Source organism: Phalaenopsis equestris, unplaced genomic scaffold (assembly GCF_001263595.1).
Source record: "Phalaenopsis equestris unplaced genomic scaffold, ASM126359v1 Scaffold000754, whole genome shotgun sequence".
Lineage (NCBI taxonomy): Eukaryota > Viridiplantae > Streptophyta > Magnoliopsida > Asparagales > Orchidaceae > Phalaenopsis > Phalaenopsis equestris.
In genome coordinates this window covers 456,393-526,784 of record NW_018165194.1, presented here as the reverse complement: position 1 = coordinate 526,784, position 70,392 = coordinate 456,393, and the positions used below count along the sequence as shown (strand labels likewise).

The window sequence follows — 70,392 nt, the reverse complement described above, 5'->3', positions numbered from 1 at the left end:
TATATATAAACATGATGGTTTTTTTTAAGGTGATGTGAGAGAATTGGGTGATATAATTGTAAAAAGTTAGATATTTTGGTGCACCGCATAAATCTTATGTATTTACATATCTAACACATTCATATTTACTTTTATACTACTCAAAATTTTAACATTACATGCATAGATTTATGACACTACGGTGCTATAAATATAAATATCAAATTTTTTATGTTAGATATGTAAAACACATAAGAATTTTATGATATGCATGTAAATTTCTCTAAAAAGTGGGAATAAAGTGCTAAAATAGTCCACCATTAATTATGTAGGTGTCAAAATAGTCCACAATTTTTTTAATTTTGACACTTCTATAAATTTGGAGATTAAAATAATCTGATATAATTATATAAATAACCCGGAACTTGGACACTTATGTAAAAATGTAAATGCCTCTAATTTAAATTTGTTGTCAATTGCGCGTATACGTACTCTATTTTTTTAAAAGAGACAGGTCTGAATTTCTTCTCTGAGAAGCAAAAGTACTCACAATGCTGACATGAAGCTCAAACCGCCGACTGGCCCGTTTTCAGTAAAGCGCGCCGCCGCGCCGGCGGCCAGCACAGGAAGCTCGAGGCCGGAGAGAGCAAAAGGCTCTTGTTCCGGCAGAGCGATGGCCCGTTCTTCCGTCTCACTTTTTTCTTCTTTAATCTTCGATCGTCTTCTCTACTTCCTCCTCTCCCTCACCCCGCTCTTCCAACGTCATTCCCAGGTACTTTTGGCCTCATATTGGATATCTATTCTGACTATAGGGATGTTTGAATTAGGATTGAAATATCGACTTCTTGCATTTGGTTCTGTTCTTACTCTTTGTCGCCTCTAGGGTTTTTGTTTCTATGACTTTGTCGCGGAGGTTTTAAAATTATTCTCTATTTGAGGTATCTGTGTTTCTTTTAGTTATCGCTGGTGGTAGTGTGGCTTTTTTTGCTTCCCGTCCGGAATTGGAATGACAATGCTTAATACGTTACTAAAGTTCTAATTGATTGGAATGAATTGCGTTGACTTTAGAAGTCGTACCTGCATTTTTTTCAGCTTATTTTTGTTAAAATCGATGAAAAAATTGAAATGATTAGAGAATCAAATTTAGGTGATGTGTTCTGCGGCATTTCAATTGCATTCTTGTTCTATATTTTTTCCTTTTTTTTTTCTCTCTGCAAATGTCTTTGACCGTATGATTGATTCTGTTTCTTGTGATTTCAGTTGTTGATAATCAGAATCCTACAATACAACTTTTCCCTTCACTGCATGCTGGGAGTTATTGTGAAAGAGTACGCGTCTCGGGAATGTCGAGGTTGAACTTGAAGAGCTATGCCAGTTCGTTGTATGTGACCGTGAAGGCTGCTGAAGACATGCCGCAAAGGCTTCATGGAAATATCGGCATCTGCTTTCATCGGTAAGAAGCATGCTTTGATTCTATGAAGGGGTTATTTTTTGGTTTTGTTTTTACTGTTTTAATAGATTGATTTTAAAAAAAAAATTTAGTAATGTTTTCTCTTTTCAATTTTTCCTATGCATTTTGGTTGGCAATGCTTTGCAGAAATGCTTCTCTTGGAACATGTGAATGCGGAAATGATGATTGGAAATTTCTTCAGAAGGGTGAATGGAAGTCTGTGATGTCGCCTTATGATACCAGGTTTATAGATGTTAAATCTATGGATAAGATTTCTGGCTCTATAATAGCCTATGTGGAGGAAGGTTTGATTTCTTCATCAATCTATTTTTGGCGATTTTTGCCATGTCTATTTTGATATTTTTGATGGTGTTAGAAAATGTATTAACTATGGCATCTGCAACTCGGGCTTGATGTTTGCTTTTACTTTTGCAGAGTTTCAACTTTGGCGTTTGTTTTTCCTTGGTATTGGCTTTGTTATGCTGATAGCGGCACCAATTGTGAGCAATTGGGTGCCATTTTACTATAGCAGTTCAATGGCTTTAGGTGTTTTGCTTGTCATCTTGCTCATTTTATTCCAGGTACTTCTTTTCTTGAATTAGCAAAGCTTTGCTGTTCTTTCAATTTTGTGGGGCAGGAAAAGGATTAGGCAGGTATCTATTATATTTCCTTTGGGAGTTTATGAAGTATTATTCAATGTCTGACTGGGCAAAATGAGATATCTGATGGATCCTACTTAAATGAAAATTTAGTTGAATTAACAGATTTCTTTATCTTTTTTCTCTGCTTGGCTGTTGACAGCTACTTTAGACTTTTTAAAAAATTGATATCAGATGGGTCTGAATTTGAAAGTTTTGAGATTTTCCTACAACATGATGACATTTAAAAGGGATAAATTTGCCAGTTGATACTTTCATTTTTCTTGCATTTTGCAGAATTGTGTTGTCTTTTAGGTTACATATTGGTTCATGATGATCAAATTTTGATGAATATCAACATTGTTATCAGTCACCAATGTTATTTTTTTTTTAATTTGTAGGGAATGAAGCTACTACCAATGGGCAGGAAGAATATCCTCTATCTTACATTATATGGATCTCTGGTATGGTCATGTCACTGAAGTTTGCCTGTCTTCCATGCTTTGCACTAGATTAGGAGTTTAATTCTTTAATCATTTAGAAACCATCTGTTTTTCTTTGACAGCTTGGAATTGGCTCGTACATAGCACATTATTTCTCCAAAATAGTCAACTCTATTCTTGTGAGCTTTGGGCTAAGTGAAGAGATGCATAATCCAGTAAGTTTCTTAAAGAATTAAGCAAAACATATATTTTCGATGAATGAGCATATCTTTTATTTTGTCTGTTTCTTCCAATGTTAAATATGCCAAATTTCTTTTATCATAATAAGAAAATATTTCTAGCACGTGATTCAAAATTACAAAATCATTTTTGTTTGGTTGGATATCTATATCTCGATCATATAGCATCTTATATCGCTGTTTTCCCTTACTTTGTATGTCATAGCACTTATGATTTATGGATTTTAGTTTCTTTTGTTTGTTCTTATTTATTTATTAACATTTTCTATCATTATTTTAGATTTCAATACAATCTTCAATGTGTTTTTTTGCAGAAATATCATTCTATAGAGTCTTATTGAAATTAATTGGGGATTTTGAACAATGAGCCATTTATTTTTAGATATTTGTTTTCCTTATTCTATATATATAGAAAATGGTCTCCTGACTTTTGTATGTGGCTAATGCAGATCCAGAGTTTTACAATGCTCTAATTTAGTCCGTTGACTATTGGAAATGGTATCATTTGGTCATTCGGGGATTAAATTGAGATCAAATTTTTATTATTGAGGGACTAAATTTAGACTATTTTTGTTCATGATTTTTACATGAGGGATCAATTAAGATAATTTTTAAAAGATGAGGGAATAAAATGAAGCACTGCAAAACTCTGGAATTAACTTGATCACATCAGAATAGTGGGCAGAACTCTGAGATCATTTCAAGATTTATTCTGACAATTTATTTTCGAAAAATTGGCATGAGTTCCTTAATGTTCCTTCAATTTAGTTCAATATTTTTAGTATTATTAAATCTCTAAATTGGTTGATTTTTTCACACATAATTAGATGAATCCTTGTTTGTTGCCTTGGCCTTTTTTCGCTAACTAGAAGATTCACCCAAAGGATTGTGGGAGCCCTTATAAGAATTTATATGCCCCGGGCGGTTATGTTGGGAATTTTATCACTTGACCTTGATTGGTGAAGAGTATATACCCTTACAGAATACAATCCATGGACATTAATTTGCTTCCACTCTGGATACCTATCTTGTTATTTCATCAAGTAACAAGGCATGGTCATCTTACTTTTTGAAATGAAAATGATCGCACATAGGCCTGCCTCGACAATGCACAAGATGTTTCTAGAAAATAAATATATTTCATTTTCTTATGGTGTGTATCCTAAGTGTAAATATATTTCTATATTTTCGATAGTTTTTCTTTTGTCAGTAGTTTTAGAACATTTATGTTCAATGGTATTTGAGGTTGCCTAATTTGATATTTTGCTAATTCAAATATTTGTTTTGGCAAAACAGGGCACTTTTGAGGTTATATATTATGTATAGTTGAAAATTTCATATTTGAAATATTTGTGAACTTGATGATTTCTGATGTTTGGCAAAATTTGATGGCATTGAAGGAACAATATTATTTGAATTTGGCAAAAACCCTGAAGTAAATGATTTATTTTATGGTATAACCTATTTACTTTTAGTATAATATTTATTTCATCATTACATGATAGTACATGATGTTACTAAAGAAATATGCAAAATTAGCTGAATGGAAATACAAAAAAAGATGCGAGCTTATAAAGAAGCAAAATATGTCTCAACAGAAGTACTTTTGATGAGAGAAACATTTTAAAAGCACAAGCTAGCTTTTAGAAGCTGATAGAGGACAATGATATAAGGGTGCTGGGCAATAGAGAGAGACAAGGGTGTGTCTAGGATAAAAAAATAACCTCAACTATAACTTTAATTTAAACCTTCTATATGCTTTTGCTGCATCATACTGGAGGAATTTGGTGGGTCAACAATGAACCATGCCTTGCTTTGCTTGAGCAGAGATGACAAAGATGCTTTAAAGCTCTGGCATTATGGTGGTGGATTCGGTGCTTTGCATTGATTCTAAACCTGCAGTGCGGTGCTTTCCTAGGAGTGTGTTGCTTCTAGCACTCGCAACTATTAGATGATTCATGTTTATTTAATAGCGTAATCTGACAACATTATTTTGTACTTTGTGCCAAGTTGTGCAAATAATTAACATGTTTTGTAAAAGAAGGAACGTTATTGCAAATTTTAGATTGAATTGCAATTTTCACCTCAAAAAATTGAACATTGCATTATTATATGTGAAAATTCTGTTTTGTGTTTGTCGATGACTGGGGATAGATTTTGGCATATTAGAAGAATCGATTAGGTAAAATGATGTAGGGTATTGGCAAAGAGATGGAGGTAACAAAATCATGGAAAATTCCTATGGTTTGAGGAATGGAAAAGGTGAGGGAGGGGAGCAAAATGAACCTAAAATAATTTTATACGGGATGATTGACACAGAGCAGAGCAGCGGAAGTGAAGTTAGTGGTAGTCAGAGAAAAAGATTTGTTAATGAAGCATCCTATGCAAACCTAAGGCACCCTACCTATAAAATAGGGTTCACATTACCGAAAGACTGATACCTGTGAATACTTTTGTGTACTGTAATCATGACACAACTATGATGCTAAAATCAACGAGAACAAATGAACTAACTATGGTATGAAAGCTAAAACAACAATCTATATAAAAATCTACTAAAAATAATGATGTAATCATCAATCAGTCACATAGACCAATGTCCTGTAACTCCATTGATGGTTTGCCATCAATGATCCTATTTTGTATAAACATTGCTTATAAATTGCTTTTATAGCATGTGGAATGAACATTAATAAACATTGCTTATAGATTGATATGGCCACTGCTTTGATTTTTATGCCTCTTTTTTTTTTGTTTCGTTATTCATTGAGATCTTTTTGTATCTTATGATTTTTTTCAACAGGTATCTGTTTTTCTTTTAGTTGGGATAGCTCTTGCAGGAGCAGCCTTGGGGTATTGGATTGTGAGGAAATTTGTTCTTTCAGACGATGGCAAAATACATGCTAGCATAGCTCAATTTGTAAAGTGGGCTATGCGTATTATTGCTATGGTTCTTATATTGCAGGTACTTTTATGATATTTTATTTGTGTAAAATGTTTGTAAAAGTTTATAGTTTTTTACTTTATTTTGTTGCTTCAATAGGAAAACAATTTTTTAATTCCCTCTTCTATTGATATTGGGCCTTGTTTAGCTAACACGGATAAGAGAACAAAATTGTTTCTGAATTGTAAGAGAAAGTCCTTTTTAGGGTAATATTGAAGAAGTATATGATGATTATAGCATTTTTACCCCTTAGAGGCACAAGTTTAGATTTGATTCCATCAGGCCTCAAGTAACTTTCAACTATTTTTCTATTCTAGGTAAAGGATAGATGAATGATTTCGGGTTCTGTTCTCTTAGAAATTGTCAAAATCATCACATTGAACATTCTTGTTGTAGCTTCACAAAGTGGTTATGTTAGGTTTTTTTATTAATCGGAAAATTTCTCAATAAAATTGTTGTAAATTACATGTATTTTGGGAAAAAAAATTCCTGAATCTTTAGCTTTGCTGGATGAATCGGCTAGATATACTGGTGGGCAAACTCATTTTCAACTTAGAAGCTTAAGCCTATAGGTGGGAGCCAACCACTGCACAAACTTATTTTTTCAAGAGTCCAATGTGGGACTAAACCCAAGTCCCATGCCTTCAACATTTGCTTTGGTTTTCCATTCATGTTTATTTTTTCTCCCACCCTTGCATAGAGTGATGTTATGTTTCCAATATTCATTTAGGTGCCTGTATCATAATTTGTGATTAGGATCTCCTCTGTAACCTAGAAGCTAATTTCCTTGAAGAAAAGGTCTTTAAAAATATCTAATTACCATGACTTTCAGCGAATGAACCATTCACCAAAGAAGAACTATACACCACACCATAGTTATACATAAAATGTATATTTCACTTAGTAAAAATGATGGTATTTTTATAGTGATATAAAATAATTGGGTGGTAAAATAGTAGAAGATCGGGCATTTACATGCACCACACAAATCTTCTGTTTTTTCTTATCTAGCACTTAAATATTCATATTTACCTGCATTCCATGCACCACACAAATCTTCTGTTTTTTCTTATCTAGCACTTAAATATTCATATTTACCTGCATACCACTCAAATTTTTAACATCATATCAAGAGTACCACTTTCATTATCTTTTAAGAGTGAAATTCACCTTTTCATTTATATCAAGGGTACCACTTTCATTATCTTTTAAAAGTGAAATTCACCTTTTCATATATAGGTTTATGATACACAGTTGTTATAAATGTAAATATCAAACTTTGTGTGTCAGATATGTAAATACATAAGAATTGTGGTATGCATGTAAAATATCAAATTAGTAGATATGACACTGTTTTAGTCTCAGAGTTTATAGAAGTATCAAAATAATCTCAAAAACTTTTAAATTTTGAATTTAATAGTCCCAATTAAGGACTATTATATCTCAATTTTGAAATAGTTTGGACTATTTTAGCATTCTATAAACGACTAAAATAACCCCATATAAATAGTGGGGTGTCCAGCAATTATTTTGCCAGTTTACAAAAAAAATAAAGTATGTAATAATGTAAATGCCCTAATTTAAAATTCTTGCCATATAGTCAGTAATCGTATAGAACTACCCTTCCACCTACTTTATATGTTTAAACGAGACAGGTATGCCCAATGCTCCCATGAAGCTCAAACTGCCTCCTCACGCACTTTCCGTGAAGCGCTCCGTCTCGCCGATGGCCAGGACATAAAGCTTGAGGCCAGAAAGAGCGAAAGCAGCTTCTTCCAGCAAAGGGATCGCTCGGTTTTCCGTTTCACTCTTATCTTCAATTGTCTTCTCCGCTTCCTCCTCTTTTCCTCCCACTCAAAGTCTTTCCCAGGCAATTTTGGCCACTTATTGGAAATCTATTCTGACTAGCCATGTTTGAATTAGGATTCAAATCTCGGTTTCTTGCATTTGGTTCTGTTTTCACTTTTTGTAGGTTCCAGGTTTTTGTTTCTATAACTTTGTATAGTTTTTTAAATTACTTTCTTTTTGCGATATCTGGGTTTCTTTTAGTTCTCGACGCATTGATAGTGTGGGTTTTTTATTTCCCGGCCAATAGCATTGGGTGTCTGATTGCTTCTGTTTAAATTTATTTCAGATCAGGAAGGAAATTGTTTAAACATTGATGCATTTTGCATTAATTTTTTTCTTTTAACACTTCTCTCTCTCTCTTTTTTTTGGGAAAACTCTGTTGAACCTGCTCTCGATTCTCTTATCTTTGTTTGTTAAAGTTTTTTGAATTCCTGATCACCATTCCCTTCTTTTTCCCACCGATCCATTATCTTTTCTTCTTGACTCTACTGTAAAGAGAGTTGAGGTTAGAAACCAAAGGAGTAAATAGAAAGACCCAAGGTAAAGAAACGGATATCGATACCTTCACCTTGTTTGCAAAAAGTGAGCACTGCATGAATGTGTTTGGTGCATCAATGCCTTTTTTCACCTAAAATTTTATTTCCTTTACGAAGTGTCCTCTTTTAGTGGGGATTTCTCATGAAAATATTACTTTGATATGGATAGAATATTCATACTGAATAGACAATTATATAGGTCACCACTCTACAAATTTGTCTGCTTTTGTAGTGCTCTATGTTTATTACATTCTTATGCTAGCAAATTATGATCATTGTTTCTAACAAAAGTATTTTTTGAAGTTTTTTAATTTATTTATTCTTCATTTGAGAGTTTTCTTCAAAATATTTTGCTTCCATCTTGTCAGAGCTCTCTTGATGCACTTTTATCGCTGGTTGCATTGGGCGCTTGCTGGTCTCTCTGCTCTTTTATTAATTCGATTGAGTTTTCAACTTCCGCAACACCGTGAGCTTCATAACCCCGATCCAACTCTTTCCTGCTTTTACTTGTTCACTTCTTTAACTGTTTTTTTTTTTTTTTTTTTTTTTTTTTCAGGCCAAAATCTCAAATTAAAAGATCTAGTTTGTGGCAACAAAGGACCTGGCAAGTTTCTTCCGGAAGCAATAGGAATGCTGAATTTTTGAATCGTCCAGTTAACAAGGGTTCTGGGGGACCATTGTGGGGAAGTCCAAGTTATCATCACGGCTTTTCGAATTCTCCTGTGAAAGGTACAAACATGCTATAAATTTATGGGGGATTTACTTACCTACCACCCAATTTTTAGTATATTCCATATCTAACTCCCAAAACTTTAATATTACATACATATCAACCAATTCTTCTCCTCTACTACATTGTCCGAACTAACTGTGAAGGCAACCATGGGATTTTGGCTTACAAAGACCTCCAAAACTCCTCTCTTTCTCCTCCTTCAGCCCCACCTCTGGGAAGGCAACGACGAAATCGCCGTGTACAGACCTCAGAAACTCCCTTTTTTCTCCACATTCGGCAACGCTCCTAGGAAGGTAGTGATGGGATCACGGAATACACAAATACCTTTGATACTCCTATCTTTCTCCTCCTTCGACACCGCTATCGCGGTTTTCCATTGACAACAAAATATAATAGTGGTAGGATTGATGAAAGTAGAAAAAAATTGGATGATATCTATGTAATATTAAAATTTTGAGTGTTACATATGAAATATACTAAGAATTGGATTTTTGAGCACTTTACATTTTTGTAGGTATACCACTTGTATCTTTAACATCATATCAAAAAATACCACCATCATTATCTTTTTAGAAGTGAAATACTCCTTTTTGACACTAAGGTGTTTTAAGTGTAATCATCAATCTTTGGGTCTTAGATATGTAAATACATAAGAATTGTGTGGTGTGTTTGCAAATTTCCTTTATTTCATTTTCTGTAGCAAATGTGGAGGTTTTGACATGAAATTCCTTTTTCCAAGGCACTCCAAATCTTAATAATTTTCTTGTGGCCAGTCAATTCTTCCTATATTTTCCTTGTTTTGCCATTATGCCAAAAAAGGAGCTTTTCCTGATACATAGGAATTGAGTGGTATGTATGTATATCTTCCTTCCTTCAATGATTCACGAATCATTTGGTGAACAAATTAATGGCATGATGCCTTCTTTTTGAATCTTTATTGAAAAAAATGTAAATATTCAAACCCCTGCGACGACTTTTCTTGTGTAACCCATTTTTTTCATAATGCAAAAAATTAGGCTCCTTCAACAACATAGAAGCCATCCCACACATTTAAATTTTGATTGTCTTCTATTCTTCCAGGAAAGATGATCTCAACCCCAAGCAAGAGCCCATCCACAAACTCGAGATCCCGGCGCCTCAGCGATGATTTCTACTCCACATTCCACAAAACACCCACGAGAAAATTCTCGAAAATGGAATGGGAGGATTTCACTCGAGAATCAACTAGAGATGCTCTCTCCGACTGGGCCTCGACCCCCGAGGTCGCCAAATGGATCGCCGACAACACTCACCGGATGAAGCTCAGCCATGACAGCAGCTCCGACGACACCATGGAAAGCTCCTCCGGATCGTCAGAAGAAACCGCGGTGGATGATGGTAACCGTCTCAGCCTTTTTAAATGGTCCTTTGCTCTATCAGTTTGATTCTTGATGTTTACTGATTTTTTTGTAATACTTCAATAGCCTTTGGATTACTCTCTTAGTTTTTGGCTTTTATATTTTGCTTTATATAGCTGCTTGAACTGTTAATGTGAAGCGTTATTTGTAATTGTAATTGGTAGTTAAATTAGAGTCAGTGGGTTATAAATAGATGATGTGTCATTAACAGTTTTGTTATACTGGAGTTCTCTTGTGAGATTATGAGAATACTACTCAATTTCTATGTATTTACATTTCTAACATTTAACTTTTGATTTTTTTCACATTTGTAACCTTGTAAGTTTGCATGAAAATGTTTCGCTTGTAATAGTTAGTTATAGTGGTATTTTGATGCGATTATTAAATATTTGAGTAATATAAATAACAAAAATCAAAACTCTACTGTTATATATATATATATATATATATATATATATTATTTATATATATAAGTTTCGGTTATCAGGTTGTTTTACATAAAAATATATTTCTTTTTTATATAAAAATTTAAAAAAATGGTGGAAAAAATAATCTTTGACAAGATGCATTTAATTTTTTTAAGATGTATTTCATAATTTATTTGAAAAAGATCAACGTTGCCAAGAAACGAAAAAAAAAACTTCTATTTTTACCAATTTGGTTTACATATGCAATATCTAAATTTTTATTTATATATTTTTACTATTTTACTAATGCATAAAAAGGCTTTTCTTATATTTAAAAAGTTAATAAAAGTGATATTTTTATTATCATATAAATGATTTTAAGGATTCGGCTGTTAAAAACATAAAAATTAGAATTTAGGTGGTGAGAAAATATTTCATCAGGACTCCTAACGCAATTTGCATTCAAAGTCTAATGGTGGGGCGTCGCATGTCAAGTGGGTCTCACCGTAATATATTGATATTGATTAGTGTTAAAAATGATGAAGCTCACTTGACACGTGATACCACACCATTGGACTCTGAATGCATAATAACTCCTGTTGTAATATTTTTTCCTTAGTGGTAGATATATAAATAAATAATTAATAATATGGTAGCATTCACATGCCCCTAAAGATATTGAAAGACAAATAGATAACTTCCATCATTCAAATTCAGCAAAGATTCTCTCACAAGAAATTTATAGTTTCTCTCTGATCAAAAAAAAAAAAAAACAAAAAACAAAATCCAATATAAAAGGTTGCATAACCTTCAACAACTAACTTCTACCTAATTTATCTCACGCTCAAAATTAAAAATTACAATAATTTTTATAATTAAAAACAACAGTATATTCAACTTCAATTTAATCAGAATAAATTTAATAATAGCTATTTATGCATATATTTATTTACGTACATATCACACAATTCTTACCTACTTAATACCAAAAATTTCACATTTACACACATACCCCTCAGATCTTTAATATTACATCATCATAGCTATTTATGCATATATTTAAATATTATTTAGTGACTTAATTTGGACCAGCTTAAACTTGGATTAGAAACATTTTCGCATCAACAAGTTTGTCTTGTCGAGACGATCAGTTTGACTATAAATTTACAGGAAATCGAGACTTTAAATGATCTTTAATTTAAATATCGAACATTTCTTGCACAAAAATGTCATGAGATTCATGTCGAAAGATAAAATTTTATGATGATGCATCAAGCAACTATTTTAACTTTTAAAATATAAAATATAAAATTTAATTCATATTTAAGATGGCATGTATGAAAACATTGAAATTTAGATGTTAGATTTGTAAATAAATAAGAATTGAGAAAAATCAAACGTAGATATTCTTACTCAATTGTTTTCTTATTAAATTAAATCTGATATGAACGTTGGATTCACGTTTCAATGGATTTATGGCCCACCACATTCAGCCAATTCTAATAATTATGTAATAGGTGTTGATGCCCCATACTCTTCTTCTTATGATGTAAGGAGATGAAAATGAGAGCCCAATTAAAAAATAAAAATAATTTCACCCATCAAAATAAAAATAAATTTTCCAACAAACATAACCAACAATTTGTTTGGAACTATTTTCTGGCTACTTTGTGCTCTATGTTCCGTTTGGGGCAGTGTTGCGGCACTGCACCACCATTTTATCTATTTCAGTAAACTGCATTTTGACATCTTTTTCAAAAAACTGTAGCTGGAATTTGTGTTTTCCCACCAGTTTAGGCTAGGCGCGGTGGCGGCTTTCTAAATATCATCTGACTTAAAAAAAAAATTTTGTTATAGTCACCGCAGCTTTTTGAACATTAGATTATTATTCAGCAGCTTCACAGCTGATTTTTAATAAGTTGAGCTGCCCCAAACAAAATTTTAGAGTTCCATCACTTTCAGTTTGAAGAACTCACCACAATTTTTTAAGAAGTTATTTTCTCTGCCACAACTTTACCACAATCTTTTTAAAAAGTTGCAGCACCCCAAACAGACCCTTAATGTACTCAAAGCTTGAAATCATTAAGAAAAAAAAAACTTAACAAAACTACGTGTGCATGAATTTAGTGAAATAAAAAAATACATACATATAGATTTTTCATATTGATATTATTGGAGTCTGATTTCTCCGTGAATTCATACCATGAATCGATCCATAAAACAAAAAAAGAAAAAGAAGAGACCATTGTACGAATAAATGGTTAGATAAGGCGTATTAGTATTAATTATTGTTCGCTCCTCTCTCTCTCTATTTGTCTCTCATTTCTTAAGCTCTATTCTTTGGGATATGATTCACGGACAAATCAAAATTCAACAAGAACGCTCAAACTTTTAAATGATTGACGATGCAAGATGTCATTTATTCTAAGATGGTGACTTCCCATCATTCTCCTCTAAACAAGTGGGAGACAATTTATTTCCATCTCATTAATAATTATATTGATATTTGTTATGTGATATTAGATATTTAAAAGGCTATGAAGGTAAATAAGAAATATGTAAATACTTAATAGTTGTGTGTCTTGATTTCTTAAAGGAGAAATTACATAAATACCCACAATTCTAATGTATTTATATATTTAACGCCCAAAAATTTAATATTTATACTTTAACCCTTTGGTGTTATAAGCCTGAGCAAGAAAATATGTATTTTATTTTAAAAATATAATAATGGAAGTATTTGAGTGATATGCATGTAAATACGAATGTTTAGGGGATAGAAATGTAAATACAGAGAAGTGAGTGGTATGCATGGAAATGTCCCTAAATATTATTTTAAGAAAAATTTGCCTCACAGGCTGACAGCAACTTTGATATTCTAGTGGAATTTTGTTAAATTATAGCTGATTTGAGGATTTATATGTAATTATAGTTGTACAAAATTAGAGGTGTAAATCAGCTGAGTCGACTCGTTTGAAATTTTATTCACTCGGAATAGACTCGTGTTTGAAATGACTCATGAATAACTTATTTTTATTTGGCTCTATTTAAATTTATTTACTGATTTCTATTCATGTTCCATTCAAAATTAGTTTAAATTATTTAAAATGAAAAATATTTAATATATATTTTTAAATAAAATATAAAAATATTATTTATAAAAATTGAAATACATATTTATGATTTATACATAGATGAGGTGATGTACGTAAAAATTAAAAAAATAAATATTAGATATGTAAATACAAAAGAATTTAAGTGTTTTGTAATTAAATCCTTAAAAAATTATATATTTAGATATCCAACCCCTAAACTTTGAACTTTACATTCATGTCACATTATCTATACATGTAAGAAAATATTTTATTTCTTTTAAAGTTCATGCTAATGATAATTTTGATTTGGTATGGAAGATTTATGTAAATAAAATAAAAATAAAAAATAAAAGCTTAGTTGTTGGTATGTATGTAAATACTCCAATGAATAAATACATAATTATATATTTAATACATAATAAATACATAATAAATACATAATCGCGTACTCTATCATCCTAACAATATAATGTCAACATAATCTCCAATTTGTAAAAACAATTCACGAATATTTTATTATTGAGCTTAAATAGTTCTTCACGAGGACTATTACAATCTCAATTCAAAGTATTTAGGGATTATTTTGACCCAAATAGGGGTGTAAACAAGCTGAACATGAACGAGCCCATACTCAGCTAGTGTTCGACTTGTTATAAAAATATCACTATTCATATTCGACTCGTTTATATTTCGAACACGAGGTTAAGAGCTGGGACCGTCAAACTTTATAAAATTACATAATAAAGGCAAATTTTGCATATTCTCCCCCCGGGATATTCTTCCTTTGTCATATACATCGCTATAAAGTCCTAAGCGTCCCCTGCCTCCTACTGTTTGAAAAAGCAGATTTGCTTCTGTTGCTTTCTTGCAGGGAATACAGAGCCGAGCCATCTTCTTTCTGGGGAATGGGGGTTAACGAGTTGGGGAAGGAGCGGCGATGGGGGATTCGGAGCTTGCTGAGGAGGAAGAAAGTGGATTCCGATCAGGTGAAGAGGCGGGAGGGTGGTCAGCTGCTGGCCAAAGAGCTCTCTGTCCTTCAGCTCGTTGCGATAGGTATTGAGAGTTTTGAATGGTTTGCTGTGCCCGGATATTGCTGATTGGTTGATGTTTTGTGAATTCAGATGGAGATTACACTGCAGCAGCATTTGTTTTGGTAGTGGTAATGATAGATTTTTGTATGAAAGATGCGCGGTTTTTGCTGTTATTTTTGTTTTGTTGTTGAAATTAGGTTTAGGATAGGTAGTGAAGGTTGGAGAGGTGGGTTGTGGAGTAATTAGAGCTTTGTTGATACTTTGTAAGTATGTGCGGACGACGTCATCATAATTTCACTTAGATGTGCCGTGATCTTCCCATCCACCGTTATCCGCAGAGTTATAAAGTATGTAATATTTTCTCTTTTAGTTGAGATCATGTAGAGTAGTAATCACATGGCATGGACTTTAAATACTAGAAGATGTAGATTAGGGATAGAGGATTGAGATCTCTTGAACAAGAAGACAATAAGACGAATGCCCATTTGAAAAGGAAAATTATCTTCTCAATGTATTGCAGAGGATTGTCATCAATGGCATGACGAGAGCTCTATTAGACATGCATAAGAAGAGTTCAAAAATGAACATGATATATCTAATGAGAAAGTTTTTGTTCTCAAAATGATGAAAGATGCTTCAATCGAGCACATATCAATGAATTCAAAATGATCACAATGTTTCTTTCTTTTGATGTCCGGTTCTATTTTGGTTTCATAACATGCTCACCTTGCTACAAACCTTTTTGTTATATGTATATATCCTGCATTTTTTCAGTTGTATTCCTGCCTTGCCAACCTTTGCTATTTTAAAATGGAATGCTTCTACTATTCCTCTCATAATTTATTCTGTTTCCAGGTGTTGGTTCAACAATAGGTGCAGGTGTCTATGTTCTAGTTGGAACTGTGGCTAGGGAGCACTCGGGTCCGTCCTTGGTCATTTCCTTTCTGATTGCTGGTGTTGCTGCTGCACTATCAGCATTTTGTTATGCGGAGCTTGCAAGCCGTTGCCCTTCTGCAGGCAGCGCGTATCACTATTCATACATTTGTGTTGGGGAGGGGTAATGTGAAATTGTTTTTGATTTTTACTTGTTTTCTTTAAATTTAACACTAAAGGTAAGGTGTGTTCTGGTAAGAAAAGATGGTCATTCAATAATATTACGCCGGATTCTTTTGTAAAACTATTGCATTATTTTTCTCTCAAGGGCTTTAATTCTCATTCTTAATCCCAGAGTTGCATGGCTGATTGGTTGGGCTCTGATCCTTGAATATACTATCGGCGGGGGGGGGGGGGCGCGGGATTTCTCCGAATTTGGTATTGTATTGCATCTTTACATCAAGTTTTGTGGCACTTTGACTTACGCATTTACTAATTTGTAGTACTTTGAATTGTTCTTTTGGAGAGAAATCTATTGGCAGTGTTTGGTAGTATTAATAGGATTTAGCAATGGGGAGCTCCTCTGCTGCACACTAGATTTGATAAATCCGGACTTATCGAATTTGATAAATCCTATTTAACGTAAATCTAAGTTCCAACCAAACACTGCCTTTATCGATCATCCCTTAAAAGCAAAGTATATTTTGTCCTAGGCCTTATTTTTTGGAGGACCCGGTAGTTTGCCTTCTTTCCTGGCTCGAGTTTACTTGCCATGGCTTGATGTGGTTGTCGATCCATGCGCTTCAGTTCTTGTCCTGATTGTCACTGGTCTTCTTTGCGTGGGAATAAAAGAGGTGCTTAATAATGTTACATACAAACGACCTATTCTTATGTATTTAGAAATATAACTCCTAAACTTTGATTTCTAGATTTATGCCACACAAATCATTCATATCACATAAAAAATACACATTTTCATGCATAGGTAAGGTGGCATATATTTACCAATTACAGTTTAGGTGTTAGATGTGTAAATTCATAAGAATTGAATGGTATGCATGTAAATCTTCCTTCTACTTATTGTCTAGCTGATTGTATCTACGACTTAATGCAATCTGGATCAACTATTCCTGCAGAGCACGTTTGTGCAAGCCATCATTACTTCATTGAATGTCTGTGTTATGCTATTTGTAATCATAGCTGGTGGATATATTGGATTCAAGTCAGGATGGGTTGGATATAGTGTTGCAGGCGGGTAATTTGTGATTTCTAAATTCCATTCTGACGTAAATTTCAGCATTTTTTACCTGATCATTCACCCTCCCCATTTTCTGCTTTAAATCATCTTGTAGATTCTTCCCCTATGGAGTTAATGGCATGCTTGCTGGCTCAGCAACAGTTTTCTTTGCATATATTGGCTTTGATTCAGTTGCAAGCACAGCTGAGGAGGTATAACACTTATGTATTTACATATCTCACTCCTAAACTTTCATATTTACACAAAAATTTAATACCACGTCAAAAACAGCACTATTACCAACAACAACAACAACAACACGTGGGGCCGGCTACATGAATCCTTTTTCTCCATTGCGTCCTATTTAGTGTCATATTTTCATTTAGTTCTAATAAATTAAGATTATTTTTTATACAATAAGCCCAAGTCATCCTAGGTCTACCTCTTTTCAAAATGAAATACACCTTTTCATGCATGAGTGTAAAGTGTCAAAGTACCATGTCTGCAAATATGAAAACTTATATGTGAGATTTGTAAAATACTTATTTATTTTTTAATGTGTGAAAATTCTTGCCTCATTTTCACTTGCTTGATTTATATTATACCCGTGCAGGTGAAAAACCCGCAGCGCGACTTACCATTGGGGATAGCAACAGCTCTATCAATATGCTGCTTCTTGTATATGATGGTTTCAGCTGTTGTTGTTGGCCTCGTGCCGTATTTTGCCATGGATCCGGACACTCCAATTTCATCTGCTTTTGCCAGACATGGGATGCGTTGGGCAATGTAAATATTCAAGATTTCGGTTTAAGTAGTGTTGCATATTAATTTGCATCAATTTTAGAATTTATATTTTTGGCCTTTATATTTCTTTAAACTCTAGGTATGTTGTCACTGCTGGGGCTGTGCTTGCTCTTTGCTCAACTTTGATGGGATCAATTCTTCCACAGGTATCTTTAGTTATTTCCTTTGCACAGCTTTCACAAAATCTTGAATGTTTTCGCAAATTAAATTAAAATTCTTCACCTTTTCTGAGGGAGTCAATTAGCTTGGCTGTGATGGGCAAAAAGCAAAATTTAAAGCTAAAAATCATGTTTTTTCTGCCTGCATTTCAGCCAAGAATACTGATGGCAATGGCGAGAGATGGACTATTGCCATCATTCTTTTCAGATGTGAATAAAAGAACTCAAGTTCCTGTCAAGAGCACCATTGTGACCGGGATCGGTTCAGCTGTGCTTGCTTTTTTCATGGATGTTTCCCAGTTAGCAGGAATGGTATGGCGTTTCATTCATTTTGTATGAAGAAAAGTGTCAAAATAGTCCTCTAATTTTTTGCAGCGTCATTTTTGTCCCAAAGTCTATAAAAATTACCAAGTTAGTCTCGAAATTCTCTTATTATGAGCTGAAATAGTCCCCCTAAAGAGGAATATTTTGGTACACGTCAAAGTCGGCACGTTTTTCCATAGAGATTTGGGCAAACATAATTTTTCTTCAATAATTCAAACAACTCAATGCATAAGCCTAGTTCTAAACATAATAAGTCCATTTATACCCAATAAATAATAATATTATTATTAAAAGACTAAATTGCCCTTAGGCGCCATCGTAACATATTTTAAAGAGTCTGGAGACTAAAATGTTCCCATGCAAACAGTCAGAGAACTATTTTGACATGTTGCTCGTATTTATTCTACGAAAAATCAGAATTTCAATGCAGAAAACTGAATCACTGCTGTGCTGATATATTCAGGTTAGTGTTGGAACACTTCTTGCCTTCACCATGGTTGCAATTTCAATTCTAATACTTAGATATGTTCCACCAAATGAGCTGCCACTTCCATCATCCTTCCGAGAATCAATCGAATCTTTACGACACAGTAATCAAGAGGAGGAGGATCCAAATGATCCTCTTCGAATAAACGACAACAAAAGCAAGGGAAGCGCCGCACAAGATGGAACCTCAAGAGATTCTCCTCTTATCATTAAGAACACTGATGAAGGCAATGATTTTAGATATCTTTAACAGTCAGTTTCTCTTCATCTTTGGGGCATTTACATACATACCCCTGAATTCCTATGCATTTACACATCTAACATCCAAATTTCGCTTTTTTACGTTTCATATCACATAAAAAACACTATCATTCATAGGTACAGTGGTATGTTTGTAAAAGATATTTGCTGCTCTGAAAATTTTATTGCAGGTTTAGTAATGTCTATTTTATTTATTTTTAATGGTGCAGAAAAATTGAATGAACAAAAGAGACGCAGATATGCTGCATGGAGTATAGGATTTGTATGCATTGGGGTTCTTATCCTTACTTCATCAGCTTCAGCATTCTCATTGCCTGAGTAAGTGTTGCTGATAAAGTAAATGCAGCAAAAGATTTACATACATGCCACTCAATTCCTATGTATTTACATATCTAACACCTAAACTTTCATTTTTTATATATATGCCACGTTATTCATGCATTAAAAGGTGTACTCACTTTTTCAAAGGCAAGGAAATAGTATTTTTTTGTGACATGAAAAATTTGGGCGGTATAATTGCAAAAAGCAATGTTTAGGCGTTTGATATGTAATTACTCATGTTGTGGTATGTATGTAAATGGCCCTAAATTAAATTTGGTTAGCTGCCCAGTACTCTTTTTTTTTTTTATGCCATATATGCCCTGCAACCGATAAATAGCAATTTCAAAAATTATATATATATATGTAGTATTTTAAAAAAAATCTAATTGAATACAAGGCTACAAAGATTAATTAATTAAAATATGGATTGAGAAAATAGAATAAAAATTATTAAATTAGATTCAAATGATGTTTTAATATAAATAATAATTTTTAAATCTTGCTCAAACCTTTATTGTCTTATGGCTACATGATTAGGGTTGTTAAAAGGACTCTTTGTTCGTGAACAGCTTGTGTTCGGCTCGTTAAGTAAACGAGCCAAACACGAACACACTTTTTGAGCTCGAAATATAAATGTCGCTCGTGTTCGGCTCATTTACACCCCTATTTAGGATAAGAAAAATAATGAAATCTTATTTTCTAACAATCTTTTTTTTTTTAGGTGCTTGCGCTATATGATATGTTCATTTGGAGGCTTGCTCTTTGTGGCTGGCCTGGCTTCACTCTCTTGGATTGGCCAAGATGATGGCCGCCATAGCTTCGGACATTCGGGAGGTAACAAAAACAGTATCATCAGCCATTTCAAACCTTTTAAATAGACCGCACATCCAGATGATGGTCCGGATGAACTCTGTCTGTACATGCGGTTAATATTTTCTTCTTAAATCCACTTTCTCAGCTTCGTTTTAGCTTATCTCCAACTGTCTTTCTCCAGGTTTCATTTGCCCCTTTGTTCCTGTCCTCCCTGTCTTCTGCATTCTCATAAACTCATATTTGCTCATCAATCTTGGGTGAGTTCGTAGCTTTATTCAAAAAAGGAAAAATAAAGGAAATTATTTTCTTACTTATATATTTTGAATGATCTATGCTTCGTAGTGCTTCCACGTGGCTTCGTGTTTCGATTTGGTTGGTGATTGGTGTTATTGTCTACGAGTTTTATGGTCGATTGAATAGCTCGTTGACCGATGTTTTTTACGTCTCAATTGAAGAAGCCAATGAGATCTACAAGTCTTCAAATCAGTTTGTTGCATAGACTCAAAATCAGGTTTTAATTTCATCAGCTGATTGCTATAAGACAGAGTTTATAGCGAAGTCTACAATTCTTAGTTTATTATTAAACTACAGCTGTACTAAACAGACCCTAAATTATTAAATTTTTTACTGTTATGAATGTATATATAAAAGTTCGATGTTAAAAGTGTAAATTGAAAGAATTTGTGTTCATACGTAAGCGGCCATAAGAGATGAGTGTTTTTTTTGAATAATTATATTAATTAGTCTAATATGAGATTAGTATTGAATTTTGATTTATTATCATAAATTTGAGGTTAATAGTATTTTGCTTTGGTGTTTAAATTAAGGCTGTAAACGAGCCGAGCTTGAGCAAGCTCAGGCTTGGCTCGTGTTCGGCTCGTTTGAAATAGCTCATGTTCGAAATCAGCTCGTGTTCAAAATTGGCTCGTAAATAGTATATTTGTGTTTGGCTCGATTTAAATATTCGTGTTCGTGTTCGGCTTGTGTTAGGATCGAAATTAGCTCGTTAAAATTAAATTGAAAAAAATAGATATGAAGTGTGGAATTCGAATCTTGTCTAAATATATGCAAAATAAGATATTAACTACATTACCACATAAGATGTTATGATTTAAACTTAGATATAAATATATATAATATATTATTATATAAATAATATATGTAATATATTATTATATAAACAATTATATAATTTTTTTTTTCGAACTAAAACGAGCCGAACACAAGCAAACAAAGAATTGTTCGTGTTCGGCTCGTTTATAATTCAAGCTTTAAAAACTTGTTCGTGTTCGGTTCATTTATACCTAACGAAAGAGCCGAACATGAGCTGTTCGCAAACGAGCTTTTTTGACAGCCCTAGTTTAAATAATACCCTAGTTTAAATAATATATATAGGACAAATTAATTTGTTTTAAAAAAATTAAATTAAACTTCATATTTATAATTATAATTGAGATTTAAATGTTAGATATGTAAATACATGGGAATTGCATGTAAATCTTCCAAAAATTAAATCTTAAATAAATATATCACTCATTAAAAAAAAAAAGCAGATGCTGAATGCCAAAATTGAGACGTTGCAAGGACTGACAACACTGCATTAAAATTCGCACATAATATTCGTCATTTTTCCTCTCCAAAATCACTAATCGCAATAGAAATTATTGCAAAATAAAACCGAAATTTACAAATCACATTTCTGCAAAGAAAGAAAAACAAAATAAAAAAGAATGATACAGTCGGAAATATGTAGCAGAAGGATTTCTAGTAGATGTTTTGGCAGGCAGTTTGCAACAATCCTCATCGATCGGCTGCATTTTCAAATCATCAATAGTCAACATCTTTACTCAAAACCCTAAACGAAAAAAAAAAAAATCTAATTATCTAATTTAAGCTTTATATGTTGGTGCAAGTTCTATGAAAATATTTGCAGGAAATAATAACGCGAGCTTCAGTATGATATGCAGGTGGCTATTAAGTTGCCATTTATCTAATGCCTACTGAGTTCACACTCAACATTTAAGTTGCCGCCATCTCGAAGATTGTTGAATGATATGTATGCGACTAATGAGGACTTTCAAAAGATTTGAGCTCATTGTTAAGATAACCATATAAATAGTATTCACAATATCAGATAGTTATATATTCCCACCAATTCTTCCCCTACTTCCAGCCGCCAGCCACCACCGATCCTTCCACTGCTTCCAGTCGTCAGCCACCCAATCCTCCTCTTCCCTGTTTCTAGGCGCCGAACCCCTCCTTCCTGCTGCAGCTGCAACTCACCTGCAGCGACTCTATGTGCCGCACTCCCCTACCTACTTCCTTGTTGAACCACAGACCCCCACGAGTACAACATCCTACTGCACCTATCTCTACCCTAGCCGTCGTCCACAATTAGTCCTCTCCGGCTCTAGCAGCTTATTATTCTTCGTTGTGTTTTCTTGTTTTGTTTGAAACTTGATTGTAACCTCGTTGGTTTGAATAATGAAATTCAAATTTCCTTTTGGATCTCTACTAAACCATCATATCAGTTCTTAGAAGAGTACTCAATGAAGCTTATTTAGCACGAATGACATACAGTGAAATGAGAAGAGACATTTAATCAGAGAAGCGACTTTCTCATGGTTAAAAAGAGCTTCTGGCCTACTTGGACACGGGACGTGGAGACACATGTCAGACAATGCATGGTATGTCACTTGGCTAAAATCCAGGAGCATAATATAAGTCTCTACACTCTTTTTTCCGTTCTAAAGTTACTTTGGGTGGATGTGAGCATGACCTTAATTGTGGGTCTTCCCTAAACAATGAAACAAGAATTCTATTAGGTTGATGATAGACACTTACATATTTCATAACCTACCAAAAGGCGATTCTTCACGCATGGTCGATCACAGATTTAGAAATATTCTTTAAGAACAAGTTGAGCATCCTTGACGCGGCGCTTAGGTTGAATCGGTAGGTTCAACAAGTGGGGTGCATGTCCAGCAGGGAATCCAGATTGAGAGTAGCACCGACATTGAGACCAAGGTAAAAGAGATCCAAATCTTACACGAGGAAGTGAGAATAAAATGACGAGGTAGAATGTCAACTATCAAAAGCAAACTGGTAAGTTTAAGAAAGCCATAGGTTTTAAGGAATGTGGCTAGTTGTGGATTATATTGAATGAGCCATTTCCTATTGGCTTATTTGTGAAGTTCAAACCAACAACTGATGATCTATTCAGCGTTATCAATAGAATAAATGAAAATGCTTACAAGATTGATATATCTAATGATTACAATATTTTTGTTATATTAAATATTGCTGATTTATCATCCAACTACGAGGATCTAATGCTTCTAACGATAAATGTGAGCCCTACCTACCAAGAATTAATGATTCAAACGTGCTTGCAAGGGCAGAACACTAGACAAAATCTGCCTAGGTTGCTTCAAATGCCTGGCCGATTTAAATTTCCCACCCACACAGCCATATAGCCCAGCCCCCTACGCTCCTATTTACCATTCTTTTATTAGAATTAGTGTTATTTTTTGTTTCGTTAGTATAAATACTTTGCTTAAAATCTATTATTGGACTTTGGTTTTTTTTTATTTTTGCAATTTAGAGTATTGTTCTCTATTTTCTCTTTAATTGGAGAGAAGTAAACCTTTTATCTTTCACATGGTGTGACTGCAGCTTGATCGGGTGGGTACAATCGGTGGATCCTCCTCATCTTCTGTACATCTCTTTTCTACTAATGTCAGCTTCTTTTCTTCCCTGCAATTTTCCAACAGCAGCCATTCGTCCTATTACACCTTCAAATTCAATTGTTTTCAAGTTCGTCTCCCTTCACTATCCAACACCGTCATCCCTATTCCTTCATTGATCCTTACAAAATCTAAAAAATTCTAGGTTGGTATCATTTGGAGCCAATTGGAAGAATAGGACTACTAAACCTGAACCATCCAGGGAGACCAGAAGATGAAAGTCACCAATATATTGTAGAGATCAAGACATAAAAAGTCATTATCTTTACAAATACAATAATAATATTCAGTTCAGTATACTCAGGACACTCATAAAGGTTTGATCAAGAAATAACGTCTAAACAGATTGTGCCAAAGCAAAAAATGTAGCCATAACCCTTTAAAAAGAGAGTTAAAATGTAAAAGACAATCAAGAATCAGGCTATAAACATGGCACAATAAAGAGAAACATCGATCAACCCTCAAATAGAAGGCCGAAAAATGTGTTCAAAGTAGTGGTTGTCTCGCTGGATGACATTGATGATAACTTACCGCACATATATGTAAAATGATGTTTATATTTGTAGCTGTCGGGACTAAAAATTATGAGGTTATAAGGGAATGAAAAAACAAAAAAGAAAGAACTCAATTGACATGCACTTCTATCATGTGATGGAAAAAGAGACATCAACAAAGAAAATTTTTCAGCACAAATACCCCAACTGATAGATAACAACAATTCCTAAAAAAAGCAAATGCCATATTAAAAATGCTCATAACTTTATCATTAGCAAACTAACAAAATTTATAGATAGATAGGATTTAAATAGTTTGATTGCAAAGTCGGAAGGTAAAATTGTTGGCTCCAAAATGTGGTTGGGCTTCCAAAAAGCTAGAATTACTTAGAAGTCTCCCATCTTGTTAAGAAGCTTAAGAGAAAGGGAGATGTTTACATACACTTCATAGAAGGCAAAAAAGCTCCTATCTTGCTTCAGCTCTAGAGAAAGTGGAAAACGATTGACAATGCATTACCGTTATGTAATATTAATATCTCAATGGAGAAAGAATCGAAATATCAAATTATGACAAAGCTAGTTCTGAAGATGGTGGTCACCTTAGATGATTATCCTTAGTTATAACAAGTGATGGCACATCCCCAACCCAATCAATTCTGAACATTCTGAAAGACTAGGGGTCAAGATATTTGATGAAATGGGCTGCATACCTCAAAAATTATAAGCTCCAACACATTCCAAAAGCCACGATAAGAACCAGGTCATCACAGAATTTATGTTGATCTCTGTCACTCAACAGGACCAGATAGGTCGCTGCTCCTACCGTTAAAATTGTTTTATCAAATGCATGAGTGCTAGGTAGAAAAAACCAAATGCTATAGTCCTACACATGTGAATAATGAGAATAAGGAATATTCCTTTCCAAACCTATTTTCCTACATAGTATCAGAGCCATAATTAACATCTTATCTCCCTCTTGCCGGTTGACCATCTCCTAAACCGGTTCCAGAAGCATTCTCTACCAAACTCCTTTGACAGAAGCCGTGAACTCCAGAAACTCCATTGCCTGAGCCGGAACTCCTATGCCAGAGCCCAAATCCCTCTGCCAAAGCCGCAACTCCTCAGCCAAATCCGAAACTTACCCTGCAGGCCTCTACCCGCTCCCTTATGTTTCCTCCACCGCCAGAACACTTGCTTGTAGCAGGAATTTCCTAACGCAGGCCCTCCTACAGCCGGAGCTATCACTGTAGAATTCTTCTGCATTCCTCTGCCGACTCAATTCCCTCCGCAGACCCTCCTCCGGCCGGAGCTATCACTGTAGAATTCTTCTACATTCCTCTTCCGTCTGAATTCCCTACTGCAAACCCATGTCTGCCGCTGGAACTTGTCCCGGCAGTTGTCAAACGCTAGAATCTAGATCACCAGCCTCAACAGACCTTCCTGCAAGCCCGACTCTGTGAGACCTTCCTCTCTGAAAATCACTAGACTATCCAGATAGCCTTCCTGAAGCAACAGCAAGCAGAAGCAGTAACAACACTGGCAGCAAGCAGCTAAAGACAACTCTCTCCGGTGCAGTAAACTAGAAACAACCCTATATACTTGTTAAGTCGATAACCAAGTACAGAATGTGGACGTGATAATCTACTCTAGAGGTTAACTTGGAATCAGAGACTGTAAATTTTGTTCAGATAGCACAATTCTTGAGAACACTAACCCCAACCACCACACATGAAAGAATCACGACCATATGGTTATGTCTTGGCAAGTCAACTCAATGACCACAGAATTAGGATAATTTTTTTATCTAAAAATCTGCCATAGATACTTGGAAGGCTGCAAGAGAAACATATTCCAACATTGAGAACAGTGCAAAGCTGTTTGAGATAGAAACCAAGCTTCACGACCTTCGTAAACGAGAGCAATATCACCTAATACTTCAAAGCCTTAACAAAATATTGACTATAATTGAATATGCTTGAGATGCATGTGTGAAAATATCCAGGTGAAGCCATGATGTATAAATCCATAATCAAGAAGAGAACCATCAAAGTCCTAGTTGGACTAGCTCAGGAATTGGATGACGTAATAGAGAGATCATGGGAACAAATACGTTTCATCTATCTGTGAAGCCTTTGCTAAAAATCAAAAGACAAAATAGCAAGAAGCTAATGCTGACTAGAAATGGGGAATCACCACATACTGAAGCTCGGCCTTGAACACTCATAATTCTTCCTATGACTCGAATCACAATAAGAATCGTTACACCTGTGACTATTGCAAGAAGGTTAGGCATACCAAAGACAAATGTTGGAAACTTCATGAAAGGTCTACTGACTGAAAACCGAGACAATGAAGGAAAAATAACGAGAAAAAAGCTAGTATTGCTACCACATCTAAAGGGTCAGCGAAACCATTCACAATGAATAGTTTGAAGTACTAAAATCTCCTTTGAGGAAATTCAAATCAGCACACCAATCTCGTGACAAACCAAGGTAATATATTCTTCTCTCATCTTATAAATAATGGGAGATTTAAAACTTGGATCATAGATTCAGGAGCCTCTGATCATATGACCGGAGACAGCAATGCTCTAATCAACTATCAAGAGACTTCTATATATAGATTAGTAAGACTCGCCGACAGATCACACTCAAATATTGTTGAGAATGGAGATAGGAAAATTTATCAGGATATTACTCTTCCCTACGTTTTATATATTCCAAAATGTTTACTCGTGATATGAAGTATAAACCTAAATTCCTTACAAACTCTTGGAAATTTTAGGTTGGGTTGGGAAAGGTAATCGGCATTATTGAAATGCATCAAAACCTATCAAAGAAAGCCTCTATAAATACAAAAAATGATCTCGCCTCCATATTTACCCTTCTGAGTTTGTTGAGTCTCTGTCTGCTGAAAATCATGTCATGTTATGACATTGTCGCCTGGGTTATCTTAATTTGAATTATGTAACTAAGTTGTATCCTCATTTGTTCATCAATAAAAAAAATTAATTTTTATCAATTTGAGATTTATCAACTTATCAAACACACAAGAAAAAGTTGTTTTAGTTTTAGGAGGTATCCTAAACGAGTAGGCATAAAGTTGGCCTAAGTTTCCCACAACCGAATAGGCATCCTAAACGATATAGTGCACTTGCAGACGGAAGAAACAGATACGAACGACCAATCATAGTCTCGTGGAATTGATCAGCTATGACATGACTATGAAATTCTCCACTTCCCACGCTCTATACGTTGGGTCAGTTTTAGGAGGTTTACGAATCACCCCTGTGACATGGTGGGATTTCTCGCATCCTTTAACGAACAATGACACGGCTTAGGACCATTGAGAAAATTAGAGGCGTTAAGTTTATGAGTGGTGATCAACAAGTTCAAGTGATTTCTGAGCTTTCGGTTTGCAGAAGGATTGAGATCGGTGTTGATCCTCCGGTGGACTAAAGTACACCGTCGGGAGGAGGCTCAGTAGTAGAGGAGTTCGCCATGATTTTGACTAAGCCAAAGGTGATGTTGGGTTGCCGAGACATAGGAAGATTCTAGCTGCAGAAGGAAGAACTAGCTACAGTGGGTATTACAAGGGATAGATATGGCCTCAGAGAGGATCTCTAGCGATCCTGGAGGGAGACCCATTCGGCTGGAAAAAGGTTCGGCGGATAGAAGGATGCTCAGGATCAAAGATCAGGTCGGCTGGAGAAAACATAGCGAGAAGGTCTGTAGGTGGCCAACGGTGGAAACCCTACAGGGGAAGGCCTGCAGATGGCCAATGGCCAGGGAAGTCATAGCGGCAACTAGGGTGTTAGCTTTTGATAATAAAGCGGGATAGATTTCATTAATAGGGAAAGGGGTATGCATACACATTACACGACTCATATACAAGGAATGACAAATTCAGAAATACATCAAATAGGAAATATATAAATATAGGAACGGAAGTAAATAAAGGCTAATAAATTAAAATAGTATCTGCTAATAAAAATCATATCTAAGAAGGCTAATAATTATAATACTAATCATCATAATAAGAGGACTAAAACTTAAATTAAAGCTGTAACATCAAATTGTCCTGAAACACACCTATAGATTGAGCAATAAGGTCATTTTATATTATTTAGGAAGGTTTACCTACATATCACAATTCTTATCTATTTATATATCTAACACCTATACTTCAATTTTTTACATATATACCACCTGACTTATGCATGAAAGGTATATTTCATTTTAAAAGTTAATATGGCGGCATTTTTGGTGTGATAAGAAAGATTTAGGTGGTATAAATGTTAAAGAAAAACTTTAGGTGTTAGATATTTAAATGCGTAGGAATTAGGTGGTATGAATGTAAATGTCACTATTATTTATCTATGTCAAATCTGATGTGGTGGAACAACAAACGGATGCAAAAACAAAATATCTGAAAATGTAGGGTATTGTCAATAAGAGTCTAAAAGATACAGCAAAGGGAGCACAGCGAAATGCAGCGTGATTGATAACTGCAGGAGTTAAAAAGCTTCTTTACCGATATCTGGTCTTTCAGTTAAGTCTATAACACAAGGTCATCTTCAAGGTAATTGTACTCGAAAGTGAAGTCTGTTTTAATCCGCTGGCACCTGCAAATGACATAATACAAAAGAATAAAGCACCAGAAACATTTATTAGTGTGAAAAGTTAAGGCTCTAATTTAAATCAGCATAGATGCAGCCCTCAACTCAATAAAAATGATTAGCATACAATAACAGGATAACATGGGAGATAGGTTAAAAAAACAGAAAAGTATGACGAGTGCCGGTTATAGAATTCTTAGCAAACATTTATGGTCAGTTCCAGTGATGCCAGCAACTGCAATCCTAAGTATGGCGTTATACATTTGGCGTCTGATTACTATGGAAAATTTGCCAAATAAACACTCCATCCACCAGCACCAAAACAAGCATAAGAAAACTTCTTCGGAAGCGAAGAAAACTTTTATAATTTTAAGGGGAGCTGAGGTGGCGTGTTAGGCAAAACCCTTAGCTTTAGTCTCTTTTGTGTACTGTTCCTCACCAGATATATGTTCTACGTTAATAATGCATCTATTCTAGAAAGAAAATCTATCATGCATTAACAAGGCACAGCCCTTCACATTTTCTCCAAGAATTCTTATAATGCATTTGAATTGTACTAAAAAAGTAAATATGGTCACCATCACGAGCCTTAAATCCAATCATCTAGGGTCCGGCTTCCGATCCATCTCTATTCAGTCCTACAGCCTCCGGAGAATTGCATTTGGTACTCCAGTTTATGCTTTATTTTTACAACTTCTAGCCATGGTGGGACATCGCCCATAAGTGATGAGCCACAATTTAATCAGAATGCTGTGAAAAATTAAAAAAAAAAAAAAAAAAATCTAGTATGTTACCTACACTAACACAACTTGATCCAAGAGAGTAGAAACATGGACAAGTTTTACTAGGCAAAAAGTTCAAATTAGATAGCCATATCAAATTGCGCAACTTTAAATAGGAAGAAATGAGAATCGGAGGATAGAATGATTAGAAGATCAATATTACCAGCATGCAAACAGACAAACTGAGAAGGGGCGAAATCCAGGGAAAATGGCGCGAGATAATTAAAGGGATGGTTAGCAATTTGAATGGTATAGGAATAGATAATTTTTTGAAGCAAGCTAATAATAGTGTTTTTACATTTAATTGATTGTCCATGAGGAGTTTAAAAATTTGGTGAGTTCTTAAACACCTCAAGTTGGATTAAAATAAAATTTGAAGAATGCAACTTTAGAAAGAAATAGCTGTTATAAGAACATGCATCTGAAGAGGAGAGGAGGATTATTAGAGTTAACTTGAATTAATATGCAGGTTCTAGTGGGATGTGATATGCTAGGATTAAAATCATCTAAGAATACGAGATAGAAATGAAACAAGAAAATGTATACTTGATTTAATAAAAGAAAGCAACCTTGCAATTGTAAATGCCTATTAAAAAAATATGAACCTGCAATACTAGGTTCATTGGAACCAACAAGTATCCAATTTCTTATTATATAAAAGCGGGCGAGATGGACTGGAAGCTGAACAAAAAGAGAGAGAATGGACTGGAAGCTGAACAAAAGAGAGAGAATGGATGAGTGGGAAAAAGTCAGAGGAGATGAAGAGCGGAAGAGAGGGGGGGAATGGATGAATTGAGAAATCTAAAGAGGAAATGATTTAACAATCGATTTGGTCAAGTGTTAAGTGCCTATTTGCAGAAAATTCAATCTACAAAAAATAATAATAATAAATGTGTGAGAGAGGAGAGATACATTAAATGAGATAGTAGAAGACAATCAAGTTGGAGCAAAGAGTGATCGAGTGACTAAGCAAGTTGATGACAAACAAGGTTAAAAGCTTTATTTTCAATCAGATTTTATTTAAGATTGTATGCTAACTTCTTCCATTAAAAGTTTGGAAAAACATATTTTAATTTTGATCAACCAAAAAAAAATACAGAAGTTATTTTTACAACATTGGAAAGGCAAAGGATGAAATCCAGGATGCATATAAATAGGAATTTTATGTAGAATGTTATTAAAACCTTTGTTTGCACAAATAAGTAAGACTGATATGTTCAAGGTAAAAGTTGTAACTTAAATAATAACTTTTTAATATTAAAATAAATATAAAGTTTCATAAAACTAGAAATATAATACATCAATTTTTATGCAATGTCAGACAAATTAAAGATTAAAGGTTAGTGACGGCATAATTATTTAATAAAATTAAAGAGTAATTGAAATGATGTACATTTATTTATAATTCAAAGAGAAAAAAAATATGATTATTATAGGAAACTTTTGCAAAACAACGCAAAGTGAATAATTTTTTTTTGAATATATATATACAAGCATATCACATGGCAGGTATTCATTCAGTGCCATACATTGTCCACTATAAAAAAGATATTACTTCTAAAATGACATAATAATGCAAATGTAATGATCGATATATAAATGTTTGCAAGTGCATATTGACTGATGGCAAAAGTTGGAGACAATAAGGCACTCACACGTAAAATATTTATTTAATAGCAAATTTGAATATGGGTATTGCTATTAAAATATCTTAAAAAGTACAATTAGATTGCGCTTTTATTATGGCATTCTTATATAAAAATGAAACAATAAAAATAAATATTATAAGAATCCTTATTCATCCTATTATTTTGCAAATGGATCTTTCAAAATTTCTAGCATTGTCAACTTTAAAAAGGATGAATTATTAAAGAAGTTTTATTGATTCATCTACCATGATTAGCATAAATATTATTTTCTAAACTCATCTATGTTGTGTAAACTAGAGAGATGATTTACCTATTGAGTTGTTTATAACTTGAACTGAATTCTGCAAGGGCAAACACGAGTACACGTCGCACAAATAATATAGTGAATTCGAGTAAGAGATCATTCCCAAAAAAAAAAAGTCAACTATTTAATAAGAAGGTTAATCACTAGCTTTAAACCCTAATTTTTATCCAAAAGTTAGATTTTTCAAAGGTTATTTAAAATATTTTAAAGCAAAAATAACACAAACGTGAGACTTCAGAATTTACAATTTGTATATCCAAAATTTTGAGAAATGTGTTTTCATAATATAAGAGTTGCCATCAATCCGGAACATGAGTAATTTTTAACCTCTCTTGATAGTTAAACCTAATTTTAAAATTTATAAATGCTATATGTCTATGCAAATATAGGATTTAAAATTGATATTTTGCACTTCCCTAAATAACTGCTAAGGTTCAGAGGCAAAATGTTTATTCTTCTAAACCTCAGTTACGATTCTTCCTCGTGTAAATTAAGGCTATGCCGATATCACCAATCCCCACGATATTTTAAAAAAGTGTGGTCATCACTATTATTAAATAAAAATGGAAGAAAAATAAACTAGCATTCTCAGTTCATTGCGTTATGAAGAACAAATCCATCAAAAATTGAAATACAACCCACAAATCCAAAGATAAATTATTTAGCCTAATATGATTAAAGTTCCAACACAAGTAAATTGCTCCATTCAAACCAATAATAAATAAATTTATAATTGAAAATGCAAGAAAAAGTAAAGGAACTAAGGCACTGAAATTTTTGAATGAAATCCAATATCTGCAGTGAAAAGTTTTACAAATCTCTAGACTTGCTTCTTCCTTTTACCCTACACCCACACTTCCTCTATTGAGCTCAGAACATTCTCACTATACAATCAACAAATCCCACACAACACTTCAAACACGCACTCCTAGACTTCCTCCCACTCTTTAACTCTTTAAAAATGCTCTCCCCCTATTTTAAATCCTATCAACACCTTTAATTGCATTCCACCCTAGAATTCCAAAATGAGTGATTGTTTTGGTCGGCTGTAACACTACGGCACTCTAGATGCAACGCTAAGACTCTAGAAGTTTGGCACTAAGGGGCACTCTGTTCTTTATCTTCCGGCTAGTTGTTCTGGTGCCGATAGCATTGCCGCACTCAGTAGGGTAACATTGCAGCGCAATTTTTTGGTGTAGGGTAGCATTACAACGCTCTGTTGATGAATTATTGCTAGAGCAAGGATGCAAACAAATCATCCTTGAGCAAGCTCAAGTGTTGTAGGCTATATTTATGATACAAACATGTTTTTTTTTTTTTTTTTTTTTTTTTTTTTGTGTGGGGTTTGTTAAGTTATCGAGCAAACAACACATGAACATAAAGTTTACTTGAAAGTCATACATAAACTATGGCTAATCCTAGCAACAGTTACGGCTTCGCTCGCCCTTGCGCTCGATTCCTTTCGTCTTCTCCGGCTCTGAGACATTACAACTTCGCTCTCGCGCTCGATTCCATTTGTCTTCCCCGCTTCTTCTCCGAGTCTGAGACGCGTCTCGTGCTTTGCAGCTCCTCTGCGGACCGTCTCGCGTCTATGCGGCTCCTCGACGGCTCTGCGGCTCGTCTCACGTCTTTCATCTGCGGCTCCCTCTTGCGGGTGCGCTCCTGTGCGGCTTCTTTGGGTTCACAGCGTCCTCTCTTCTTTCTTTCAAAGCTTTCGTTGGCTTCGGACGGATCGTCTGCAGCTGCCCTTGCGGGTGTCCACGCCTCAGATGTCCACGCCTCAGACACACCTAAATCGTCATATTTTCCTCATTTGTTTGAGTGGGCGGAGAACATCAAGAAACTTGTTAGGAAGAATGGGAAGTCTGTCATATCTTTTACAGAAGCTGAAGGTATTCAACTTATTTTCTCCTATCGTCTGAATTTGGTTGGGAAATTTCTATATGGTCATCCCAAAATGGAGCTCATTCGTAAAGAATTTGAACTTATGCACCTAGTTGGAGAGTGAAAAATTGGACTATTAGATGGGAGGCACATTCTTATTCAAATTAGTAATGAAGATGATTACATGCGCTTATTTGCTAGAAAGATAATATGGATTGATAACAGAGCAATGAAGATTCTGAAGATTCAGAGCAATGAAGATTCTGAAATGGTCTGCAAATTTTGACCGACAGACGGAACCACCAATCATTCCGGTTTGGATTCGATTCTCTGGTCTGAAATTTTATTATTTTTCTCAAAAAGTATTGTACTCTATCGTCTTAGCCTATGGAAAGTCGCTCAAGACGGACATTCCTACTTTTAATCTTTCCTGTTCATCTGAAGTCAGAATACTTGTTGAAAGAGACATCACTACACCTGCCAACACCAAGGATATTGGCAGAAGGTAGAGATTGAGCATTTTCCGCCGTATTATTCGAACTGTCGTATGTTCGGACACTCCAGTTCTCAATGTCATCATCTACACCCCCATCTTAGACCAAAAAAGCAAACTGCTCCGCTAGAGGTAGTGATTCCATCTTCGGATCAACTCCAAGTTTTTGACACTATTGATCATCTGAATGATACCCCGGAAGACGTCACTTTCCCCGCAGGCAATATGTCAACCATTCAGTCCCCACTTGTAGCTCCCCCGTCTTTGAAACCTCCTATCGTGGGGGAAAGAGAGATTCTCCATACCCCGTCTGCCTTAGAACCTATCACCGATAATACAGATGGAAATACATCTACTGTTTCACTACTGTCTCATCAGGTCCAGAAAGATGTTAGTATTATTCAGGCTCATGGGGATCATGATGTGTAATGACCTACAACTGTCCGACCACCTTTGGAATCTACTGATCAAATGAGTCAATCATCGGATGAGAAATGGCAGGTCTACACATCTAGGAGGAAGAAGAAAAATGAAAATCTACTTGAGCTCAGGAATCTGATGGATGATACCTTGGTTACTACGGGCAATGATACTCACCTTACTAATTTGTTAGCCGGCTCACTTCTACAAACTAGAGGCAGGCCCTAGCACTTTTGTGCCTAGCACTTTTGTGCCCTTTTGTGGCTTTTGGTTTTTTTTTCTTTTATGTATCTTTGTTTTATTTGAGTTTTGTGTGTATTGTTTTGTATGAGTTAGGCTTTCTTTTAGGCCCCCTCATGTAACATTTCTGTATCTTTTCCGTATTAATATATTTGCCATTGGGCTTTATATATATATATATATATCTTGATAGATAGATATATATTCATATATAAATATAGATATAGATAGATGGATAGATAGATAGATAGATAGATATAATACATATCATCACACATATATAAGCACACATGAATATACAAGCACAAATGCACAATCAAAATAGTCCATGGACTTTGTGCAAGGCCATTTTAACCGCAGATTACTTTAAGGGTCCAATTTAATCAATTGACTCAAATAAAATCTGAAGTAATTCCATAGTTAAAACATTACTTAATTTGACAAAAAAAAAAGTTTACATATAAGGAAATAAAAGTATTTCATACATATCAAAACGTATAAAAACTTCATCTTTCGAAAATACTTCCATTTCCACCTAATTCAAGATATTTGTGTGGAATCTTCTGCATATAAAACTATCTTAGACCATGTTTAATGGGTCAAGGAATTAGATTAGAAACTTTAAATAATATGAGACCAAAATAACCACCCATGGATAATCTGGAACTTTAAAGAAGAGAGTAATCTAAGAATTTGAATTCAAGAAAGTAAATAAGCTAAATTGCCTCGCTAGCATTACGGTGGCACTCTCAACAGGGGATCTTTATATCACAAGAAGAAAAAGATATAAGGACTACTGAAAGAGACAGGTAAGTTGGGATGCAAATTGTCAAGAGCCACATAAAATTTAGTCATAAAATAGGAGATGCTATTGAGGATACAACAATAAAGAAGACCTCTCAAAGACTTGTGAGAAGACTTATCTACTTATTACAAACAAGATCTGATATTGCATAAGTTGTGACTAAAATCATTTCATAAATGATAAAATCTGACACTTGAAGGCTGGATAAATGTCGATTATATAAATTTTAGGAAGGATAAGATGCCACTTTCATAATATTGTACAATCTTAGAAGGCAACCACATGACATCGAGTCTTGGACAAGTAAAAAATATATACAGTGTAGAACGAACACAAAAGCCAAATTTATAATCATTGCACTACGAATATACGAGCTATTACAGCCAAAATTTATTCTTGATAAGTTTAAGGTTGAACTGAAAGGTCTTAGAGGCTCGGATATGATATGTTAAATCAGCCATCAATATTGTAAATAATTCTATGCAGAATGAACAAAACAAAGTATAATAACTTGATTAGCATAGTGATCGAATTTAAATTCCATTCATCATCACAAATGGAGAACTTACAAAGTTTCTCATCAAAAGATTATTAATAATAATATTTCAAAAGTTTAAATACAAGCTTGGAATGGATAGCATCCATTCTTTCGCTCAAGAGTAAGTGTTGAAAAAATCAATCTCCATCAATTCCGATTCCACCTCCATAAATGTTCCATCAAGCTCAGCAATCCTCCGCCTTATTCTATTCATGTTACCTCAATAAGTTGTTTAATTATTATTACCAACTCACTAATGTAATATATTTTCTTAATTATAATTAATTATATATTATTTTTTATCATCATTTTTTTCATATCTCCTACCAAGATATATAAATTCAGCACAAAATGATGAAATGAATCACTTAACAAATTTACTCGAACTCTTGAAATCAATGGTAGTGAAATTTCTTCAAATAAGCAACGTAGCTGGGTTGCGTAATTAGCAGTTAATAAAATAATAATTATGAAGAATTGGAGTAGGGCATACCATCCTTGCTGTTGATTATCATCTGCAATATGAAAATCAAAATACACATATGTTCCTTTCTCAAATTCATCCGTTGTAACTTTAGGTTCTTCGTGTCGCTGAAACCATGTGTTATATTTCCTATGGTACCTCCAGGATAGCCGCTTCAGTTCTCTTGCTGCTAAGTATTGTTGGTAAGAGTTCTGCAAAATTTATTAATATTACTATGTACAAGTTACACGGTTTACAACTGTTTTAAAGGGCACATAACAACAATAAAGATACCTGTTGGTAGTAAAACGCAAAGAATAATGTATCAGTACCAAATTGGTCCATACCCAACCTCTCCCAAAAAGCTGGATTTTCAAGAATTTCAGCTCGAGTCTGAGGATAGCTAGCAGGAGTCACAGCAGGATGTCTCTAAATTAATTTTTTTTAAAAATATTAGGTTTAAACTAATATTAAAATTATTATAGAAGAAATAGTGAAAAACTCATATACTGTATACAAGCTGTACCGGCATATAATTCTTGACTCGTTGTGAATCCTTGGGCTGAGGAAGCTTGAAAAAGGCTGCTTCAAGCATCTGCAAATTATAGTTCTGATCATGAAGCCCGCCAGAATTCACGGCCAAACCATTAAGGTTGTCACCAATGGCACCATGTTCTGAAACGCTTCTTCTACCAATGACACCGAGATTAGCAGAAGACTGGCTTGATTGCAATAGTTGCCCTGGAGAAAGATCCGTACCTCTGGGCAATTGAGTAGCATCAACTATAGATGTAGAACCTGAGACCTAGTATAAGAGACAAAATTTATAATTTCTCAAATAGACATATTAGAGAAAAGAAAATCACATACATAAAATTCATCCCATAGATTAATCAATGAAATATTTTCATAAATGTTGGTTTGCTTTCCCATGATATTTGCCTTTATAAACCTCACCCTCTAGAGCATGTATAACTGAACAACCCAAAAATAAATAAAATCAAAAGAAACACAATTGTCAGTGAGTGTTTCCAAACAACTATGAAGTCACTTTTTCTGCATTTTTTTTTTATCTTTTTCATCTTCTCATTGACTTTTCTGCCTACTATTGTATGTACTTTATTTTAGTTTAACGAGATATGTTAAGCATGCAACTTTCCAATCAAAATAAAATTTATGATAGGATTTCCCTTGTATTGCATGAGACAATTTGCTAATAGCTTTATATTGTGAGAAGAAATAGAAAGCCAAAAAAATGTCAGGGAACCAAGAATGTAGGGTTTCTACTTAAATTGGTAAAGAAAAAGAAACAAAATATCTTAAATACATCTGCGCGTTAAATTATTAGTGGTTGAACAGCATGCTACTAACATGCATCCGTTGTTCTCCGTGTACTTCTAGTAACTTAATGTCAAGCCAGAACCCTTGCATCTTCTGTCACCCTCATATGTAAAGGCAAAATGGCTTAGCTCTTAATTTTAAAAAACCCTGTGATCTTATCAAGAATCCAAAACTATCTGCAGTTACAATTAACCAAAAAATAATCCAATGAAACTTTGGATTAATATTTACACCTAATTATAATTCAACACCACTATGTGACCTAAAATTCTTAGTGAAACAAACTGCATCATATAACAAGTAAATAGATAAAAAACTACATCAAAACTCATTAAACTTCATTGTCAATGGAAAATGTTAAGAGAAAAGCAGACAGAGATTCTCTCCCAGTTTGATACATAACAGTGATGCAAAAATTTTCATGAGGGCTGGTTGGGGTCCACGGGCCCCCTGGTGCACATTCATGATGTGTATTACCAATGATAAGCACCTATTCCAACCAAAAAAATATAACCGGATAAAAATATTTTAACCTTTTTAGCTAACTCCTTAATTTAAAATTAAGTGCGTTGAACTATGTCATAAAACCTTAAATCATAGTAAGAAAATGTCGAGTAACTTCAGTCTTCTAAAATGGCATGCCTTCGGATTTAGATACAGGCATAGTGAGGTTTTCACAAAACATCGAAGCATCAAACTGCACTTCAGATCCAAAAAACATGTTATTATGAACATTACTGAGAACTTATGCATCTGTGTTGTAATTGCCGCAGATTGCTATATTATTTATGCTATGATAATCTTATATCAAGGTTTGGCTTGATAGAGTTGATATACTCAACAGGAATGCATATCTAGAGATCATGTACTGTCTTACCATAGGAAAAACACTAATAAAATCAATTTTCATGTCTAAGACTTAGTCTTGGAATCAAACCCAGGCAGCCTAAAACAAACGGCGGACCAATTTAAACTTCAATGGTAAACACTTATGTCACAGTTTCAGGACAAAATTATTAACAGTAATTCATAATAGTCAACAAGCAATCATAAATTGGACCAAAATTTTGTCCCTTATCTTCTCTGGATACTTTTTCTATTAAGACTCAAATTTTTAAATCAAAATCTAACACTTATGTTATAAGCACATAATACTGGCGTTTCAAAAAACTAGAATGAAAGAAAATTCTGCAGGTGGAAGGGTTGTTTCAATATGAGCAATTGGTTCAAAGAAAGTATCAACTAAAAATATTCATATTGTAAAAAGAACTTCAGGTTCTTAAATTTTATCTAGCTTTACTGATAAGGAATTATAATCACTTAAAACAAGAAGTAGAGCCAAAGTTGCAATCTTGATTTTCTACCGAAAATGCTGACTTGGGATCATCATCGTTGATACCCTTGTCAAGAGCAGTACTTGCAGGTTCCACATTCAAATCGTCCAACAGAGTCTGCTGTTGCAGCTCATCTACTTTAGAGTTACCCGTATCTACATTATAACATAAACAAACAGATTTAGGCGATAATCACAAATACTAGAGATTACTAGATAAAGAGAATAAAAAGAGAAACTAACCAGTTTCTTTTGTTCCAGTTGCGGGCAATACATGATGTTGTGATTGTTTATGCATGGGAGACTGCAACTGCTGTTGAACAGATGTAGCAGCAGCTAAACCAGGAGGCTGAACATTAAGCCCTATTCCAGCCTGATATAAATGATTGAAGACTAAGACATACAGTTGCATCCAAAGAAAAAGAGTATTATTTTACATGACACGCTATAAGGGATCTAAACAAAATTACTTATTTGATTTAATGCTAAAGATAATTATCAACATTACAACTATGAGAAAAAAATTCAGTGGTGAAAAACAATCAAATATTACAATGAATAGCCATGTCTAAATGAAACATGAACCTGTAAAAGAGCACTCTGTTGTTGCATAAGGAATTGTTTGGAATTAGCCCCGCTTAAATGAGGGACGCTGAGAAGAGAACTATGGCCTTGTTGCTGCACTTGTTGGAGACGCTGCAGATACTTCTCCCTCTGGTCTGGAGCAATCTCCGGTCTACCACGCAACTGTCCCTATAAATATATTCTATGAAAATTCTTCAAAGTATCTACAACTGCATTTCATTCTTTCAAAAATTATAAGAGCGCAGGCAAGAAAAAATGATAAACGAACCCATGCAACAGACATAAAATACATATTAAGTTTGGAAAAACAAAAGAGCAAAATGATTCATCTTAACCGATTTCTTCTCTTATATTCTTCCACAACAAATGGAAATGCTGTGGAAAAAATGAACACTTGATTTCTATCTTCATACTACAGCACATGCAGCCAAACCAAAAGACAAATATGAAATTGCACAATGAAATAGTTCATAAACAAAAATTCTTTTTTCTTTTTTAAAGAGCAACAGAAAACTACAAACAGAGTTAAATTCATAAATAGCATGGAAGCATATACTGTTTCACTTTGATTCTGAAAGGAAGTTGCACTTTGAGGCCTCCATTGGACTCCACTGACAGCAGAGGGTGAAAAGACTCTTCCACCAACAATAGGACTTTCTACCAGATTGTTGGAATCAATTGAGGTCGTCCCCTCGTTAGCTTGTGAAACCTGCATTGGTAGCATTCGATTACTTATAGCAGAAGCCAATGGCTGAGCAAGAGCAGCGCTTGAAATTCTCTCATCAACAGTTAGAACAGTTCTCTTGCTCAAGTCGGAAGCTGCAGGGACAGAACTAAGAGCCCCAGAGCTAGAAATGCCAACTGAGGTTAAGCTTATGGGAGTACTAATAGATGCTTGATTCGATGGTACTCTGTTTGGACCTCTTCCCAGTCCTATCTCAGGGATCGCAGGAGATCTCCTTCCAGGGAAGGTGATGATATCATCTTCCTTAACTAACCCAGAAGAGTTTACAAGCGGAGCAGTGGCAGATAAACCATCGGAGGCACCACGAACAGGACCAGAAAATATTGATGTTGCAGTTGGCCCAACAACAGATGGACGCACAGAAGCATTAGAAGTGGCAGCAGAATTGGATCCAGCTGATGGCCCCAAAGCTACAGCAGATGGAGCTGCTGTTGTAGGAGACCCTATTGCTGTGGTTTTTGAAGGTGGGGTTCTTGGAGTAATGTCAGTATTAATATCCTGAGAAGTTGTTTCTTCACTTTGGTCTTGAGCAGCATTCTGTTGAGAGATTGCTGCTAACAAGTTAGTCAAATAAAAGGCAACAAGAACATATATTAAATTAAAATCATTATGCAAGTAGACCCAAATATATAAGAACATGAGAACAAGCAAAAGAGTAGCAATATTTATCTTCACTCCTAAAAGTAAGTAATTGAACCAAATAAATATTTCTATTTTTTTAGTGAGAGGGCGCACAACACAGCAAGTTGGATACTGGTAGGAAGAACCCATATACCCTTTCTACCTAGGTTCCTGTAACGAAGGAAGTTTGTGACCCTAGAATCGACCAATTCACTCAAGTTAGCAATAACCAAGCTTCACCCTACAAAAGAGAAGAAATGAAAATGAAGAAGGAATTTCCCTTTGCATAATCCGAAAAGTGCAAATCTCATTGTGAAGGCCAATTCCTGTTAATTTATACAAATCAGCCAACAGCTCATAAGCCATCACACTACACAGCATTAAACTACTAAGATCATTTACTCCCTTGTATCATTAACTATACAGGAAAAAGGCTGCTTACAAATCCATAGCAGTGTTAAAATCATATTTTGAGAAGAATACTCTATATAAAAAGAAAATCAAGCCAAGTATCATTATTTTTTTCTTCACACGCGCGCCGCACACATACATGCACTCAAACGTGCGTAAACACACGCATGAACACACAAACGCACACGTGCCGCAAACACGTGACCTTGAACTGAAGACCTCTTGGTTAAAAAACAGAGCTCTTAAACAAGCTGAGTATCACCGTGTTCAAGCCTGTTTATTTAAAGTCTCATTGAGCCGAATATGACTAAAATGTTGAAACTATTTTATTTTCTCTCTTTTATCAAGTTCAACCTACCAAACCTCAATCAAGCCTAATAAAGAAATGTGTGATGAGGCAAAAATATAATACTTTAATTATTATGAGTGTCCATCAACCTTGCATAAAGAATCAAAATTGTTAATTGTTATTCAGTTAACCACATAAAGAAACATTGTCGGTCAATACTTGAAGAATAAATGAGTCTAATTCACAACTCTAAGCACATAATCAAGTTGCACTTTGATGATAAGCACTTAAAATAGCTAAAATTATTGAGTACACACGCACGCCAGCCCCGCCCTCCCGCCCCCCCGCCTGCCCGCACAAACACACACACACACAATATATATATATTAAAGAGAGTACGCCTTCATTATCATTTTACAGTAAGTACCAATAAACCATTTAATGTCATGTTTTTAATTAAAACAGCTTATAAGTGGGAAAAAGTTAGCCTTTATGCTTTCAGAACATTGAACATGTAAAACTAAACACAAGTCTAATGTTAAAACAGCCATAGGAACGTAGTCAAACCAATTTAATTTACCCACAATTACACAATCCTTTTCATTTGTCCTTCAAGAAATAAAGAAACTTAACAAAAAAAATTCAATCCATAGCCAATTAATGTGAGCTCTGCTACAAATAGCAAGTAATTTGGTATTTGGACTAACTATATAGAAAGAAAGAGCACTTTTGCTATAGATATTGCTTTTCCTTCATTAGTAGAGAGGATAGAAGGAATACCACTAGTAATTGTAAGAATTGCTCAACCACAAATAACTCTCAGATCAAGCTATACCTAGTAGTTCTAGGACATTAATTAGACCAAGCTTAGATCAAGAGGACCATCCTATCCCATAGAATATTTACAATTATATGAAGTTGCATCTTTCTCCCTCAAAATGGAAACTCAAGACTCACTAACCAAAACATAATTAGGGAAAATATCTTTGGATTTTCATTCAAAAAAATTGAAATTTCACCTATGGTTCTTTTCCTCTAGGTAGAAAAGAACACATTCATTAAATGCATGAGATTTTTTTATTCTTTTATCTTTACTGGCTGATAAAACCACTTAAATTTGGACAACTTAGAGTAACAATGCCTAAACATTTGATGAAAATTTCAACGCAGCGGGATAAAAACTTGTCGACAATAGCCAATGAAAAAAATTTAAAAACTAATCTACAAAACAAAAGAAGAATATAAACAATAGGAAGGTGCTAAATTATTAACTGGCTTGTCACCTAAGAGCTGGTAATATCAATTACTAATCAATTACTAATCAGAAAATTAAATTTACAATTGTAGTCATGCTTACATTGGAATTCTTAATAGTAGAAACAGAACCGACGCCCTGCAAGTAACATAAAAGGAAACTGTTTAATATGAACACAATGGACTTATGGCATGCATCTGAAGTATAAATGTCAGTACTTCATAAAAAAAATATATGAAGTACATATGACAATCTACACCTCCACAAAAAGTATGATAAAGTTACACTAGATGTGAAAACTACTAACATTTCTCTCAAGTATAATAAAAATAAAACATGCAACACAAACACATTGTTTTATATTACAATGAGTAGATTAACAAAATATTCTCAAATAAGACAAAATTCCCGTATTCAATTATAACTTGCATCTTCTATGGAAAATATCAGACTGAATAAATCTGCATTTGAAGAGAATTTTAGCTTTAATCGCCCATTGCATAAATATTTATACATTCATAGACATGCTAGCACCGACCACAAAATTTTGCTCCATTATCCAAACACACAAGTCACAACTTGTGTTCCGCAGACAGTATGAAAAAGGAAAAGAGCTACGAACAATTGAATTCATCTTAAGGACAATAGATGTAACAATCAGAAAAAATTTCTTTAAAAAAAATTCTTGTGTTAAAACTGTTTCAAATCTAACATGTATTACACCAAAAAAATATACATTAGATAAGCAGAATTTGGGCTGATGCATCACTTGTAACATAAACATTCAAAGAATCAAAACAAATGCTAATAAAAACCGCCAAAATTTGCACCATTCTCCAAATATACTCCTTGTAAGAGCTATGTTGCAAATATTAGCCATGGCTGAGCAAATCAGATAGCAATCGTTAATTGAACCAAGCAATTTAATTTCAGCATTTAACCAAGTATAGCACACAAAGAAAATAAGCACTCAGGAAGTGTCAAACTGACACTAAAATCATAAAGGACTTGGCTTATAATGTAAAGTAATTCTCTGATAAAAATTATAATAGCAATTCACTAATTTTTTTAAGTCAAAATCAAATCAACTTGAGCTTTTCATATTAAGCTTTGAGTGAAGTTGTGGGGCTAAAAAACATTGTATACAAATTTTAAGCCATGAAGTATGAATATACCTCAAAAAGCTTTTTGTATCCATGTTAAACACTGAAACGCCTCTAATACACCACAACTAACGAATCTCAGTTTTGCTTTTATTTGTCCGCTTCCTAAGAAATATGATTGCAAACTTCTTGAAGATTCCAAACCTATTAGATTGCTTGATGGTAAATTGAAAACTTTCACCAAAGTTCTTGCTAATAAACTTAAAATATTTTCTTCATGTAGTGGTGAATGCTATCTCTTAGGATGCTTTTATTGAGGGAAGTACTATCAATTGCATCATTATAGCTCATGATTTATCAATTGCATCATTATAGCCCATGATTTACCACCAAGAAATAAAAGAAATTAAATAACAAAGTAGGTTTTGAGAAGCTTTGTTAGCAGCAGGGGAAATTTCCATTGAATACCATTTTAATTTTGTTGTGTGCTAGAAAGTTCTCAACGGTAAAAAAAATCATAGTCCCTGGCTCAGTAAAATAATATACTATGTAATCAATAATACAAAAGTTAACACTTCACCTAAATTAGGGAATATGAGATTGTAAGATGAGATGAGATTATAAGATTAACCTCACCCGTTTACCCTCCAGCATTTCCTTATACTCAAAGATTCGCTCATTTGATTGCAGTCATTCGATAAAATTGTACAAATCCATACCTCTATCAAACTCTAGTAAATCCACTTTGACGCAGAAATCCCTATCTCGCCACAGATGGAATCTTCTCTCGACCTCCTCTGATAATGAATTTTTTAACATCGGGTTTGCCATCCTCATTACTGGCGTCATCCATATGGAATGGATTCAAACCATGGTCCATTTCTCCCATTTTGACTCTCCATATATATCACGGTCGAGGATCATCTCCCTCAAGGTTATATTATCAATCTCCGCAAGCCTCCGTTGAAGCCGACCAATCTCTCGTTGTATCTCATCCCTGATAGATTCCAGCATGTATTTCCCTGGTGGCATGATTAGAGTTTAACGATTGGAAGAGGTGGTTAAGGATACATAAAAATTGTGTGTGTGTGTGTGTGTGTGTTGGGCGGTGTTGCGAGAGACGGAGGGTGCGGGGAGGGGGGAGCTATGAAACCCCAGAATAGAAGGCCACAAAGGTTCTTAAAACAAGAATAAAGCAGCACAAAGCACAAACGACCCGCTAGGGCGAGGACGAAAAGTGGTGAACCTGGCTGAACAATTGGTGGAAGGTGGTTTAGGAAGTTGCAGTAGCAGTTAGGGTTGCTGGAAGGGGTGGCGGCCGCACTTTGAGGGTGCGGAAAGAACCGATGGCGGCAGAAGGTGGAGGTGCAAGAAGAGCGGGCAAGCAGAGCGGTCGGCAGCAAGAATAGCAAAGGATGGGTGCAGGGACGATTGCAGCTAGTCCGGGAGGGGAATAGGTGATGGATTATGTAGAGAGTCGCCACTTAGCATGAAACAGCCAGTGCACCACGTCCTAAGAAACAACCCTAACAAGGGAGAAATGCCTACTGCAAGAGTTCTAAAATCAGAGAAAACTAAACTCTAAACAAAAAAACAACATAATTATAATAAAAGATAACTATGAGGGAAACCTCTCCCCTTGAGCGGCAGCTCCAATCCTAAGTAAGGTAAGTTGATTCAGCATCCCTGTTAGACCGGCTACCCCCTTACCAAATCGGTTCAACCAAATCATCCCCTAAGGCGAGGACAAAAAACTGTTAACCCGGTTGAATTGCTACAGGAAGGTGGTTGAAGGAGTTGCGGTAGCAAGGGTTATTGGAAGTGGTGGTGACAACAACTTGAGGATGCAAGAAGGGTTGACGGCGGTAGATGGGTGTGTACGTGATGGGCTAGCGGCAACAGGAGGGAGTGCAGGAAGGTTTGGCGGTAGCACTTTGGGGTGCAGGAGAGGTCGGAGGCATAAGGTAGAAGTGCAAGAAGGGCGTCGGCAGCAGGAACGGGAAAGGATGATGCAAGGAAGATGGCAACGAATCGGGGAGGGGAATAGGCGAGGAATTATGTGGAGATAGTCACCACCTTAGAGTCGGATACAGTCGGAGCACCATCTGTCCTCGGATACAACCCTAACAAGGGAGAAACACCGATGACAAGAGTTTTGAAATCAGAGAGAACTAAAATCTAAACATTAAAAAACAACATATTTATAAAAAAAAAGATAATTAGGAGAGAAAACACTCCCCTTGGGCAGTAGCTCCAGCCCTAAGAAAGGTTAGTTGGTTCAACCTCCCTGTTAGACCTGCAACCCCCTTACTAAATCGGTGGAGTTAGTTCAGCCCCTAGCCCCCTCATCGAAAACAAAATAAAAAAATAGAAAATAAAAAACAAAAGTAATCCAAAATGGACCCTTAATGTACAAAAATATAAAACATAACTTCAAACAATAAAAAAATAAAATTAAAAAAATAAAAAATAAAAGTTATTCCAAACAATCCCGAAATAAAACTATCTTAAGTTGGGTTAATAGATGATATAATGGTTAGAATATAGTAGAAAATTTTCAAAAATCCATAAAATGAGGATAATTTAAATTTTTCATATGTTGGACCATTGTTCTTGAATGTGAATAGAATTACAAATTTTTTGGGAAATAAAAAAATAGAAAGCAATATAAAGATGCAAAAATCAAGAACTTTCACCAAATAACACTTCAATGGAAAAGCAAGAAAATAAAGGTAAAAAGTAAAAATGTGAAGCTCAAGACATATAGAAAATCAATAAAAATACAATGACATCACCAAAATGGCAACTGCTATTGAAATCAATTTATTCAATAATCTCATACACAAGTTTCTCAAGCATTTGAATTAGGTAAATTTGAAACATAATTTCACCATATTGAATGAATGTCAACCAATAAAAAGGCTACCTTTACAAGACTAGACGGACCATGTGAAACAAGTTCTTCAAGGGCTTCCACCTTGTCTAATGGTAGAGAGCTATAAAGTTCGTCAACATCATTAAACTCGTCAGGCTCCTCCTGTCAGTCATACAAAAATGAAAGCTCGTATTAGAAAAAGAAAATCTTTAATTTTGATATATCATAAATCAAAGCACATGTTGTCAGGCATACTTGATTACGCTCCACATAGTCTTCTAAGAAATCTCGGACATCATTGACTTGCTCATGACTCAGCTCATCATTATCAAGCAACCTTAAAATTAACTCCAACTTCATTATATGAGCCTTATGTCTCACAATGGATGTCTCCAAATGTGCCTAAAACAAAAGCAGAATTAAAAAATTCAAATATCTTATATTGCAGTAAAAGGACATAGAATAACAACTTTTTGTAGTAATAGAAATTTGCACATGATTAGAGTTAGACACTGCACCAGCCGAGGAGGCCTAGCCTTTCCCTTCTTAACAGATAGTCCCTCGATCTCAGCTTCAAAGTTATCAATCTGACTCTCCAAATCCCCAACCTAAGATTCAAAGAATCAATTACCATAATAAAAAAAACAAAATTAATAAAATTAAATATTAGATGAGCAATGATTTCTTGAATGAAAAAAGGAGCCTAAATTTTCATGTTGTTTTGACCTAAATAACCAAAACAAAAGTTAGGAAAGCTCTATAAAGATACTGAATTTTACAATTAACATTACTGAGTAACTGATATATCTTTAAGGTTTACTAGTTCAATTGATCAATACTAAATAGTAGGCAATGCAGTGCAAAGCATTAACTACAAAATCCATAGTCATGACTCATGGTCACAAGTCATTTTGCTACTCATACTTTTCCATATTTTTAAAGTCATATAATTATTCCATTATCTATATTTGACATTTTGTTAATTATGAATAAATTAAATTATCCTTGAATTTATGAAAACCACTAAAAAATGTTAGGTCTGTAGTTGTTATTGATCATGGTTGATAATTGAATAAAGCAATGGATTATACTTTTATGACATTATCCTTGGGTATCAACTTCCTCCTTTCTCCTAAAAATGTGGTTCTTTCTCTCTCTAAACAATTGTCTCTGTCACTAATAAATGGATACATCAATTTTTGTCAATCTAATATCTCCTCCCCTCCCAATTCTTTAACAAAAAAGATATCAAAAGTCCCCATGTATTGCTTCCATAGCCTCAATCATCATCAATTAGGAATTAAGGTCAAAGCCAAAGTTCCTGAATCAAAGAGTTATCCGTGCAAGGGTAAAGGTGCCTTGATTTGCATATTTAAGAAGAGTGTGCAACTTCTCTTCATCAAAATTTATTTAAGCAATCAGCCTATTCCATATGGCCAAAATTCTTGAACCTCCAATCAATTTTTTAACTCTTAAATTCTAGATAATATAACAAAAAAAAAAACTAAAACTAGGGGTGTAAATGAGTCGAGTAGAGCTCGAGCCATGCCAAGCTTGAGCTCGGCTTGTAGTGCTAGTAACTGACTCGCGAGTTCGAACTAAAAATTCAATTTATGGGAGCTCAATTGAGAAGGTTTTGGTGGCCAAAGGAGGAGGATGCAACGGCAGTTCACTAGAAAATGCAATGAAATGACTAGTAGTAGGCTAATCGAAACAGTTTGCGAGCCAACGGGCCGAGCAAAGACGAGCTCGAGTCCTACCATCAAAAATATACATGATCTATATCACTCATTTGTCCTACCATGAAAAATCACACACCTCCTTCGCCATTCATGAAAGCAAAAATACACTCCCAAGTCTCACCAAAACAAATTATATCAAGCTAGACTCCAAACACTATATTTATCCAACAAAACCCAACCCATTCCAAATATATTGAAACCTAAATTACCGGACCTACTCCAAAAAAAGTTCCCAAACAAAAAAAAAAGGAAAATGTTCAGTTTCAATCAGCCAATATTTCAATCCAATCATATCAACATAACAATTCGTGAAGACCTTAAATTTTTTAGAGATATGCTTTTAGAGGTGAGATTGTTCTTGAGGATCTCTGATGAGAGAATGGTGATACTTTTCTCGTAAATCCCTTCCTCCTCAAAAGAATGTTTCATTCATTGCCTCTACTTTGAAACAAATCCCCATTCATCTCATTTTCTGGACCGATTTTGCGAGCTATAATGACAAGTTGAGGATCTTCAATTCCACCTCCAACCGCAATTTAATTTATTTTAAAGGGGTTCTTTGGAGAACACAAAGAATTAAATTAGTGTAAGATTTCTACTTTAACTATAGGCCATCGTGTTAGCAATAAATTTTCATAATTTTTTTTTATCTTTATAAGTGATTTTTTTTTCTTTAGATAATCCCCGAATTTGTGGCCACTATTCTAAATAATAGACCTCATATTATTATTGAGAATGATTGCTGATGAAATAAAAATATGGCCTTCTTGGCATTCCACATAAGGGGTAATTCTGAACTATTTCTCCTAGCCATAAAATTCTTTCTTCTCTCCCTTTAACCTTATCTTCCAATCCTTGAGGCATTGATTCATCTCTTATAAATTTTTCTCTCTATACCTACACAACACCTCTTTTATCTCTCTTTACCCTTATCTTTCTTTCCTTGAGGCAATGATCCATCTCTTCTTCTCAATTTCTTCTTTATTTTTCACCTCCCTAACTCTACCTCTACACTGAAGTATTTCCTTCTCAACAATGAATAATTCCACTAAATTCATCACTTCTACTGCCATTTCTCATCATCATTAGGATACAAGAATAAAATGTTTCATGTCTTACAGTTTAGTGCCATAAAAACTATAAAAGGCAGTAAGATGTTCCTACTCTATACAAAACTAACATCAAGCTATTAAAGAAATAAAAAGAAAACTTCAAAGAAAATTTAATTGCTAATAATTTGGAGCATGCACATTTAAAGCTTCAAGATATAATGAATGGTTATATAAAGCCCGTGAGCTAAGTTAGAAAAATAATAACCTAATGCAGAAAATGTAATGCAACATTCTGGTAATAATAACCAACCAGAAACAAGCTAAATCACAAAGTCCCTCATAATAAAAGATTGACACAATAACTCTACCCAAAAGTGTTGAAATATATCACAGCCATAACTGAACATGGCATTTCCTGTTGCACCCAAATTATGAAAAGTATATAAGTAAGATTTAATGATCAAACGTATGAAAATATTAACAGAAAGCACTAGAAAGAACAGTAACGCAGTCCAATATAAGATAAAAGTTGGATATGAGTAAATAAAACTTCCTCATAGTATTTCTATCAACGCTTACTACAGTTTTTACTAGCACTGCAAAACAGCTCGTTGTTCGCGAACAGCTCGGGTTCGGCTCGTTAAGAAGCTCGTGTTAGCTCATTCTGTAAGTTAACGAGCCGAACACGAACAAAGATTTGTTCTGATGTATGAACAAATGTATTGCATTGTTTAGTAAATGTGATATTTTTGATGTGATGTCAAAGATTTGAATGTAATGGATGTAAATATATAAACAATTGAGAGGTATGTTTGCTAATGATATTTTGGAGATTTTTTCATAGATCTCACAATTTTTATGTATTTACATGCTAATGATATTTTGGAGATTTTTTCATAGATCTCACAATTTTTATGTATTTACATTATAGCATTTCAGTCATAATCATATTTGTGTAAAATAGGGGTAGTTCACTTTTAAATAAAAGTATTAATGATATTCTTAATGTGATATTAAATATTTATGAGGTATATATTTTTATTTGTTAGGTAATCGATATATTAGTAAATAGGGCTGTCAAAGCGGCTCGTTGTTCGCTAATAACTCGTGTTCGGCTCGTGAAGAAGCTTGTGTTCGGCTCGTTTACTAAGTTAACGAGCTGAACACGAACAACACATTCGTGTTCGACTCATTTTCACTCGAAATTCTACTAATCAATTATATATATGTTTGATGAGTAGTGTTTTTAAAAAATTTAATTGACTACAAGGCTACAAAGATTTATAATCAATTAAAAGTATTAATGAAGAAAATTGAATGTTAAGAAAATAGAATAAATATTATTAAATTTAGATCCAAATGATGTTTAATATAAACAATAATTTTTAAATCTTGTCTCATCCCTTAACATCTTATAGCTGCGTGATTAGGCTGTCAAAAGGACTCTTTGTTTGTGAACAGCTCGTGCTCGGCTCGCTAAGCAAACAAGACGAACACGAACACACTTTTGTGTTCGGCTCGTTTACACCCCTATTAGTAAATAGAGCTGAGTGCATTATAAACGAGCCGAAGACGAGCTGAGCCTAGGCTGGCTAGTGTTCGGCTCATTTACACCCCTAGTTTTTACTTCATTGAATCCCTATGCTTGCGAAATGAAATCAGCATAGAAAAAGCGGTGTTAATGCCGGTATCAGTAAACAGCACATTAAATTTAAAACAATCCAAAACAAAAAAATAGTAAACTTTGAGAAATACTTTGCTAGGAGAGGAGAAAGTTGCTAAGCATACCACATTGTTTAGCCAATCCCTTGTTTCTGCTTTGGCCTTCTCTCTTGGATCCTATCGAGTTATAATAGGAAAAAAAAAGCTCTATGAGGCAACATCTTAAATGCAGGAAGCTTATCACCAACATAATCCTTAAAATGGTACTAAACTATCAGAAAAAAACTTCAAAACTAAGCAGTTCGGGAAGTAAAACAGCAATTAGCAAAGCCACTAAAACTAAAGCATAATGTTAAACATCAGAAACATAGCCAAGAGAAACTAAAATTTAGGCAAATTCAAAGATGTGCTAGAAAATATCCAGAAGGGCACAACATTAGAGCAGAACCAGAACAATTACATTTCGAAAATCTTCACATGGATGAAAATGTACAAAATTTGAAGCAAGGATGAAAAATCTAACCATATGAGGAAATCAAAAGGGGATGGATGATTGATAATGTTATCATATGAGGATACGAAAAATGCAACAAGGATCACAATCATGTTAACTTGACAGAATGGCTTTAGAAAGTTTCTGCATGTTAAGGTAGTTTTCTACACAATCTATGAGCACTAAGGGCCTATTTGGCGTAGCTTTCTCTCTGTTTTGCTTTTCAAAAGAGTCACGCCTCCATTTGACTGATACAATCTTGTTATTTTTTAGAAATTTATATAGTTAAAAGATGTTTTTCACGACTAGATCTACTAAACTGAGATAGCAATAAGAAAGTTGTCATCTCACTTTCTCTAAAAAGAAAATTTTATAACAACTTTCAAAAAAGTTACTTCCTTACAAAAACTTCTTAATCTCAACTATAAAAAACTATACCTGCCTCATATATATCCTAAATTAACAATATACCCTCAGAATTGAACATGTAAAGGTGACGGTATACACAATATGTTCAGCAAAGTCAAAACAGAGAAAAGCTAAGGAATAAAAGAACAAGTAACTTCTAGCAAACAAAAGGATAAGTTTTTCACAGGAAAGTGGAAATTAATACAAAATTGGCATGCATAAAATAATCAGATGGAGAGAGATGCAACTGTGTTTCTCAGCTTCTTAGTAAGTGAGGGAATAGCAACTGACAAATAAGCACAGGCCTTACAGTTTTTGGCTGTTGACCTAGGCCTTCCTTAGAGAAGGCTTTTGTTTTGGTTTCCTTCTCGCAGACCTTAAACCTTTCCATTTCACGCTCAATAAGTTTTCGAGCATCCATCAGAGCCTGCTCATAAGAGGCACTAACCTATGTCAAATATATCAAAAAATTGATTGTCAACCTCAGAATAACATCTTATGCAGCTACTAGAAAATAATATTAATTCAAAATCATCTAAGTTCAGAAGACAATGAAAAACAGCATTGCTGATGTTGTAGAATCTATGAATACAAAATACAATAAAACCACTAGTCCTTAACTGAAATGCATACTAAGAAACCATAAGTCAAAGCATTATAAAAAAGTATATTGCTAAAAGTTGAACAAGCCTGAGTCTTATATACGCAAGTTCTGTTGTTAAGTGATTTACAGGTGAAATGGTAAATTAGTAAAAATCACCATTAAAAAAACATCAAATAATTACAGAAACTAAAAAGATAATATTAGCGAACAAGTATTCCAGGTCATATTATTATCTTCAACATCTATGATTATTTCAATAAATTACAGAAATTAAGAAAAAGATATTTCAGATAACATAGCACAGAACTTGTAGAACATTAAAGAATTACTTCATAATCACAAGAATTGATAAGTGTACATTTGTGCGTACAAATGCCTTATCCTTGCATTGCAGGGAATCACTAAAATTAATCAAACTAATTAAATCAAAGGTAACGTTTTTTCCCCCATTATCAATTAATGTAAAATCAAATTAGTAACCCCTGCTACAGCAATGACTAAAATAAAATTCTTAAGTATAAATTATGGTTTATGCGGTATTTATCCTGCCAAAAAAGACTTAATACATCACACTAACATATGCTTTAAGTTAAACATCTAGGTTCAAAGTTCAGTCATAAATTTCGTGAACTTATTAAATGGTTCAGAGTTAGTTTGAGGCCTTGAATAATAATTTTTTTGGGAATTGCGGAACTATTATTGCAACTCAAGACTTCAGTATCGATTACCTGTTGTAATTTGGAGCTTAAGTAGTGATTATTAGTTGATCATGATTAAGCAGCCAGTCATATCAAATCCAAGAGCAAGCTAAAAGCATGGGTATGACTCGATGAGCATGTGTGGCCTGCAGCCTATTTTTCTATGCAAGCACATCCAAATAAGCAAGAAACCAAATGCATGGAGTCCTTCATTTATAGACCCCTACCTCCTCCATAAATGGTCAGCTTCCATCCCATTCATCTTTGAATTCTATTTTAAAATTATAAAGTAATATTTTAAATAGTTTCAAAGGGTTGTAAGAAGAATCTTTGTTGAATTCAATTAAAATAACTTTTTTTTACTTCTATCCTGGCTGCAGCTTCGTAGCCAAAACCATTGGCTGGAGGCTTGCTGAAAGACCGCCTCAATCCTTCATTGAAGGTTGAGTTTGTTATCTCATACTTTAAACTCTTGTAATCCCATTCCATTACATCTCCTACACTTTCCCAAGCCATCACACATTACCCCTCCACAAATTCTGCCTCCAAATCCAAGAATTACCATTCTCTGTTTTGGAATCCCCCTCCAAAACCAAATGTTAAACTCACATGTTTGGGTCCTTCATTAAGCCCTAACCGTTCTTCCCAAGCCCATGCCACCTGCTGTCTCCCACAAACCCTAAATCTCCCAAAATTCTCAGTATCACAAAGAAACAAAAAAACAACAAATCCTAATTGTTAGGACCCAGCTATCTCACTACCATAAGGCATAGCCCAGAGTATACCACTCCCACCACCCTCCTCTCCTCATACCACCCATTCCCAGGTCCCGAGAACAAGCAGTGACACCTAGGGGAAAAACCAACAATAATGGCACTTGCAGAGCAACAAACAAAAGAAATTATCACAATCAAAACCTTTGGAACTGCAGCGCACTGTTGAGAAATCAAGTTATGGAGGCATAACAGTCCACACACAATGAAGAAAACAAGATGAATAAAATCACACATTTAGCAATTGTATATTTGGAAGGGAAACCTTGAAAACTAATCTTATATAGTTCAAACTGTTGATTAAATTAGACACCTTAGTAAGATAACACGACTCACTCTCAGTGGACCCAAACATCATAAGCAGGTTCAACATAAGCAGAAAATAAACTGAAACATAATTTAAAGTTCACAGGTTCAAAACTTCCAATGAGCATATATTTTCAGATTTCCATTACTATCACATCCTAGATGAGTGCAAATCCTCCTCAATGTAGCACTCATATTCAAGTAAATCTTGCAAGTGCCAGGAATGCAAACTTAAAAATCTTGAAAAGGAATCCAACCCTAATATCAAATTCAGAAGAATTAGATTAGGTTGTCTAATTTATGTAATTGTAAATAATGCGAAAGTTAGGGCAAAACAAATATTTCTTTTTAGCACGATACAATTAGGAACAGCCACTTTCAAAAAATTTAAAAGAATATTACTAGACTTGAAGCCTAAACAAATTTATTATAATATGGGATTATGATTCAGGAAAAAAAAACTATAATCTTACAGATTTGTAGCCCACTTTGGATAATGAGTATTGTTTCTATTTGAAACAAAAGAAATTGAAAAACTTTACAGCTAAAAAAAAATAAAATTTCTTTTTCTAACCAATAATTTGTCATCATAACTCTTGTTTAATAGCATTTGTCAAGCATCTCCGCTTAGCATTATTAATCTTTTTATTGAATAAACAAATGTAAATACGCTTGTTGATCGTATTTTGTGTTTATTATCGTTGCTTTTACATTTACTCTAATAATGTCCTATTTGATTGATTCTTTTATGCTCGTCTTGTTTGTGCTATTGTTTCTATTTCAACTAATTGTTCAGCATTTTTGTTACAATATCTGACCGTTACTAATATGTAATTGAAATAAGTAAATGTTTTGCCTTGACACAAGTTGCAAAACATGTCCATACTTATCAGAGTGAGAAAGTCTCGGCATACAAACCATTAATTGTAGGTGCCCTTTTAAACTATTCTAATTTTACAATGTTTCATTAAGGTACTTTCAATCTCAAATAGAATTTGGATAATCCATAAAAAAGTTTAAGTTTTAAGATAATTCTAGGTTTATTACAACCAAGCATTACCTTAATGTTCTTATTTTTTAGATGATACAATGAACCCAAAAAAGAAAAACATAAGGCTGTACATTGTTTTAGGTTTAGATAAAATTTCGCACCAAAATTCACGAAAGCATAGAAACGTTGCTCTCACAACAAAATCCTTTCACTAAGAGACCATCAACTTTTCCTTTTAGCTCATTATGCTCTTTACGTCAATAATGGGGTAAATTAGGCAATTGGTAATCCAAATTGAGATCAGTAGCATATTAGACTTCACACAGAGGAATTAGCTCATCTACAACTTGTTTATAGATCAAATCTTGAAAATTCTCAACTAGCTAAGCAACTTCACCAAGAGCAACCAACTCGTCAAATTCAAAATGCTATTTCGTGGCTATATTATTTACAAAATAAAGGGCTAAGAATCAATAAGATAAAGACAATATATCATATGTTATTTTAGTGAATGTCAATATTAACAATTATCAAATAGTAAGATTGAAAAATAAAGTGATACTTAAGTGTTACAGGCTTAAATATATTGGATCTATCATATAGAAAAATGAGGATAGATGATGGTGTTTGTTCTAAATTGAAGAATAGTCAATTATAATAAAGAAGTGGGTTGAGAGAATTATTCCATAGGAGGATACCATGAAAATTAAAATGGTAAGAATGATTTTTGGCAAAATAGGAAGAATGAACAAATCAAAGCTTAGATTATAAATTGGTTAAGAGTAACATCTATTGGTGATAAAATGATTAAAAATAGACTTGGATAATGTACATAAACAATGAAGAATAAAAAAACACCCATTAGAACAATAAATAGAACTACTTTCTTAGAAAGAAGAACAATTGGAAAGAACAAGAAATTAACCTGAGGTAATATAGAGAGAATCTGCTCAAGAAAGAATATTAAATGAGCATTCATAAAGCATGCCCTAAATAGTTGGTATAATGATCCTTATGTTGGTGATTCTTCAGCTGCTACAACTAAGTGCCTAAACTAGGGCTGTCAAAATGGTTTGTTATTTGCATACAGTTCGTGTTCAATTTGTTAAGTAGCTCATGTTCGATTTGTTTGCTAAACAAACGAGCCGAACACAAACTAAAATTTGCTCGTTCGCGTTCGGCTCGCTTTGGCTGTCAAAATGATTGGTTGTTCGATTTATTCGCTAAGCAAACGAGTCGAACACGAACTAAAATTTGTTCATTCGCGTTGGGCTCGATTTGGCTCGAAATATATATATATATATATAAGCCGTTCGCCCGCTACTCTTTGCTAGTGCAGCCTAGCGTAAGTCACCTAGGGTCACGAGATCAACACCGCCAACAGTTCACAAATAAATATTTTGAGCTTGATATATAAACGATTCGAACGCGAATAATATTTTTGAGCTCAATATATAAACGAGCCGAGCCTAGACTCGCTCAAGCTCGACTCATTTACACCCCTAAACTTAACCTAAATTTTACAATTTGTAAATATAGACTTTGGGTTTGTTTGGGGGAGTAATCTGCTGATAAACAGATTATTCTGATAATCTGCAGATTATCAGAATAAACTGGTTTGTTGTTTGAGACAGCTTATTCAAAACAGCTTACTGAGAGCTGTTGTTGAATAAATGACTATTTTGCCTTTTTTTAGTTAAGCAGTTTGCAACATAACTGTTTCATATGACAGCACAGGCAACGATCACAGGGAGCCTGCCAAATTTCAAACGAAGGATCCCAGTAATACGAAGGATCAAAAATTTCAGACGGGAAATGGGTGATACCATAATTTCCCAACTCACCATAATTCATACCATCCCAGGCAATGACACAAATAGCATTTCTCTACAGGGAAGAGGAGATACCTGCGAAAATTTCAAACAACTTTCGATCCACCAACCTAATGCCAGACGGGAAATGGGGGAGTAGAGGGGTGCACGGGATCGAAGGGTCTGATCACAGACGAGATCGAGGAGCGGAGACGAGATCCGGGGAGTCTGATCGCAGATCTAGGGCAACGACGGCGAGACGGGACCGAAGGGCAACCGAGTAATAATCTATCCCTAAACGCGGAATGCAGGGTGATAGGAGCGGCGAACGATTTGGTGAATAATAGCATAAACCCTTACGCGCGTATTTTTACCGCCGGCCCAAACGCATTTTTCAAACGCCACCCCGGAGTTCCAAAAACGCCGAACGCAGGTATAAGCTGCGCCAAACGGACCCTTTATGTTCCAAAAAATACTTATTAATATCTGCATGGATGCACCATAAAGACCTACAAATAACCATTTGGAATACCTAGATAATGATAAAAAAACATAAAATCAAAATAAGCATCCAACACATGTTAGATACGTGTATAATCGCTGTGCACCCAATTTCAGTGAAATAGTGCATGTTAAATATGCTGCACAGTAGAGAAGCTTATGACCAAACTGGGACTCCCTGGAAGTGTGTAGAGTTCCTCTTATCATTTCTTTTAAATGCTTCATAGTCCACGTTTTTAGTTTTACCAAATATTTTGACTATGGTTTCCTTGCATTTAAGATCAAAGATCATAATCATTTTAAAATCCTAAGAAGCAAACCTCATGGTTGTATGTAGAAGAACTCTATAACATGTGATAAATCTCACTCGAACAAAGAAAAAATGATTCGTACCAATATCCTAATCTTCCCAAAATATCTCAGGTTTTTCAAAAACTAAATATTATATCTTCGGATTTGCGATGCAGTCAGAATATAAGAATTACGATATTATATCCAAGCTTGGTGGACTGCCAAATTTAAATAAGATAATCATCTCTTTCTTTGACCAAAATGGTCTCATAGTAAAATAAACCTCCAGCACAACCACATGAACATTTTTCAAAAACTAATTATTCAATTTTCGCAAACAAGATAATAAATTTAAAATATGTCAAGAACATGATCCGAACTGAAGAAAAAACGGCTCCCAACAAACCCAAGTAAATTGCAAGGAAAGAAAAAAAGCAGTAAGCGGAATTCTACCTTCTTATCCTTTATCTCACTGGACTGTATCCATGTCTTGATCTGATCTCGGTATCGCTGGAGCTTCTTGATCTCCTTCTTTAAATCGGCCTCAAACTTCTCCTTCTGATTTGCATTCTCCGTGTCGTACACCTTCACATACCCACACAAACAGCAGAAAAATCATCAGCATGCTCGTAAGTTGCAAAGCGTGGACGCAAAGGCAAAGCAGGCGTCATGAAACGCGGTGATAATAGAGAAGAGAGCTTGCGATGGACCTTGTTCCAGATGCTGTCGAAGACGTCGACACCCTCCTGGACCTTCTTCAACACCCGATCGATCTCACCCTGAAGCTTCCGGCTCGCCCCCATGGCGGAAAACCGACGGAGAAGATGCGGAACTGCGCCCGAGCATACAAAATGGAACTGTGTTTAGGGTTTCGGCCGGACAGCAGAGAAGCGTTGGAGACTGTAAATCGGAGAAAGTAGAAGAGAAGATGTAGAATCCTTTCGATCTCGTGGAAATGTAAATAAGTTCCACCGGAAAAAATAGAACCATTTCCTAACAAAAATTAATAAGAAAATTTACATAAATACCATTCCATACCTATCTATTTACATATTTAACCTTTAAATTTTAATTTTTTACATACATGACTTTTTATTTATACATAAAAAGATATTTAATTTATTTTAATGTTATAATAGTGATAATTTCTATGCAAATTAAAAGATTTTGATGATTTAAGTATAAAAAATAGAATTTATGTAAATACATATTGTTAACTAGATATATGTTTATATGAATAAGATAAGGGACATTAAAAAAGATTGTGGCGAGTTTGTTAATTAAACTAAAGGTGGAAACTATGGTGTCTTTACCTTAGAAGTAAAGCCATTCTTTATATTTTAAAATGCATACTACCAATGACATAGAATTTAGTGGATGCGACATCACTCGAGATATTTTTTGATGAAAAAATATTTCTTATTCAGATTAAAGTTCATCAAGGGCTTTGATCTTAGCAAGTTTATAGTTTACATTTATTTGATAGCTAACAAGTGCAATACACGAGTTTCTCACCCAGCACTCGTCATTCTAGGGTGCAGTCTCTAAGTATAGGATGTCGATCCTCTTGTCTATTTTTTAATAATGATGTGCATAGATTAGTTGGTGAAAATGTCTATCTCTCACACATCTTAAAGGTTGTCTGTGGATAATGAATGATCTCATAATGAGATCCTACGAATTTTCAAACAGGGCTTAAAAATCGATGGTGACGCATACTAGAGGAGCACAAATACCTCGAAATAAACTGATAAGAGGTACATTGTTGACACACCATTCACATGTTGTTCTTTCTTCTCAGGAAGCTAAACTCATGGACACTACAGGCTCCACACATCCACCTCAAGTCGCTAAGGCTAATGACAAACTTCAAACACTTGTACAAAACTTAACTCGACCTCGCGTAATAAGTGATAAGGTATGATGTTTAGAATGGGAAGAGTTCCCTTTGAGGTTTAAACGTCATTTCTCAGCTAGAAATAGTTTAAAAGTAAAATTTTCATTAACAGAGATAATCCACCAAAATTGTATTAAAATAGGGTTCATGCTTCAAAATATTGATGTTTATGACGGGACTTTTGACCTATACGAATATACTAATCACTTCACAACCATCGTGCACATACAACAAGTTTCTAATACACTCATTTATCAATTTTTTTTCTCGTAACTCTTAAAGGTCATGCACGTACTTGATTTTATTCACTTCCGGAAGGAGGGCATATTCTTACTTTTGATAAGCTCGTCAAAGTATTCGTAGAGAAATTTATTTCAAATTGAAGAATTATCAAAGACTCCTCCCACCTTTTATGATATCTGTCAAAATGAGTGAGAGTCATTAAAGGGCTATTTTCTGAGATTCTCCATTGAAGTTTGCCAAATCCTGTGAGTACATGTTGAATTACTTAGAGTTATGCTCTCGAGGGGACGACATCCTGGTCACTTTTACTTGTCTTTAATGTAGAAGACAGTTCATTCATATGCTTGCCTCATCTATCGTGTTGAGGCGTACATTATTGTTGACAATGCTATTAATAAACATAAAATATAATTTGATCCGCAATTAAGAAAGCACAAAAAGAACCCCACATATACTCCTCAAGCATCTCAATGAAAGAAGTACGAGCCATGGATAAACCCTAGTTTACCCCCTCGATCGCAAAGATGTGAATCTTGACCGGAGAAGGAGTGAACAATATGTAACATGTCACTTGTCAACATCTTAATAGTGATTCAGGATAATGAAACTCTTAAGTTGCCACATTCATTGAGATTAAATATGGGTATTCAAAAGTAATATTAATTATTTGTTTCATCAATGTCATGGCCAAAATATTGAAGCATGATTTCAAGTAAAAGTAGATATCAAAAAGCTAATCCGATGATGGCATTTAAGCTAATTGATTCAAAACAATATCCCCCCCGCACCAATAATACCTTTATTGGGGGACATCAAACTCACAAGCAACATTGGTAGAATCATAAGACTATTCATAAAATTACAATATTCGCGAGAGGACCATTGTCAGCCAAGAAAGCTCTTATTGATGCATATGAAGAGCGTACATTAAAGAAATCTTATGTGAGCCGCTACATCACCTTCAATGAATTAGATCTCGAGGAACCAAATCTCTCACAAAGAACCTATTATTATATAGAATCTGCGACCCTTGTTATACTGTAAACAAAATCTTAGTCAATGGAGAGAGTTTAATCAACATCTTATTCTACTCAATTTCTTTGGTCTGGGTCTGACCATGGAAAAACTACTATATATTGTTGGACCTTTCTATGACCATGATAATTGACCGTCCAATGCGTTTGTCGTTGAGTTGGAAATACATAGAAATGGAGTGGTGGGTATGTAAATCTTCCTAAAAATGTTTGCCAAAAAGGGAAAAATATTACATCAGGACTTCTGATGCATTCGAAGTCTAACGGTGGGATTCCATTTGTCAAGTGGGCTCCACAATTTTTAACACTGGTCAATACCAGTGTATTACGGTGGGTCTCACTTGACACGTGTCGCCCCACCGTTGAATTCCGAACGCAGACTGCGTTAGGAGTTCTGACGTAACATTTTCTCGCCCTTCATTGTGGTTTTTTTTTATAACAAAGAGTGATTAATCATAAAATATGTATCTTGAATCTTTATTTTTGACAAAAATAACATTCTATTACTATAAATTTTTCAGTGGTATCAATAACTTATTCTCACCTATAATTATTAAGAAATAATTTAAAAAAATATAATCAAATAAAAAATATAATAAAGGTAAATTTACATAAATAGCACCCAATCATTATGTAATTACCTGTCTAACACCCAAACTTTGCTTTTTTACATCTAAAGCATGCTACCTATATAAACAGTGTAATCCATTTTTTCATACATGGGAAAGGATGCTCAGCATGCAAAAATCAAAGTTTGGGTGAGACAAGTAAATGCACAAGAATTGGGTGGTATGTATGTAAATATCTGAAAATAAAATTGTCAAAAATTACCCTGATAATCCAAGGGGGAAAAACCAAATCTTTTGCCATGTATAAATCCACTGAATTTGGAGCCTTTATATGGAAAAAGTCTGGATATCTTTTGCAATGTCTGCCCAAAACTTATTTATTCTTGTTGAACAATAATAAATTAGAAATTTATTTTATTATTCCATGAATTATTTCCAAATATAAAAATGGTAGTATTTATGAAATGTTCAAGAAAAAGTGAGGGCCTGTTTGAGACCAAATTTATTTTTGTTTTTTGTTTTTATTTTTTTAATATATATATTTATTTAGTTTATTATGCACATGTTTTTAATTTTAAAAATAAATAAGTTTATTTTCAAAAGTAGTCAATATTAATTTTGAGTGTTTTTAAAAATAAATTAATTTATTTTCAAAAGGGAAAATATATTTTAGTTTAAATAAAAATAAATAAAATAATTTAAAATAAGACCTCAATTTTAGAAGATTAGTACTCTTTAATTATTATTTTTATAGTAAAAATGATGTCTTAAACCAACTTCAATAGTGGACATATTTAAACAAGTAGGACCATATACAATATTCTTATTTGGTACAATTATTTCATTTTTGTTTTTTTTCATGATGTTATATGTCTATTATGTAATGTGCTAGGTTGTAAAGGTATTGTATATGCATATAATTATGTATTAATTAATTTATTATAATTTTAAATTTTGTTAATGATTGTGTGAAATGCGTGTTAATTATGCATGTGTCGATTCTGAGATGTGTTCTTAATGCATGTGTTACTCAATTATTAGGAAAAAAATTGCGTACGATAGACGTACGCAGCACTGCGTGTGATTTAAAGGTTATACCGAGGGTACAAGGGGGTTATATCTGCGGTATAATCCCTTGTAACCTTGATATAACTTTCTGTAACTTATATGTAACATACTAATAAATTCTTAATATATAATAACAAAAGCGTGGAACTTATTTGTAGGTTACACTAGGTTACATGGAGGTTACAAGAGGTTATACCGCAGATATAACTCCCTTATACCCCCCGTATAACCTCAAAATAACCTCAAAATCGCACGCAGCGCTGCGTATGTCTATCGTACGCAATTTTTTTCCGTCTGGTAGATAATTAACATATTAGATATGTTTGAAATGATTTAGTGATAATCATTATTCCATTTTATAATTTTCCCAACAATTTAAATATTTTTATTCATTGTCATTGTAGTTTAACACAAATAAGTCGTCATAACTCAATTTCACTATGAAATAATTATAACAATCAATAATATACCATCACCAATATTGTAGGCAGAGACATAAATAAATTATTCAACTATTATCAGCTTGACTGGATTTATGATAACAAGTGAAGGTGATCCCCGTATTGAAATCCTTGATAAATGCAGTTTGATAGGAGTCATGTTCGTAATTTCAAACACAAGTTCTCTATAAGTACATATTAGTTTGACAATCTTATTCAAAGTTCAAAAGCCAAAACTTTTCAAAGGGTCTGTTTGAGGCCACGGTGTAGCACCGCACCGCAGTTTTGCTAAAATGTGTTTTGACATGTCTTTCCAAGGCCACAACTAGATAAATTTTACATACTTACCATAGAGTTTTTATGTATTTACATATGCATCACCTAAATTTTGATATTTACATTTATATCATTTTAGTGTTATAAACACAAGTATGAAAAATATCAAATACACTTTTTAAAATTATCAACAATGAATTGATGTAATGTTAGAACTTTAATGATATGTATATAAATATTAAAATTTGTATGTATGTAAATATATAAAAAATGTGTGGTATATATACATACATACATACATACATATACATACATACATATATACATACATACATACATACATATACATACATACATATATACATACATACATACATACATATACATACATACATATATACATACATACATACATACATATACATACATACATATATACATACATACATACATACATATACATACATACATATATACATACATACATATCAAAGAAACAATTAAACAACACAGAAAGCCAACACCTGTCCCTTCTACCACATCGCTCCAATAAACTGAAGATCTAAACCGTGTCCCCTTTCCCCAATTACATTCGACCCTGTCAAGCACGCAGAAGCTGAGAGAGAGAGAGCAACACAGAGAACAGAAGAAACGCCGTTAACGCGTCCTTAAAACCGAAGGCTCCTCCTGTCTTTCACAGACAGAACCTCCCCCTCTCCCTCATCTTCTTCTCCTCCAAAGCTCCATGCCTCCAAATCATGCCCTTCTTCCCAAAATCCCACCTTTCTGCCAAACTGTTCTTCTCCATTAGCTCTGAAACCCCTGTTTGAATGGCTATTGCATTCCTCCACAAAGCCCACTGCTTTTTCATAAACCTCTCTTTCGTCTTCCTGCTCTTCTTCTTCTTCTTCTTCTCCTCCCTCGCATCTCAGAAACAATCCATTCTTCTTTCCTTCTCTCCTTCCCCAAACCCCAACGATTGCAGATCACTGGAATTACTCAACGGCGCCAAAACCAAATGTTTATACCTCGAAGCCAGCCATTCATGCGACACTAACGGCTACATCAACTACCTCTACATCTTCTACTGCGTTTTCGGCTTCTCTCCTCCTCTCGGCCTCATCATCCTCGTTCTATGGCTTCTAATTCTCCTCTACCTGCTCGGAAACACTGCTTCGCACTTCTTCTGCCCTTCTCTCGAGAACCTCTCCCGCTTGCTCAACCTCTCTCCGACCATCGCCGGCGTGACGCTTCTTTCTCTCGGCAACGGTGCGCCGGATGTGTTCGCCACCATCGTTTCCTTCGACGGCGCCGCCGCGGTGGGTCTCAGCAGCGTTCTCGGCGGAGCCTTCTTCGTCTCCAGCGTCGTTGTGGGCGTCATCAGCATCTGTTGCTCTTCCCGCCGCCGGGTGGTGGCCGTCGATTGCATGGGGTTCATCAGAGACCTCTGTTTCATTCTCATCGCCCTCTTCTTCCTCCTTCTAATCCTCTCTTTCGGGAAAGTTTACATCTTTTCATCACTAATCTTCGTTTCGCTGTACATTCTCTATATTATCGTGGTTTCCACGAGCGATTGTTGCAGGAAGGAGCTGGAAGAGCTGGGAGCTCCTTTGTTGGAGTCTATTGAAGTGGAGCAAACCACTGTGCAGACTCAGGAGATCAAACAAGTTGTAAAGTTCTCTCCTTTATTAAATTGGGCACTGTTCTTAATCGAGCTTCCACTCTATCTCCCAAGAAGATTAACAATACCAGTTGTGACAGAAGAAAATTGGTCAAAACCATTTGCAGTATCTTCCATGATTCTAGCACCAAACCTTCTTGCAATTCTATGGAATTCTCGAAAAGGGGACATGGATTTAGAAGAAAGCATCTTAGTCTTCCTCCTCGCAGCCTTGATCGGAATGGTTCTAGGCATCATTGCCATCAAACAAACTGAATCCTCCCGACCACCAAAGCTTCTGCTTCCATGGCTGACAGCAGGATTTCTGATGAGTGTAGTCTGGACTTACTTAGTGGCAGGGGAGCTGGTTTCTCTTCTGGTATCTATAGGACATATACTTGGAATAAGTCCATCAGTGCTTGGAGTTACTGTTTTAGCTTGGGGAAACTCTCTCGGAGACCTTATATCTAATGTCGCCATGGCTGTAAATGGAGGAGAGAATGGAACTCAGATTGCTATTGCTGGATGCTACGCAGGTCCAATCTTCAATATATTGTTTGGATTAGGACTGTCACTCGTTCTCTCCGCATGGGCTTCTTATCCTTCTCCTTTCCTGGTTCCTAACGACTCCTCTCAGTTTGTGATTATAGGATTTCTTACCGGGGGTTTGCTGTGGGCAATGGTGATTCTGTTGAGGAAGAAGATGAAGCTGAGTAGGAGTTTGGGTGTTGGTCTCATAGCTATTTACTCCTGTTTTCTTTGTCTGAGACTTCTGGGGAGCCTGCAAGTGATTGAATTGTGAGTTTTCTAACATGTTTAGGATTCAGAAATTATTAGTGGAGCTTAGCTCATGATTGTATTATATGATGATTTGTGTATTTTTATTCTGTATCATCTCGCTGTGAAGTTAATGAAACCATGAATGGATTAAGTTTAATACATGTAGAAATTTGTGTGTAAACATGACATTTTACAGTGATTTGAAGTGTGAAGAGTTTGATATTTTACTGTCAAATGAATGACATTGTAGAAGTGGTAAAGCAGTTTGAACAGTATGAAAATGAAGTGCTGAAATTCGTAATTTTTGTTTTGTTGTTTTTGTTTTGTGAAAATCACTGTTGTTATGGTGAGAAAATGACAGAAAGATTGATTCATTTGGAGTGATAATTCTTATGGATGACAATGATACAATTTCTTAATATTACTGCTGAAAATGATAGTTTTTTTCAGTTCTTATACGAGTAATGTTTCTTTATTTCTTCCTCATACTCAACAAAAAAGTTTTAAATGCAGACAGTATTAGATATATAGAATATATGAGTAAAGGTCTTTTGTTGAGACAGAATGTAATTTTGGTAATAGTAGTTCTAGTGATAAAGGTTTCGTTTGGGACAGTTTATAAAAATGTCGTTTTATCATTTATAAACTGTATTTGAACAGTTTATCCAAAAATGAAGTTGGTTTTTATACTAAACGCAGAACGCGGGTTGAATCTTGTGATCCGCATTTTCAGATAATTGGCTTATCAACTCGCGGTTCGCGTTTCTGAATAAGCGGTTTATTTGGATAAATATAAACTGCCTCAAACGCACCCAGAGTTGTAACTATGAGTGATAAAATCATTAAAAGTTGTGAACGTTTTAGATATTACACGTCTATTGTTTAAAGTAACAGTGATATAAATGAAGATGTTATTAGTAGAATTTAAGTTGGTTGGTTGAAGTGAAGGAATCGTTGTGCTTATTGCATGATAGAAAAGTACCACTCAGACTTACAAAAAACTTTTATATGATGGTAGTGAGACATTGAATGTTTTATGGCACAAAATGTTGGCTTTTTAAAAGGGCATAAAACAAAGTTAAATCTTCCTGAGATGAGAATGGTTAGGTGCATGAGTGGACAGACACCTAGAGACCAATTGCGAAATGAATCTATCCGTGAAAGGGGTTGGTGCAGCTCCAACGAGATACACGATTCGAGAATGTCGTCTTATATGGTTTCGTCGCATTAAATGTCAACCATCTAATGATCTGACAACAAGAGTAGAGTTTTATATTCGACTTATGTTAAGCAAGACAAAAGGTTAACCTAAAAAAGATGGGTATATTGTATAAAAATATTTGATTTTTTTCCCATTGTACTTTATAAAACTAGTACAATTTTATTACATGTATCTCCAACCAAATTATTCAGTATTATTACAATCAAAATTAGAAAATATGCAAATTGCATATTTGACTTTTCCAATATAAAACCATACTTTTGGATAAAATTGTAATTTAATAAATTTTCTTATCCAATCAATTTATAAAATGGCTTTCTTGACTCATAACGTGTGAACATACTACCAAAAAATATTGACATTATTTAAATAATATATCACATCAAAACTTTATTATTATCTAACACAGAATAAGTTAATCGTTCATACTCCTGTTTGGTTTAGCTCAACCATCAGTTTAATTTTATAATAATTTTAAGGGACATTTACATACATAGCCCCCAATTCCTGTAAATTTACATACCAAGCCCTTAAAATTTATTTTTTACAGCTATACCACCCTGATCACAGCAAAATGTATCCCCTATTTGATCGGTAAGGTGGCATATATGGTAAAAAAAAAAAAATTGTGTTAAAAATGTAAATGTTTTTGCCGAGACTTACTGTAATATTGGTAAAAAATTTACGTGCGATAGACGTACGCAGCGCTGCGTACCGAGGGTACAATTGGGGTTATACCGAGGGTAGAAGGGGGTTACATCCGCGGTATAACCCCTTGTAACCTACCTGTAACCTAAAATAAGTTTCACGCTTCTGTTATCAGTTATTAAGAATTTATTAGTAGGTTACATGTAAGTTACATAAGGTTACAGAGAGGTTACAAAGGGGTATAACAAGGGGTTATACCGCGGATATAACCCCCTTGTACCCTCGGTATAACCTCAATATCATACGCAGCGCTGCGTACGTCTATCGCACGCAAATTTTTTCCGTAATTATTATGGGCTTGTAGATGTATCGTCATTTTCCATTAAAATTTGATTTATAGTTTTCTTTTTTAAAAGAAAATTCAGGTTTAGTTTCATCTGCAATTGCTTTAAATATATTAATATAAAAATAAGGGACATTTAGCAAGATAATGCACATTTATAATGTATTTACATATCTCAGACCATCATTTTTATATTTACACACATAACACTAAAATCTTTCATATCAAATAACAAAAGCACACATTATAAATGTGAAAAGCATCTTTTCGTGAAATATAAAAACGCATTTACATGCATAAGGTTAAAGCACCGATATGCTATGTTTGTAAGAGAGGTTATTCAAAGGATACTGGAGGGTTATATTCGCGTTACACCCTCTCTAGCATTTCTGTAACCCACTTGTACTTTCTAGTAAGTTTTGAATTTTTGTTTTCATATATTTATAGGTTACACGTAGGTTACATGTTATGCATGTAAATGTCCCAAAAAAGTACAAGTAGGTTACAAGAATTCTAATTGTTTTAAGGATTCTAATCGTTTAAAGAAAATCAAAATTTGGTGGAACCAACAAAAAATAAATAAAAATGAAATTAGACAATTTACATACATACCACATATTTTTTATATATTCACATATATGACGCTTAAACTAATATATTTTCAATTATAACAGACTGGTGTCATAAACATGAAAATATATATTTTACATTTAAGACGTGGTAATAAGTATTATTATTTATGTGATTTAAAAGCTTTAGAAGTATTGCATGTCCATATAAAAGTAGGTGTTGACATGTAAATACACAGGAGTTGCGTGTTATGCATGTAAATGTCCCAAAAAGATTTTCAATCATTTGATAATGTGTGGACATAAAGAGTGTATATGTACTTCATGGACTTTCATTTCATGAATTATTTGTAATAAATAATTCATCTCAAGTAGATGAATATTTTTTTTTGGTAAAACTAACTTTCCATCATCCTTATTTTATAGCAATCCTACACTTATTAGTGTCTATTTTGGAATACTTTCTGTCTGTTTTGCATTTCAGACCGTCATCATAGTTTTATTTGGGAAACAACTTTCTTGTTGTTTCTTAAAAAATTATGTGGTTTGAAGTTGTTTTTATTTTCAAACAGATCTGTTAAATAGAAAAATTACACAAATTTGCTTCAGGTGTCGATTTGGACAGTTAAAAAAGTTTGAGTGGGCCCCACTCTAATAACAAAACAAACAAAAGGGTGTATTTCAGTGATTCAGATTGGACACCTGATGCAAATTTGAGTCAGGTGTCCGCACGCGATAATCGCTTGTTAAAATGCAGTGGCTGTAAAAATATTGTTGTATGATTGCTTTTGAAAGAAATACATATTTATAATTCTCATGACAGTTTTCCAAGAAGTTGATTTTCTCGCCACAATATTACGAGTATATTTTAAAAAAAAATTATAAGCACCATAAACAACACCTTATATTGTAACTTTTGTCGAATAATTCTATATCAATCATAAGACAATCTCTACGATTATTTTTGTAATACTTTGAACCATCTTTAGATTGAGCAATTATATAAGACGATAAGGCGGGCCAAAGCGGGGGTGCTTTCGGGGCTATTAAAATAAAAGAAAGGGGAGAAGGAGAACCATTCATCAATCATCTTCATCATTAAAAAGGAGGGGGGTGAGATGGAATAAAACTATAAGAAATAATTGGATTAAGAGTTCGGAACAATGTGGGGCCATTTTGCAGTGAATCAGCTTGCCTTTCTTCCATATTTTTTAATTCAAATTTCATGGTAGAGAGAGAGAGAGAGCAATAACTAAGTAAATAATATTTGCTTTTATATATATATATATATATAAATATA

The 70,392-nt window shown here is 34.4% G+C and overlaps 4 protein-coding genes across 7 annotated transcripts in view; 3 read left to right on the top strand and 1 right to left on the bottom strand.

Annotated features, from left to right (window-relative positions):
* Positions 1-10,450, top strand: part of LOC110030708 — a 10,780-nt gene extending 330 nt beyond the window's left edge. The window contains exons 2-11 of the mRNA XM_020733577.1: positions 573-751; positions 1,240-1,432; positions 1,577-1,734; positions 1,865-2,010; positions 2,469-2,531; positions 2,633-2,725; positions 5,553-5,714; positions 8,446-8,543; positions 8,634-8,806; positions 9,891-10,450. Coding sequence (XP_020589236.1) covers positions 573-751; positions 1,240-1,432; positions 1,577-1,734; positions 1,865-2,010; positions 2,469-2,531; positions 2,633-2,725; positions 5,553-5,714; positions 8,446-8,543; positions 8,634-8,806; positions 9,891-10,234 — 1,609 coding nt within the window. The 3' untranslated portion in view covers positions 10,235-10,450. The remainder of the gene's footprint in view (positions 1-572; positions 752-1,239; positions 1,433-1,576; positions 1,735-1,864; positions 2,011-2,468; positions 2,532-2,632; positions 2,726-5,552; positions 5,715-8,445; positions 8,544-8,633; positions 8,807-9,890) is intronic.
* A 4,107-nt stretch (positions 10,451-14,557) lies between these two features.
* Positions 14,558-20,728, top strand: LOC110030691 (cationic amino acid transporter 2, vacuolar-like). The gene is given in 15 exon segments (XM_020733534.1): positions 14,558-14,762; positions 15,596-15,797; positions 15,969-16,025; positions 16,027-16,051; positions 16,327-16,467; positions 16,750-16,868; positions 16,966-17,062; positions 17,464-17,636; positions 17,734-17,800; positions 17,966-18,124; positions 18,600-18,849; positions 19,093-19,201; positions 19,926-20,038; positions 20,199-20,274; positions 20,360-20,728. Coding segments are annotated over 15 exon segments (1,893 nt in total). The 5' UTR covers positions 14,558-14,614; the 3' UTR covers positions 20,517-20,728.
* An 846-nt stretch (positions 20,729-21,574) lies between these two features.
* On the bottom strand, positions 21,575-59,314 carry LOC110030694 (CCR4-NOT transcription complex subunit 3). 4 transcript variants are annotated; one of them, XM_020733538.1, is made up of 17 exons: positions 59,054-59,314; positions 58,797-58,928; positions 52,679-52,816; positions 51,594-51,644; positions 47,530-47,619; positions 47,267-47,413; positions 47,063-47,173; positions 43,136-43,171; positions 40,269-40,994; positions 39,713-39,880; positions 39,371-39,500; positions 39,159-39,283; positions 36,980-37,258; positions 36,748-36,882; positions 36,484-36,665; positions 28,791-28,881; positions 21,575-21,828 (listed from the first exon to the last, which is right to left on the bottom strand). In XM_020733538.1, exons 1-16 carry the CDS (start codon positions 59,144-59,146, stop codon positions 28,815-28,817), a joined length of 2,610 nt encoding a protein of 869 aa, XP_020589197.1. In that variant the 5' UTR covers positions 59,147-59,314; the 3' UTR covers positions 21,575-21,828; positions 28,791-28,814. The 4 variants fall into 4 exon arrangements, with proteins under 4 accessions (XP_020589197.1, XP_020589198.1, XP_020589199.1 ...); XM_020733539.1 differs by having other exon boundaries at positions 39,713-39,874; XM_020733540.1 differs by having other exon boundaries at positions 52,679-52,795.
* A 5,075-nt stretch (positions 59,315-64,389) lies between these two features.
* Positions 64,390-66,511, top strand: LOC110030695 (cation/calcium exchanger 1-like). Its single transcript, XM_020733543.1, has one exon. The coding sequence runs from the start codon at positions 64,701-64,703 to the stop codon at positions 66,330-66,332; it is 1,632 nt and encodes a 543-aa protein (XP_020589202.1). The 5' UTR covers positions 64,390-64,700; the 3' UTR covers positions 66,333-66,511.
* The last annotated feature ends 3,881 nt before the right edge of the window (positions 66,512-70,392 follow it).

Excerpts from the sequence above, each read along its gene's own strand:
- LOC110030694 (XM_020733538.1), bottom strand. The coding sequence starts at position 59,146 with ATGGGGGCGAGCCGGAAGCTTCAGGGTGAGATCGATCGGGTGTTGAAG. Across the intron at positions 47,174-47,266 it reads ACTATGTGGAGCGTAATCAA|GAGGAGCCTGACGAGTTTAA; the intron begins GTATGCCTGACA and ends TATGACTGACAG. Across the intron at positions 40,995-43,135 it reads CTACTATTAAGAATTCCAAT|AATGCTGCTCAAGACCAAAG; the intron begins GTAAGCATGACT and ends ATCTCTCAACAG.
- LOC110030695 (XM_020733543.1), top strand. The coding sequence starts at position 64,701 with ATGGCTATTGCATTCCTCCACAAAGCCCACTGCTTTTTCATAAACCTC.